The sequence below is a fragment of the Oryzias latipes genome, chromosome 12 (assembly GCF_053564925.1).
Source record: "Oryzias latipes strain Hd-rR chromosome 12, Olatipes_Hd-rR_3.1".
Taxonomy (NCBI): Eukaryota; Metazoa; Chordata; class Actinopteri; order Beloniformes; family Adrianichthyidae; genus Oryzias; species Oryzias latipes.
Window position 1 is genome coordinate 32362607 of NC_136248.1, and position 68014 is coordinate 32430620.

Consider the following 68014-nt stretch of genomic DNA (forward strand, 5'->3'; position numbering starts at 1 on the left):
GGGCTGTGTCGGCTTCAGGCCAGCAGCAACCGCGGCTTCCTCACACAACTCTGTTGATGCAGCTTCAAAGCTGCCGGCGCGTCGTTTAACTTTTTTGGTTTGACTGTTTGCTCTTCTTCGTCCGTCCGCGACAGCCAATCTGACAACGAGCGCCCCCTATCGACCCTCCAAAGAATTGTCTTACAAAAGGATGATGGATATAACATATTACAGGGTCTTTAAACGTAAATATTACACACACACAAAGAGACACACTGACACAAACACACACAGACGCACACTTGTACAGCTTTGGGTTGTTTATTGAATGAGTGACAGTTGTACAGAAATGAGCCATGAAATCCACAAAGTTTCAAAGCGAGCCGCAAGCAAAACGCTTCTGTACATTTAGATATGTTCATATAAGACACTGCCCCCCCCCCCATGGTTATTCATTCATTAAGGTCCATTTAGTTTTCTGGGGAGAATTTCTGTTTTTATCTCTAATTTCATGATTTAAATCAGTTTTTACTCTAAACCCCAAAAAGCAGATTTCAGGTTTTTGGAATTTGGTTTTCCAGAAATCTGATTCCACAGATTCCTTCTGGATGAAGATCAGTGAGGAAGACTGTGGTAGCTTCATGCCCCCCCCCTTTACATAAGTTTAAGTGTGTAAAAAACAGAAAAGCGTCACATTGAAAGAGGAACAGAAACGAATACTCGCCCCGCAGAGCTCAGTCACACTGTTGTTGGCATAAGAAAGGTGTGTGTGTGTGAGCAGAAACAGCATCTGAATGAGCCCCTCCCTGACCCCCCCTCCCCCCAGACTGAATAGAAACAAAGGCGCTCCGTCGTTCCTCCCTTCAGTCTCAAACTACGATTTTTAATCGATGAGAAAATAAATAACCGCTCGAACCGACCCCCCCCCCCCAAAAAGGGGGCGGGGGGAGGAGGCAGGAAAGAGAGAGGGAGGAACGGGGGGACTAGGCCTGAGCGTTGGTGCCATTTTTGTCCGGGGGTCCGGCGCCGGCTGGTAGGTTGTAGAGGGAGGGGGGCAGCTCCTGCTGCTTGCTGTCGCGGCGGGGGGGCATCCTCTCGTTGATGCGGTCCAGACCGCGGGCCTCCTCGAAGCTCTGGATCTTATGCTGCGGGTTGAAGCCCTGGATGGCTGCGGGGGGGGGGGGGGGGGGGGGGCACACGGGTCTGTTAGAACCGGAACCAGAACTCATCCTGATAATCAATGTGAATGTCTGTGTTTTCATCTGTGTGTGCAGATGTGTGTGTGTAGATGTGTGTGTGTGTTTGTGTGTGTAGATGTGTGTGTGTGTTTGTGTGTGTAGATGTGTGTGTGTGTGTAGATGTGTGTGTAGACGTGTGTGTGTGTGTAGATGTGTGTGTGTGTAGATGTGTGTGTAGACGTGTGTGTAGATGTGTGTGTAGATGTGTGTGTGTGTAGACGTGTGTGTGTGTGTAGATGTGTGTGTGTGTAGATGTGTGTAGATGTGTGTGTAGACGTGTGTGTAGATGTGTGTGTGTGTGTAGATGTGTGTGTGTGTAGATGTGTGTGTAGACGTGTGTGTAGACGTGTGTGTAGACGTGTGTGTAGGTGTGTGTGTGTGTGTGTACACGTGTGTGTAGACGTGTGTGTAGACGTGTGTGTAGACGTGTGTGTAGGTGTGTGTAGACGTGTGTGTAGGTGTGTGTGTGTAGATGTGTGTGTAGACGTGTGTGTAGACGTGTGTGTGTAGACGTGTGTGTAGACGTGTGTGTAGACGTGTGTGTAGACGTGTGTGTAGACATGTGTGTACACGTGTGTGTAGACATGTGTGTACACGTGTGTGTAGACGTGTGTGTTGGTGCTCAGACTCGTACCTCGTGCCTCCTCTGCCTCTACCGTTGCTGTGTAAGCGTGAGCAGAGCAGCCCAAACAGATGGAGAGAAGGTTACATGTCAGTCCTGTTACCATGGAGTCAGTCATCATAAACCCCGCCCCCCGCCCCGCCCACACACGGTAACATTCCCAGAGCTGGAACAGTTATCATCATCAGGGAGGGGGGTGTTAGAGCAGAGTCCGCATCCTGCTGCCCCACACACTGAGCTGGGGTAAACACCGGGGGGCATCAGGTGCCCCCCCACCTCTAAAAAGGCTCAATGCTGCGTTCAGGGAGCGTTGTAAAAGAGAAACTCTGGCAGCAGGTGCAGACTCCGCTGTGCTGCAGTGATGGTGTGCAGGTCGGGCGGTTAGTGTGGGGTGCAGGCATGGGGGGTTAGTGTGAGCTGGATTTGGGTCAAAGGTCATCAGGCGGTTGGCTCACCGTGCTTAAGGGTCTGTCGTCCTCCGGACAGGACTCCCAGAGGCAGCGTCCCCGTGGGGGTCAGCCCCTTCAGCTGCAGCACGCTCTCGTTCTCCTCCCTGAAAAATACACCGCCGTCACACAAACACCTCCATACAGCAGGGCGGGGGCCTCAAACCTCCGGGGCCGCTTGGTCTGCAGGGTTTCCGGATACCCTGCTGGACTCCCAGCTGCACATCTGGATCAGGTGTGTCCAGCTAACGGGAAGCTGCCGAGCCGAGCATGCTGGAAAACCAGCAGGAATGCGGCTCCGGGTCCCCACCCCCGGGTCCCCACCCCCAGGGCCCCGCCCCAGACGTGACAGTAAAAGTAATGTTCCGTTTGTCCAGCAGATGTCGCCAAAGCCACATTTACAAACGTCTTTAACATCCTATACATGAAAAACATCCAGAATGCCAATCAAAAATGCAGTCATGCCTTCGTTTAGTTTAACTCAGAAACTGATGATTTTTCAGAAAAACTTGTGTAAAAAAATCATGTTTATGTTTGCAAAGTTAAATCAATAAAAGTTTCAAAATAAAAGACATTAAAAAGTTTTTTGAATCATAGAAGTGACTTCCTCAGTCGGAGGGATCCATGCAGAGAATCAGATCATCTGCAAACATGATGGTTTTCATGACGCCATCAGTTATTAAAAACAAACCTGCAGATGAAGATTTTAAATCTGACATTTCAGAAAAAGTCTTTCACCTAAAGAATGTTGGAAGAATGTCAACAGCAGACTCCTTTATTATACATGGAAGCTTCAGGGCCGACAGCGCCTGAACACAGCGCCGTGAACAGCAGTGTTCATACGGGAAACCCGGCAAACCTCTCCTTTAGTTTAGTGGTTCTGCTCCAGTTAAAGTGAGATCAATGAAACCAGACTTAATGTTCTGAGGAGAACAACATTTCTGCAGGAGCAAAGGAGCCCAGAGGAGAACGGGAGGAAGTCATTAGCCTATAAGTAAGTGGAGCAAAGGCTGGAGGACGACTGGAGTCGGATTGGATGACTTCCTTTGTGACCTTTAGAGGAGAAGAGTCAGGTGAGGAGCGTGAGCTGACCTGAGCACAGAGAAGACGCGGGCCATCTTCCCAATCGCCCGGATCTTATTTCTGATCACCTCCTTCCTGACGGCTGGAGCGCCACCTGAGGAGGAAAACAGGGAGAGGAGATCACACGGAGAAGATCCTCCCTGCTCCGCCTTCAGAAACTGCAGCTGCCATGTGATTGGTCAGCGTGCAGAGATGACATCACACGGAGCAGCCGAGGAGGCGCCAATGTTTGGAGGACGTCCGCAGAGGAAAACCAAAACCACCGGAAAGAATGTAAAAGCAGAGCTGAGCCTGATGTCTGCACACGCCTCAGGGGGGCGGAGCTTACCCTCGCCCGTGTCGTCTCCTTCAGACATGAGCTCGTCGTCGGAGCAGATGTTCAGCACGTTCACCAGCATCTCCGTCACTGCAAACACAAGCAGAGGAGGTCCAGTTCCTGCAGCTCCTCCATGCAACACCACCACGCCACAGAGGGAATGATGGGAAATCACCCACCTTTCTCCCCGACGAACGGCAGGGACCAGGTGAAGACGTCCATGAAGTTAGGCAGCCAGTAGGGGTGGGGGGAGCAGTTGAACTGCCTGATGTTCATCACATTGTTCTCGTATTTCAGCACCGCAGCTGGAAGCACACAGACATCAGCATCCCTGAGGTCCCGCTGGTTGCCATGGTTACCTGTCGCCCTACCTTTGTTGTTGTACACGTCCAGGTAGTTGGGAGCAGAGAAGATGGTAATTAAAGACGGGAAGCCCGTCGTCTGGCTTTTTCTGTACATTCGATACCTGCAGACAGACAGGCAGGTCAGAGTGATGACAGGAGGATGCCGGACCGGACCGGACCGGACCGGACCAGACCCGGATCAGACTCACCCTGCATCCTGGGCTTCGTGTGCTCGGATTACAGACAACAGGTTATTGTTCATCAGGAAGTCACAGACCGCCGGGTAACTGAAACAGATGAGGGGGGGCGGCATCAGCATCCAGAAGAACCAGGATCCAGAAGAACCAGGAGGTTCTTTCTCCAGGAGTTGCTCTCATTTTTAAACACGTTTATCAAAAATGGACTCAAACCTTTGAAGCCATAAAGGTTTCATTTTACATGTGTGGGGGGCCTGGACACCACCACTCAGGTGGGTCTGGCTTTTGGACCCCCCACTGCAGCAGCGGGCGGTCCTACCTGTAGAAGTAGGAGCAGCCGCGGACGCTGTTGTGGCAGAAGTGCTCCTGGGTCTTCTCGGACCCGTAGTCCTCTCCGGGGTCCGACCACAGCAGGTCGCACATGGGCCCGAACGCCGGGGGCTCTTTGAACCGGTCCAGCTGCAGGACGGCAGATCAAACATGAATCAGACAGGCATGTGGGGGCTCTGACCACACCCTCCAGAGGGGGCGTGGCTTCCTCCTCACCTTTCGAATGTCATCCAGGCAGGTGATTTCGGGGCTCAGGCCTCCATGAACGCAGAGGAACTGCTGGTTGAGGAGAGCGGCCAGAGGCAGGCAGTCGAAGGCGTCCATGCAGGCGTCGTACACCTGCTCCGAGTACTTGATTTTACCTGCAGCACACACACACACACAGTCTGAGGAGGACCACTCCTGACGGAGCAGACGGAGGAGGAGGAGGAGGAGGAGGACCTACACTCCTGCTTGAAGGTGAAGTACTCTGTGAGATGTCGGCACTCGTGGTTGCCCCGGAGGAGGAACAGCGTGTCGGGGTAGTTGATCTTCAGAGCCCACAGGTACAGGACGCACTGCAGACACGCACAGGTTAGACGCACAACACGCCAGGCGCCACGGCCTCCTCTCCTGGGGAGGTCCACCCTCAGAACGAGGAGAGGAGGAGGAGGAGGAACAACATCAAACAGTCTGGCACAACAATCCACAGCATCCACAGCAAAGCATGATGGGATATTTCTGTCAATTTGAACCCCGAGTCAAACAGCAGTTCCTGAAGTAAAGAACTCCAGCTCTGAAGGCTGCTGCAAGAGCTGGGAAAGAAAAGACCCGAAAAAATCCAAAGGGCTTCCCCCTCATCCGTCTGCAGGTCTCAGGATGGGTGGGGTTTCAGGATGGGTGGGGTTTGTTCTCCTGCAGGTGACGATTGCTTCTGCTGCGATGGTTCCTCATGAAGGGAGAAGCTGAAACCTTCAAGCTCCAAAGCAAAGCTGCAGCTCCCAGGTAAGAGTTCCAGCCTGGCAGACAGTACTGAGGGCACAGGATCTTCCTCTGAGCCGTTTCCAGGTCAGCAGGCACGGTGCGGGTTGACAGTAATCGTTTAATTGGACTGGGATTTATCTGATGTGATTATTGATCTGCTGGGAACGATCCTCACTGATGCATCAACCAGAACCGCCGGCGTCTGAAGGTCAGAAGACACTAAAAACTTGAGGAGCGCCTCCTGTGGACGGGTTTTTGACCCCTCCAATGGGTCACAGAGGAGCAGACCTTCAGAACCCGACCAGCAGCAGGACAGAAGAACGTCGGTCTGCAGCGGCAGGAAGCAGCTTCTCACGTTCAGCCGCTGTTATTTTGAGGAACTGATCTAATCAGAGGAACCAGCAGAACGTGACAGCAGAACTGTGCATGAGCCGGACGCTCAGTCTGAGAGGTTTGACGCTGAGAAACGCCATCTGATGAAGACCCCTCCCCAAAACCCCCATGCAGAGGCTGAGACTGACGGGGAGACAGACACCTGACAGGAGGTCCGGCTCCAGGTGAGAACACCTGCAGGGGAAGCTCACCTCGATGCTGAAGTAGCCCCGATCCACGTAGTCTCCCAGGAACAGGTAGCGGGTGTTGCTGGGGGAGCCCCCCACCTCAAAAAGCTTCATCAGATCGAAGAACTGCCCGTGAACGTCCCCACACACTGAAACACAGACAGGAGATCAGCAGCTGAGGAGAACCCCAGAGGAGAACCACAGAGGAGGACCCCAGAGGAGAACCCCAGAGGAGGACCCCAGAGGAGAACCCCAGAGGAGAACCACAGAGGAGGACCCCAGAGGAGAACCCCAGAGGAGGACCCCAGAGGAGAACCCCAGAGGAGAACCACAGAGGAGGACCCCAGAGGAGAACCCCAGAGGAGAACCCCAGAGGAGAACCCCAGAGGAGAACCACAGAGGAGGACCCCAGAGGAGAACCCCAGAGGAGGACCCCAGAGGAGAACCCCAGAGGAGGACCCCAGAGGAGAACCCCAGAGGAGGACCCCAGAGGAGAACCCCAGAGGAGAACCCCAGAGGAGAACCCCAGAGGAGAACCACAGAGGAGGACCCCAGAGGAGAACCCCAGAGGCCTGCAGGTCTCCATAATCCTACAGATTAGTTTCTGCTGGAGGTAATAAACTCTAATAAATCTTGCCTTTTGCCAGACCACAGTTGAAAAGAAGATTTTTTCTTAGTCTTTTCTGGACAAATAAATATTTAAAATCAAATAAAGATAAAGAATATTAGAAAAGTCTTACAGGCTCCTCTGCAGTTTGTTAGTTATTTTTTAAGTTGAAGACGTTTACCGTCCCAGAGAAAAAAAACATCTTAACTTCAAATCCAGATCAACTTGATTTAAAAAAAAACTTTTTTGTGGAAATGATCAAAAATGGCTGAGAAATAAGGACTCAAAGACGACTTTGTGTTCATGGAAACTCTGAAAACCATCTGAAGCAGCTGTGATTAAAACACTTTCATTGAGTCGGAATTCCTTCTCTTCTCACTATAGACCACGTTTGCCATGTTCTAGTACTATCTGGATCTACAATTCCTAAATCCAGAGCCCTAGAAATTTCCCAGAAGTCTCTGCATAAAACCGTGTGCATCGATGCTCCCTAGATTGGCGAATATAGACCACAATGCATTGCGTCGGAAAATTGTTTACCAAATAAATGCATTCAGATGTATTTATTAATAAATCAACGTTGAATAATAACACTCATATTAATCAGATTTTAACTTTGTGAAATGTAAACCTTTGGGTTCTAACATGGCCGTGCAGGTGGGGGTGGGGTGGGGTGTGAGGGTCACCTGTGATGGGAGCCTCCACCTCCAGCATGCACTTCTCCTGCCGCAGGATGGCCGCCCCCTCGTTGATGATCCGCAGGGCCGTCTCCTCCTCCAGGCGCCCCTCCTTCACCAGGTGGGCCTTCAGCACCTCCAGGCTGGGCCTCCCGTCCACGTACAGGTCTTTGACGGACAGGCGGGTGCCGGGGGGGTACGGCACCGCTAAAGACAGGGAGACAGCAGCAGCTCTGATGAGGGGGGGGGGGGGGGGGACGCAGCATGACACAAACCAGCAAGCAGCTTTTTGACAACGGAAAGGTTGGTGGTTCAATTTCCAACAGTCACATGTCCTTGGGCAACACACTGAAGCCCAAACTGGTCAACTGCATGCCCCCCCCCCCCCCCCCCGTGTGGGGGGGTTATGAGGAGCCTCAGTCCCAGCAGGATCAGAGTCCCTGTACAGCGTTGAGCAGGGGTCAGCAACGAGGGGGGGCAGACAGCGGCACACGCCATTTTATTTCTCTATGGACGTCTATGGGTTTTTGCAGGTACTTCCTGTTTGGAACGCCACGGGGGTGGAGTCACAATGGTTAACACCAACTCTTCCTCTCTGTGTAATGGGGGGGGCTGTGCCCTGGAGGAAATACCAGCAGCTCCTCCTCCTCCTCCACAAACTGGCCCAACAGGAACCCAAAGCTCCCGCTGACTCAGGCTTTCAACCTGCATGAACAAACATGCCGCTCCCCCTCCCTCTGGGGCAGGACCCCCCCTCACACACTAACTACTTTGACAGTTTGAAAAACGTCTGCAGACATTTCTGACAGTCAGACTGGACTTCCTGTCAGATCCTTTTATTTTGAAAAACAGATTTTCTCTTAACCTTTCCCTGTAAAGGTTAAGAGAAACAGCCTATTTGTACATGCGTCTGTGCATGTGTGCATCCGTGCATGTGGGTCCGTGCATGTGCGCGTCCGTGCATGTGCGAACGTGCATGTGCGCGTCCGTGCATGTGCGAACGTGCATGTGCGTGTCCATGCATGTGCGTCCATGCAAGTGCGTCCGTGCATGTGCGTGTCCGTGCATGTGCGAACGAGCATGTGCGAACGAGCATGTGCGTACGTGCACGTGTGTCCAGAGACACACATGTGCATGTGACACACGGAGCAAACAGCTGTTTCCTGAGGAGCTTCTTCAACCTGCGTGACGCTGACACCTGTGGGAGGAGCCTGACATCTCTGCAGGTGTTTCGGGGGGAGGGGGGTGTCGCTAACAGACTCTGTTCCTTCACAAAACTTAATCAGGTCAGAACCAGAACCCCCCCCCCCCCCCCCCATGAGCAGCGAGTGATCCACTTTAGCTGAAACCAAACCAGGTCACATTCAGATCGTACCATCTCTGCAGCAGAGGAGGAGGGTTCTCCAGCCTCTGACAGGGAGGAGGAAGAACTCAGACTGAAACCAGGTGGGCAACAAGACCAGAACCAAGATGGAACCCCCCCTACCCAGAGAGTGGTAGAAAAATGAAGGTCCAGAGGAGAGGGATCAAGATGATGTTCACTGCAGTCTCCTAACGCCACGAACGCCCCCCCTTCAGAGCTTCACCCTTCAGATGACCCAAGAGTATAACAACCCCCCCCCCCCCGCAAATCTATTTCTCAAAACATGCTGGTTCTGAAAAAGTGTCTACATAAAGTGGGCGGAGCATCAAATATGCTCTTATTGATGATCAACAGAGTCACTAAGTGACTTCACACCGACGGACTCGATCCAGAACCAGGAGGAAGAACTTCTTCTGATCATCACAGGTTCTGAAAAGAACAGCTAAATCCAGCTGCTGTCCAGTCTGACCCGGTAGTGGTTCTGAAGGAGATCCAGTTCCTGCTGAGCTAGACTTTCCCCAGAGCATTGCAGCTCTTCTGCATGTCAGTCTTCTTCTGGACCCATGGGTCCAGTTTCCTTACAAAGGACCTCCACCACCTCTACTACTTTGGCAGCCCATACCATGAGCTTTTGCCGCCGTGCCCGTTAAAGTGCGAGTCAAACGTCTCCTCGTGTTCAGAAGCATCATAGTTTCTGGTCTCCAGGACTTTGTTCTGACTCGTCTTCTGAGAAGTGTCGTGTTTGGTCTTTACGCTGCCACGGACGTTCAGATGTGCTGAGGCGTGCAGACACATGCAGAGTGCGCAGACACCAGCATGCATGGATAGCCTGCAGTCAACGGCAGATGCAGCTCTGGGTTCTGTGTTTCTGCCCTGTCCCACTTGGGCCAAAAGTTTATCCAGTTTTAGCATCAACATCCCCCCCCCCCCTTCTCCTGAGCAGATACAATGACAATGAAGGCGATTCATCCATTCATTCATCCATTCCTGGTTTGCAGTTTTCTTAGAACGTTAAAACACTCGCTGCATTATTTAGACTAATGACAAGTTTCATAATTCATGGTTTATACCCCCCCCCCAGCAGCTTCACCCTACAGGCTGTCTGACTTTCACACTGGGGGGTGTGGTGGGGTGTGGTCCTGATGTTGGGCTCGCTGCGGAGCGGCATCTCTCTCATCGCTGGCCCGATGACCCAGACCCGCTCCGGCCCGCCCGTCCTCAGGCTCAACTCCGTCACTCATGACTGATGACCATCCTGAAGCTGCCAGAACAGATCAGTCACTGATCCACAGCCACGGCCAGAGGCCAGAGGCATTCTGGGAGATCCCGCCGTCACTCAGCATCATCATCATCAGCTCCTAAACCAGACAGCCGCCAACGTGAACCAAGACCTCCAGAGAACGCCATGACAGACCACGGCGAAGTCCGAAGTCCACAACTCCCCTCGATGGAGATTTAGAACCCAAATACGACCAGAACGTGGGACGTTCTGAGGCTCAGGAGAACCGCTTGTGCATCCAAAGGTTTCCTAGAAACCCTGCAGGTCTGGGCAGGTGTGCCCCGCCTCACCTGTACAGGTTCGCTGACCCCCCCCCCCCCCCCGCGCGGTTGTCATGGAAACAGGTGGAGCAGCAGCCACAGTCCTGCACAGGTGAGCCGGTCACGGGCGGTCCATGACCTCCTGAGGGATGCAGCTTTAATGCCGCGGCGCTCTCCCGCAGATAAGCCTCTCTAACCCGCTAAACCCATCAAACGCAGACGCCCGACCTGTCAACACCCAAACACCACGCCCTGACCCCGCGTGCGGCAGAGCTCTGGACCCGCACGTCCGGAACCGTCTGTTCAGGAACGAGCCCGGGACTCGACCTGCTCCCTAAGAAATTCGGTATATAAGAGCCGGTACCGTCTCTCCCCCTGAGCCCGCCTGTCCTGGAGCTTCCAGACGGCGACAGACATGACCCCCCCCCCCCCCCCCGGACCAAAAGGCAGCTGTACGGGGACCGGTTCGGTCAGCCAACCTGCCGGACCGACAGAGTGAACCGTCCGTCTGCGGGACTCGAGAGTCCGCTGTCCCGCACTTAGCCCGCAGTTAGCCCCCGCTGACTTCCTGCTCCCGCAGAAAAATGTCAAAAACCGACAGGAACTCACCTTTAATGGGTCTTTCTACGGTGGACAGCTTGTTCTGGTCTTTAGCCGACATCTTCCTGCTAAGCGAGCAGCGGCCCGAACTGGAACTGGGTTCCGAACCAAACTCTAAATTTCGAACTAGCTAGCAGCTAGCTGGAGCGGGCTAGCCGCGCGAGCTCACGGCGCGGCTCGCGGCAGCACAGAACACGCCCGGGCTCGGCTTCCAGGCGGACCCGGACTAAAACCCGGACCGGGACGGTACGGGGGTGTTCTCGTCCGGCAGAAGCGAGCGGTGCCCAGCGCCGTGCTACACGGGGCGGGAATCCCGAGCCGCCGTCACTCTAAACGGGCTGAATCGATGGAGAAGGAAGCGGCCCGGAGAGCGCCGACGTCAGGCTCCAGCACGCGCGCCGCGCCGCGCCTCAGATCATAGCCCGCCTTGATCCCGTTAGTATCGGGCGCCGCGCATCTGTTTCGGGCCGCTGCCTTTCGGATTCGTGTCTGTCTCTAATGGTGATCCGATGTGCCGTTCAGACCCGCTGTCGGATTACAATAATCCGCCGCAAGCGGATTTCCTACAACATGATTCTGAGCAGGTGGTTGTGGGTAATGTAGTGTTGTGGTTCGACGCTTCCGCATCTTTTCGTGAGCTGCTGCGGGGTCCAAAAAAAAACACAAGCGGCGCGAGATTTTAAGATACAACAAAACACTTTAAAAGATGTATTTTTTCTCAGTTTTGTTACACAGAAACTTTAGAAAACGTATTTTTCTGCACATATGGAGAACAGGCAGGATGGAGAAATGCATGTATAGATTATATGATATTAAATTCATGGCATTTCAGAGATTTTTCCAGGAGGACTCGCAGAAATGATCGTTGCCTTCAGGACCACCGTGACCTCTGCGTGGGGCATCAGCTCATTTTGGGGAGCAGAACTCTGCGCGACACCACCAGTTCAGACAGCGTCGCAACAGGCGCATGCGCAGCCTCCTGACCAATCAGAGAGCCGGTTCCAGTCCAGGATGTGGTTTCCGTTTCTCCGCTCCAAAGCCCGCAGAGTCACGCAAATGTGAAACGGAATCAGAGAAGAAAAGGATTTCAGAAAGGTTTTCATCAAAATCCCGAGATGAAAAGTTTTTCTAACCAAGTTCAAGAAGGATGTGGTTCAGTTCCCCTTTTAGACACGCATTTCCAAATCTATTTCAGACCAGAATATTTGTTATGCAAATAATAAGGAAATTCATATTTTAAAATCTATTTTACATGTAGAATCACAAGCAGTTTGCATTGTTTCTGTGTGTTGGATTAAAAGTCACGATGAATAAATGTTTGTTGTACTCATTTTTAATTTTTACTTTGACGTTTTAAATGGAGTCGTGGTTCTGGTTCTGATGGACTGGACCATAAAGACCCGCGGTGGGGTCCAGCTCCCTCTGGTGGTTGCTATTCGAGCTACACGAACGCAACATTTGAGTTTTCAGATGTTTGACCCTTCCGAGGTCATCCAGACTGATCAGTGTGTCACATAACATCATCAGAACAAAGTCCAGGGTTCTGAAGGCCTGGTCCAGTTCTCTGTGGTCCTCTTTATTGTCTGGAGCGTGAATGAAGGCCTCACACTGAGATCTAAACAACTGCTGCTTGTCAGCCAGAGGTCAGACACAGAGGTCAGAGGTCAGACACAGAGGTCAGGAGAGGTTCACCAACCTGGATTCTCTCTGAGTCTGTTTCCTGGAGGAAACGTCCAGCAGCTTCCAGGAAGAAGACTAAGGCCGCATTTCCACTGCATGGTTCAAGTGACCCAATTCCGATTTTTTCCTCTTATGTGGCACAGATGGGATATGACCGGTGAACGTGGAAGCAGGACAAAAGCGCATGGATTCAGATTTTCTCAGATCGGATTCAGGCCTCATTCATATGTGGAAATAAATCGGATATGAATCGGATACGTGCGTCTGCGTGTGCCATGTAAGCAGACAAATCGGATATTCCCCAGTGAATGCGAGTCGTAGGTCAGTGACGTCAACGCAGGACACCACCCACTGAGATCACATGACTTATTAAGGTGCTTTTGTGCTGATGTTGCTGTTGGAGGACAGCTGGAGCCCCATCAGCTGTTACCTTTCAGCCTCAGGCTTCGTTATTTCCGGTCGGGTCCCGGTCGGGACGCAGACGGTAACTAATCAAACGGGACACCGTTGCTCTGGAACAGCTAGAAGCCGTTTGTTTCTTTGCTTGGATCAAACTGTTAGTACAAACTCAGAGAGAGACCATAAGCCGGCCCAGCATCCCTCCTTGTTCCTCTCCCACACATCCCCTCTCCTGCCTCATCCTGGAGCGCCACAGGCAACGCCTCCTTCCGTCGCTGCGTTGCCTCCATGACAACCACAGTCACACAAAAACACAACAAAAAGGGGAGGGTTTCGCCATGCTAAACGTTTGCCGTTTGGACCAACACGCATCTTCTAAATGTGCTTTTCTTACTGTTATGATTATTATTAAGGGCCTGCTCGCTCATAATGTTTTAAATCCGTGCGGTCAGTGCTCAGGTCTGTGGAAGGCGGAAATGCTGCTATGTAGTCCTCAGAACGTCTACGTTTGATAGTCTCAGCATTGTGTAGTGTAAATGCAAATATCGGATACGGGTCATCAAAAAAATCGGATATAGTCAGAAAAAATCAAATTTGGGCATCAAGACCTGCAGTGGAAATTCAGCCCAAGTTTCAAGGGAAACTCTAAATGCAAAGAGGTCAAGCGAGGTGACACTGTGAAGGTCAAAAGTCAAGGAGGTAAGGATGAGCAGCAGGAAGACTCAGGGCCTTCAGGGAAGCCCTCTGATGTCACCTGTCCAGGTGAATTCACGTCATCCTCCAAAAATATAAAAGTGGAGAATGACTTCAATCAAGGGCGGCTCACGTTTTTCTGCCTCCATATGTGACAGATGACAGAATGAACAGATGACTCACAGGTGAGATTACCTCTGAAAATGTTTCTGACTTTTACTCTGTAAATGAATTTAATAAAAGCCTTTATTGTGAAATCCTACAAGCTGCTTGTTCTTCTTGTGACCCGATGGTGGCGCTCTACTCTCAGTTCAGAAGCTCCTCACAGCAGAGTTCATTTTCTCCATGGTCCATAACAGAGGTGCACCTCAGGGTTCCATACAAGGACTCCTGCTCTTTACCTGATGACAGAATTCAGGTCTTCGCCTCTTTCTCCTCCAGCTTCTTGAAAAGGTCAAAGGAGGCGGAGCCAGGGAATCACCTGAGCAGCTCCTCCTTAATCTTCAGACGTCTGGTTGTTCTGACCACAAATCCCAGAAGATTCCTCTGGTTCAGTTCCGTGTCCAAATCATTATCAGCAGCTTGTCACAGGAAGTTACCTGTGACCAGGAAGTTACCTGTGCACACCTTTCCGGCTCCAAAGGGAAGCGGGTTCCTCTGCAGACGTTTTTCAGAAGGAGACGATGAAACAACCATCCTCCTCTCTTCCCTCATGACCTTTTAGATCATTTTCTTCAATGCCTTTTACAAATAGGGGGGCTTGGGACCAACCAAACACTACAAAGACTCACCTGATCTGCAGCAGTAAGATGGAGGATTTTCACAATAAAAGTGCAGCAGCTTCATAATTTAGACTTGGTAAAAAGTCGCCTGTTTGGCTGAAAACCTTTTTTTTCCTTTGACATTTCTGAAGATTCGTCCATCCGGGACGGTTCCACAGCAGACAACCTTTTTGAAAAAGTCACCTGGATTTATTTGAGAGGAAACGTCTTCTGCCTAAAAACAGTCCAGATGAACTTTTCAAACGTTTTCCATTCTTTATTTCCGTTAACACATCAAACACTTCCGTGACGTTTTCAGGACATCAGAGTCCCACCTGAGGTCTTACGGGTCAGCGGCAGGCCGCCGCCCCGGCGTCCGTGAACACAAAGAAGGCCAGGGAGAAGGCGGGAAGCTGCAGGTGGTCTGATGGAGGCAGAGGAACCCCGGCGAGCAGAGGAAGAGTTTCATCGTCCACCATCTCCAGCAGAACTCCGTTCAGCTTCACAGACCTTCAGGAAACACAGGAGTTACGGGGGGGCACACAGAACCAGAAGCTGGTCATTTGGGTTCTGCGGCTCTGTCTTGATGAAGATGATGGAAACCTTGCTCAGGTTTCTGCAAGAACATGGACCCAAACTGCTCAATCACACACAGCTGCACTGCAGTCTGAAACCCGACCAGCAGATGTCGCTGCTCCCTTCAGAGATACGGACGGGAGCTGCTGCCATCTGGTGGTGGACTGCAGAACTGCAACCCCGATCTGAACTTCCAAACGTCTGTTTGACTGGTTTATAAATGATATGGAACAAAAACAACAACTGCACCCATGAAGTAGTAAGAAAAAAACTAATAAGGAATCCTGTTGAGGTATGTTTGATAATAAAACAGCTGTGAAGCTTCATGATGGACACAGACTCACAGTCAGCTGCATTCTGGACACGAATACTCTGAACAATGAGCCAAGCCGTCCGTGAAACGGCCTTTCAGGTCTGCAGACGCTTTAGCAGCTGCAGCTGCAGAGGTGCATTTGTGTCTGCGTGAAAACGCAGGCGTCAGCGCTCTGAGCAGAAAAGCTGAAAGGCTTTCTGAGCTGCAGCCTATTCTGGCCTCCAGGATCCAACAAATGATGCCGCCGCTCAGAACGCACCCTCCCACGTGCACAGTTCACGTGCACAGTTCACTGTCAAACAAAAACGGCTGCAGCAGAGGCACCTGGATCGGAGGCCGTCCATCCCGGGACGATCGGACTGAAGGACGAACGTCTCCACCGTGCTGTTCGACACCGGAACCGGAACCTGCATCCTGACGGGCCTCGGGCTCAGGTTCATGGACATCAGAACCACGGCGCCGTCTCTGTAGCTGCAGACACACAAACAGCAGGAAGCTGAGAGCCCCTCCCCAACTTTCAGACAGTGCTTCACGAGCGGCGCCATGGGCTCGGACCCGGAGACGCTCTGGTTTAAGCTCCGCCTCCTCGTCGGTTACATCAGAAACACTCTTCATGGACAAACTCAGACGTTTAAACCAAACCAACGTTTAGGAAAAAACGGAAAGCGTCTTCGTCTCATCCTGACAGCTTCCTGTGAAGCTCAGAGTCTTCCTCTGCGTCAGCTGTTACCTCCTCCTGTTGGCGCAGTGCAGGTACGACCGGACCCGCCGACCACCTCCAGCACCAGAGACCGCGTCAACGTTCAGAACCTCTGGTCCAACCAGCCTCTTGTGAAGAACCGACAGCCAGTAATCCTGAAAGAAAACACACGTCTGTCCACAAGGGGGCAGCAGAGGACGGCGCTGCAAGACACGCCCCGAACAAGTTGGTCTGTCCCGCATCCATCAAACATCCATCCATCCATCATCCATCCATCCATCCATCCATCCATCAATTATCCATCAATCATCCATCCATCAATCATCCATCGATCCATCAATCATCCATCCATCCATCCATCATCCATCCATCAATCCGTCAATTATCCATCCATCCATCAATTATCCATCAATCATCCATCCATCCATCCATCAATCATCCATCCATCCATCATCCATCCATCCATCCATCAATCATCCATCCATCCATCAATCATCCATCCATCCATCCATCAATCATCCATCCATCCATCCATCCATCATCCATCCACCCATCCATCCATCCATCCATCCATCAATCATCCATCCATCCATCCATCCATCCATCAATCATCCATCCATCCATCAATCATCCATCCATCCATCCATCAATCATCCATCCATCAATCATCCATCCATCCATCCATCAATCATCCATCCATCCATCAATCAATCATCCATCCATCCATCCATCCATCATCCATCCATCAATCATCCATCCATCCATCAATCATCCATCCATCCATCAATCATCCATCCATCCATCAATCATCCATCCATCATCCATCCATCCATCCATCCATCCATCCATCCATCATCCATCCATCCATCCATCCATCATCCATCCATCCATCCATCCATCCATCCATCCATCCATCCATCCATCAATCATCCATCCATCCATCCATCCATCCATCAATCATCCATCCATCCATCCATCAATCATCCATCCATCCATCCATCAATCATCCATCCATCAATCATCCATCCATCCATCCATCCATCCATCCATCCATCCATCCATCCATCATCCATCCATCAATCATCCATCCATCCATCCATCCATCCATCATCCATCCATCAATCATCCATCCATCCATCCATCAATCATCCATCCATCAATCATCCATCCATCCATCCATCCATCCATCAATCATCCATCCATCAATCAATCATCCATCCATCCATCATCCATCCATCCATCCATCCATCATCCATCCATCAATCATCCATCCATCAATCATCCATCCATCCATCCATCCATCAATCATCCATCCATCAATCATCCATCCATCCATCCATCATCCATCCATCCATCCATCCATCCATCAATCATCCATCCATCCATCCATCCATCATCCATCCATCAATCATCCATCCATCCATCCATCATCCATCCATCCATCATCCATCCATCCATCCATCAACTACTTTTGTTCCTAGTTTTCCTCTTAATTTGAAATTACGAGCCAACTTCCGGGTTGAACTCTGGAGTTTTGGGTGAAGTGGTTCTGATCCGCAGTCTTCCTGCGTTCGCTGCAGCAGGTTGTCCAGGAGGATTAGAGACTCCTCCCCCTTTGACCCAGAGTTAGAGCTCAGCTTAAATCAGAGTCTGACTCCGAGGTGAAGTGGTGACTGAAGCTGCATGACCTTCAGCTGAGCTGCAGCCTCTACAAACACACCCCTCCACCCCAAACAGGAAGTCTCACAGGAAGTGGATTGAGGTCATCGTCCAGCAGGTGGTAACTTCCGGCCCCGACCAGAACCTGCCTCATCACCACGTCCAGGCCCATTCTGGCAGCCAGGCCCAGTTTGTCCAGCCACCTGCAGAGAGATGCAGACCAGAGCGAGAAGGTCCAGATCCAGTTCAGTCAGATCTGCATCCTGAAGCGGTTCAGAGTTTTCACTCTAGCAACAGTGCAGCTCTGTTCTGATGCAGAAATGGTTTGACGCTGGTCATGAGACCGGGAATTCTGGGTAATCAGTAAACTCAATCAACCACTCAGAGTAAATGCTGTCTGACAAACGTCTGTTTAGAGCATCCCAGCTGACCTTTGAACCCGTTCGCCTCCGCCTCCACTCACATGAATCCTGCAACGAAGGAGTCCGACAGCCCTGCGGCTCCGCCCCCGAACGCCGAGCTGGTCTCTCCGAGCCACACCGGCGTCCCTGGAGACGCCCTTTTCACCGTCTGTGGAGGAGGAGCAAAAACTCTGAAACACGGCGCTCCCCCCAACTAGAAAAGAACTGTCGGCGCGGAACCACCTCCAGAACTTCACCCGTCTTCACGGCCAACGAGTCCAGAACCGTGGGGTCCAGAAAATCCTCCAGAGAAGCCGCTCTGCCGTCCACGTAGTAACTAGGAGAGCAGACGGAGGTCCTCAGGGTTACGTTCTGGGGCCTCTGCTGGTCTCAGTCAGGATTTGTCTGCTAACAGTTTCAGCTTTGAAACATTTTAAACGGATCAAACAGAATAAAAACCAGAAATGGATTTTTATGATCGACTCCTGAGGATTTCTCAGGCCACTAATGCTGTAAATGAACAGACAGACTAGCTAAATGCTAACGATGTTCGGCCGACCAAGCCGGGACTCAGGTCTTTATCACCTGAAGGGTTATTCTGGACGGGGGGGGCAGACTCACTGATGCCAGGTGCAGGCGTCGATGGCCCCCCCTCCGCTCTGCAGGAAGCTGCGAACACGACAGGAAAATGGAGTCAGAACCTATTATGATAACCCCCCCCCCATGCTCTGCAGCGTCACAGCAGCCCCCACCTTTCAGGGGGACAAAGCCACTGACGTCTTTCTACAACAACAGTCCCATTTTCCCAAAAGTCCGTGAACGCAGCAAACAAAACCTTTAAGACCGACTTTGTCAGGTTCCACCGCTGCATTCCTGTAGTAGACGTTCTCACCCCCCCAGGATGTCGGCCCGGTGGTCCCGCGGCTGACCCACGTCCGGCCCAAACAGTCCGGCGTCCCGGTACAGGCTGGACTCGGACATCATCTTCCTGAGCCGGGTGAAGTCCCGGCCCAGCTGACCGCCGTCCACCCGGATCCCCGCCTTCTTCTCGAAGCTGTTTGGCTCTGAGGACACAGCGGCGAGACGGCGGTGACATCACTTCCTGCCCCGCAGAACGGCGGCATGAGAGTCGACGCGGTGGACATTTAACCTCTTCAGGCCTGAGGTCATACCCAGCTGACCCTCCGATGGTCACATGACGGCGGAGGTTCCCCATCAGAGCCGGTTTGAATGTTTGTTTGTTTGTTTATTCAACAACAAACAAACAAGAAACAGAATTATGTCTTTAAATGTTGAATAAAAACGTCTTCAGTGACCAAAGAAAAACCTTCAATGTTTAAGTTTTGGTTCATCAGTTCTCAGAAACATTACAATAAAATTAACTACTGAAATAATTCAAAGTAAATGTGAACTTTTATCGTTATTTAATGGCTTTTTATGGCTTTTTGTCCTAAATGTTTATTGTCTTTTATTTCTTGTTTTTATGGATTTTCTGTTTTAACTTTAATATTCAGAAACATTTCTTGATGCTTTTAAACTAGTTTTCTTTCTGTGTTCAGTCAGATCTGTGGATTGAGGTCTAGAGGAGGACCGGCCCGCAGACCGGCGCTGCGTACCGTTCCCCAGCTCCCAGGACATGCGGTAGCGGCGCGACTCGCAGTAGCGCAGCAGCGAAGCGGCGTTGCTGCTGTTCCAGCGGTTCTGGGCCGTCCGGAGCAGAGCGTTGAGGCCAAAGACCAGGTCCAGGCCGCAGCAGCTGCTGAAGGACTGCAGTTGGTCCACGGTGAGTTCTGGCTCGGAAACAGAACCGCGGTCAGGGGGGAGCTCTGTGGGGACGACTGCCGGACCAGCAGGACCCACCTGTGAACTGGGTCCGGCGGTACCTCCCCTGGTGCTCCTCTTTCTGCAGGAGCAGCAGCTGCTGGGTCCAGTTCTGTTTCAGGTCTCCTTCCAGCAAAGCGGGAAGCTGCACGGCGCCACAGGCCTCCTCTGCAGACAAGACATGACGTAAGCTGCTGGTTCTGGGGCTGCAGCTCTGCAGAACAGGACTGTGTACCTGCAGACGGCGCCGCAGTCAGCTGCTGGCCGCCTTTAGGGTCAAAAACCATGAAGTCCTGCCGCGTCCCCCCAAACCTCAGGAAAGCCGGACTCAGAGCTTTGGCCAAAGTCCTGATCTTCTGAGTCCTGGAGAGAAAAACCACAAGTCTGACTGCAGCGCAGGCCCCTAAACGCACCACCTGCTGCACCTAAACGCACCACCTGCTGCACCTAAACGCACCACCTGCTGCACCCGAATACACCACCTGCTGCACCTAAACGCACCACCTACTGCACCTAAACGCACCACCTGCTGCACCCGAACACACCACCTACTGCACCTAAACGTACCACCTGCTGCACCCGAATACACCACCTGCTGCACCTAAACGCACCATCTACTGCACCTAAACGCACCACCTGCTGCATTCGAACACACCACCTACTGCACCTAAACGCACCACATACTGCTCCTAAACGCACCACCTGCTGCACCCGAACACACCACCTACTGCACCTAAACGCACAACATACTGCTCCTAAACGCACCACCTGCTGCACCCGAACACACCACCTACTGCACCTAAACGCACCACCTGCTGCATTCGAACACACCACCTACTGCACCTAAACGTACCACCTGCTGCTCCTAAATGCACCACCTGCTGCACCCGAACACACCACCTACTGCACCTAAACGCACCACCTGCTGCATTCGAACACACCACCTACTGCACCTAAACGTACCACCTGCTGCTCCTAAATGCACCACCTGCTGCACCCGAACACACCACCTGCTGCACCTAAACGCACCACATACTGCTCCTAAACGCACCACCTGCTGCACCCGAGATTTATTCGAAAGGCCGAGGGAAGTGCCGTGCGCATTTCCAGATAAACTGATCAAAGAGACCATCTGGTGAGATCGACACATTTTTCCTTCTTGGGTACCCAGGAAAAGAACATTTTTTTATTTTTTACTGGTATACCAGTTTATTTTGGGGGGGGGGGGGGGGTCTTTTGGTTGGACTTATTGGACTGACAGAGGCCGCGATGCGCGTTCGCGTGGACATTTCATTGACTCTTGTATGAGCGCGCACCTGTGGAAAAAAAGAGAGAGAAAAAAGAAACTTGGTAGAAAAGAAAATTAAATTTATGTTTGGAAAATCTTACAGGTGTATTTTTGGTTTTGAATGATAATGTGATTCTGTTTAAACAGGGTTTGAAGAAACAAAAAGAACTTTTGATAGCAGACATTAGTTAAAATTAAGTAGTGTTTACCACAGTGGTGGCCAGTATGGGGACTGAATTTGTCTGCTAAATCTTGCATTTAAATTGTTACACAAAAAAAAAAAAAAAAAAAAGCCAAAAAAGGAAAAGACCTGTACAATTTTATGTTCTCATTTCTGTCAAATATAAATATACTGTAATTGTCTCCAGAGCAATATGGCTGATGATAGGCCTGACAATGTGGGTACAAATCCAGATCATTCCATGCTATGTGATCACCCCACAAGTGGCGTGGATGTCGAAGAAGATGGTCAAACGACGCAGGGTGACTCATTTGACCATAACATCAGTGAACATGAGCAGCGAGGAGGAGATGCTTGGGTCACCAGGAGGAACCCTGTGGAGGAAGTCGCCTCACTCATCAGTTCTCTTTACCTGTCAGATGATGATCAGGAAGAAAATGTCACACTTGTAGATAATAATACTTCTTATATGGATGCACCTCCTTTAATTTCTCTATATAATATCTTAGATGTTCTGGGGCAAAGAGTAACATCATTAGAAAATGATTTTAGAGACTCTGTGGAAAGTGCTCTTAACAGGGAGATTAGTGTCCGAGGTCATGTAGACAACTCTTTAGAAGTCCTTGAACAACGCATGGCGTCAATGATGCAAAAGTTTGAGCAGCAATTGGTTGAGTGTTTACATCGACGAGATGAGAAGTGGAAGGCTGAAATCCAAAGACTGAAGCGCGCCAGTCCAGCTACTATCTCCACGTCTCTCTTCACTGATGGAGCGCGGCTCCGTCACCAAAACTCCTTTCCTCCTGCGGCGGAGCCATTACGAATGAGAACTTCACAAACCCAAACTGTTTTTGATTCAGTGTCTCAGACACCCAGTTTTCCTTCCGGTTCTGGTCCATCTGCGCTAGGTGAAGTACACCTTTCTTCTACCTCAGGTCCTCAGTCAATGCACATGTTGTCTCCAACACTAGCTTTGCCAAGCAAAAGCTCTCCATTACCACTACCAGTAAACATGTCACTGAATACCACTGCTAGCCAGGTGGCAAATGCTCCAATGATGTATGCGAAACCAGCAATCCGTATGGATTTCCCATCTTTCAGTGGGTCCAGAGAAGTCGCAGAAATATTAAACTTCATTGAGCTATGTGAAACCTTCTTGGCTGTAAGGCCACTAACTGATGCTGAGCTTATAGGCACATTGTCTGGTGTTCTTAAAGGGCCCGCACATAGTTGGTGGAGTGTGGCTAAAGCTCAAGTACACAACTGGCATGAGTTTAGAGAGGCATTTCAAATTGCCTTTCTTCCGCCTGACTACCTGGCAGAAGTGGAGGAAAAACTACGAGACATGGTGCAGTTACCAGGGCAATGTCTTAGGGACTTTGCCTATGATTACCGGGCTCTATGTTTAAAATGGAAACCAGACATCAGTGAAACAGAGCTGGTGAGAAAGATTTTAAATAATTGTAATCCGCGAATTGCTGGATGTTTAAGAGGGACTGTAACCACCGTAGACCAGATGGTGAGGATAGGCACACTAGTGGAAAGGGACTGTAGTTCATCAAAAGACTACTGGGGGAAAGTTGATCAGCAGAAAGCTAGAGAAAAACCTTATAAAAAAACTCTCGACAAAAGTTCGTATAAGAAGACAGCAGATGTAGTAACCATGGTTAAACAGGGTCAGATACCTAGGTTATCTTTGCTACACGTCCCAGTGACTATTAGGGGAAAACAATGCAGGGCTGTGTTCGACACTGGTTGTACATTCACCCTTATGAGTCACAGGCTGTGGTTGGAGATAGCTCGGAGTGATGAAACCCTGAACCCATGCAATGATCAAAGCTTTGCTTTAGCTGATGGCAAAACACACTATGCCCTGGGTAAAATTTGTCTGATGTATTGCTGGCATGATGTCACCTACCCCTTAGACACTTACATCATGGCAGATGACAACCTTGCTTTCTTGCTTATATTAGGTCTTGATTTCCTCCGTAAGACCTCTACCATCATTGACCTTAGCAACCACACATATGGAACTCGTGGGTCTAAAAGCAGCACTTTCCATCCGTTTTTGTTGTCTGAAGAAAAACACCCTTCTGATGGTGTTGGTCCCAAAACCAACCTGTATGTGGCTCTTCCAATAACACACACTCTGGTTCCCTCTTTAACGTCAGACTTAAAACAACACTCCTGTTCTGAGGTCAATAGCCTGCTCAGATCCTGGACAGAACTGTGTTCAAGCCGACTAGGAAAAGCCACAGTGGAAAAACATCACATCTTCACCACTGATGACCTTCCCATTCGTTGTAAGGCCTATCGGGTCTCCCCTCACAAACGGAAGATCATAGCAGACCATGTGGACCAAATGCTGAAAGAGGGGATCATAGAGCCATCACAGTCCTCCTGGGGCGCCCCTGTGGTGCTTGTGGGGAAACCGGATGGATCTATGAGGTTCTGTGTGGACTATCGACGGCTCAATGAAAAAACACATCAAGATGCATATCCCATGCCTTTGGTACACGAGCTGCTTGAATCCCTTCATGGAGCCGCCATCTTTAGCACCCTTGACTTGAAATCAGGATATTGGCAAGTGTCCATGGCTGAAGATAGTAAGCCCAAAACTGCCGTCATCACACCAGACGGGCTTTATCAATTCAAGGTAATGCCTTTTGGACTCAAAAACGCAGGTGCAACATTCCAGCGCTTGATGGAGAAGGTGTTGGGGAACCTAAGAGGCAAGATCTGCTGTGTCTACATTGATGATGTCATTGTATTCTCCCCAACACCAGAGCAGCATTTAAGAGACCTCAACACTGTCTTTGAGAAGCTTCATCAGGCTCACCTCACCCTCAACCTAAAGAAGTGCATCTTCTTTCAAAAGGAACTCAAATTCCTGGGACATGTGGTGTCGGGTGAAGGGGTGCACGTCGATCCCGAGAAGACAGATGCAGTGACTGCATATCCAACACCCACCAATGTCAAGTCTCTGCAACGGTTCCTGGGTCTGGTTGGATGGTACCATAAGTTTATTCAACACTTTGCAGACTTGGCAGCTCCCCTGAACAGACTTAAGAGAAAAGACGTGAAGTGGGACTGGACTGAAGAGTGCCAACAGTCCTTCCAACAATTAAAAACAGCTCTGATCAATGCTCCAGTTCTTGTGCAGCCTGACTATGCTCTACCTTTTGAAGTCCACACAGATGCGAGTGAAGTCGGACTGGGAGCAGTGTTAGTTCAACCCTCCAGCAAGGGTGAACGAGTGATTGCATATGCCTCCCGAGGCCTAAAAGGAGCTGAGTGTCATTACTCTACCTCTGAAAAGGAATGTCTGTCAGTGGTTTGGGCTGTTGAAAGATGGAGACACTACCTCGAAGGAGTGCAGTTCACTGTTTTTACTGACCACGCTGCTTTGTCATGGGCGTTTAATTGTCCCAAAACTTCATCCAGACTTACCCGGTGGATTCTGCGACTTCAACAGTTTGACTTTAAGGTCCAGTATAGAAAAGGACTGCACAACATCGTGCCTGATGCACTGTCTAGGGCGGTACCAGGTACACCCTCTCCACCTGCACATGCAGCTGTCCTTACCTCCAGTTGTTCTGCTGACTTACCATCATCTCTTGATGAAATCAAAGACGCTCAGGAAAAAGACCCAGAGTTGAGTTGTCTTATCAAAGAGACGGAGACTGATGGTAGACCAGACAGGATAGGTTTTTGCATCTTACATGGTATCCTGTACCGGCGGTCACCAGTTAGGGATGGTGGCAACAAATACCAGTTGGTGGTCCCAAAAGATCTTGTCCAGGTGTTTCTGGGTTATTTCCACAACTATCCTCTGAGTGGACACCTAGGTCGCCTAAAGACTCTGTTGAGAATCCTGGAAGTGGCCTGGTGGCCGACCGTCCGCAAGGATGTATGGAACCATGTGAAAAGTTGTCAAACATGTCAGGCCTACAAACCTGAAAATAAAAAACCAGCTGGTCTTCTCCAGACAACTCGGGTGGAAGATCCCTGGGAGAAACTTGGTGTTGACCTGATGGGCCCATTTCCTAGAAGTAAAAAAGGAAACCTGTTTCTGCTGGTCATTATAGACTATTTTTCTAAATGGGTGGAGATGTTTCCCCTAAAAGATAGCAAAGCCCATCGCATCACTGCAGTCTTCAGGGATGAGATCTTCACGCGATTTGGTGTTCCTCGAGTAATTGTCTCTGACCGAGGAGCCCAATTCACAGGATATGAAATGGCTCACCTCTGCAAGACCTGGGGGGTGACCCAGACATTCACCACAAGTTTCCACCCACAATCAAACCTCACAGAGCGATCCAACCGCACCATCAAAACCATGATCGCATCCTATGTAGGAACCCAACATCAAAACTGGGATCAATGGATCAGAGAGTTTCGCTTTGCAATAAATGCTGCATACCATGAAACCACGGGAAAGTCTCCAGCAGAGCTCTTCCTGGGAAGAGCCTTGAAAGGTCCTTTGGAGCGGCTAATTACAGCAACACCATCACCGCATCAACCACGGTATACACTCATGGAAAGACAACAAAGACTGATAGAACAAGTTAAAAAGAGAGTGGAGCAATGTCAGACCAGGCAAGCCAAGTACTACAATACCCGGAGGAGAAGTGCGCAGTTCCAGCCGGGAGACTTGGTCTGGGTACGGACTCATCCACTCTCCAAAGCATCTGAACACTTCTCAGCCAAACTAGCGCCTAAATGGTCAGGGCCAGCTGTAATAATGAGAAGATTAGGACCACTAAATTACCAGATTCAGTGGAAGGACCATGATAGAAAAGTGGACACGGTTAATGTAGTCAACCTGAAGCCTTATATTTGGGTTCAGCCTCACTAAGTTTAGGGGGGGGGACTGTGACGGTGTCACATTATGACTATAGAGGAAGAAGAAAAAAAAAAAGAGAAACATTAGTTCTACCTGTGCTGGTGTATGAGGGGACTAACGTGCTTTTCTGTGAAAAAAACATGTTATCCACTGTCATTTCTGGATGTGGTCTTTGTGTTATGTTCATGGGTTTATTTATGTTATGGACGGTTCACCTGACGCACAGCGGTCCTGCCCCAAGGTTATTAAATGGGGTCGGAACAGGTGCGCAAGGGAGGGAAGAAGGAAGGTGAAAGACGCGCTGACAGCTGCCGCCGTGCTCTTCTCCCGTGACAAAAGACTTCCGAGTTATTCGCTGTTCCTTGCCTGCTGGATTTACCCCACCAACATTCTGTGGAGTCCAGATGAGTGACGGGGGAGCAGAAACCGGAGATTTATTCGAAAGGCCGAGGGAAGTGCCGTGCGCATTTCCAGATAAACTGATCAAAGAGACCATCTGGTGAGATCGACACATTTTTCCTTCTTGGGTACCCAGGAAAAGAACATTTTTTTATTTTTTACTGGTATACCAGTTTATTTTGGGGGGGGGGGGGGGTCTTTTGGTTGGACTTATTGGACTGACAGAGGCCGCGATGCGCGTTCGCGTGGACATTTCATTGACTCTTGTATGAGCGCGCACCTGTGGAAAAAAAGACAGAGAAAAAAGAAACTTGGTAGAAAAGAAAATTAAATTTATGTTTGGAAAATCTTACAGGTGTATTTTTGGTTTTGAATGATAATGTGATTCTGTTTAAACAGGGTTTGAAGAAACAAAAAGAACTTTTGATAGCAGACATTAGTTAAAATTAAGTAGTGTTTGTTACAACACCACCTGCTGCACCTAAACGCACCACCTACTGCACCTAAACGCACCACCTGCTGCACCCGAACACACCACCTACTGTACCTAAACGCACCACCTGCTGCACCTAAACCCACCACCTGCTGGTACCACGTTGTAATAATGATAAGTCGCTGATATTGATCATATTGATAGATAATGTTGCTGTCACAGGTGATTGGCTGAAACGATCTTCACCTTCCGTCTCCATTTCAGACGTGTTTGTCTGCAGTTATCAGCAGATGTTTCCATTTGAACACTGTTCTTTTTTATTCCATGTTTGACACAAACAAATGTGTCAGTATTTTTCATCTGTCTCTTATTTAAAGATTTGAATAAAGAAATACTCAGAAAAGCAGTTTTTATCTGAACCTTCTTTGTCCTCCATGTTAGAAACAGGATTTTCATAATTCTGGCTCTTCCGAGAACACATGCTGACGTCATCAGCTTCCAGTCTGACGTTTGTTTACTGATCAACATTAAAGTTTCGAGCTGGACTTAAAAGGTTGAATATTTTGTAAATTATGGAAATCTAATAAAGTTTCTTTAAAAAAACTTCAATCGCAGGAGTTTAAATTTGACTGATGTTCCTTCAACCAGAACCATCCGAACTGTTTAAACCCAAACAGAAACCTTTTCAGATCAGCTGACTCCAGGAAGGTGTTCAGGACTCTTCCTGCCGCGCGCGCGCGCCTTCCTGCTCACGCGGCAGAGTTTAGGACAGATGTTCACATTTCCTCTTTCCTTCTCTTTCACAACATCAACATCATATCTGGGCTCGGAACCATACTCTGAACCGACCCCGGCTCTGCGGGTTTACCTGAGCAGCAGCATGGAGCGCTCCTCCGCCGCCAGGCTCGCGTCGATGGTGACGGACAGGAAGCGCGGGTCCAGCCGGTGGAGCAAGGAGGACAGGTCCAGATGCAGGTCCAGAACCGGAACCCGGTCCGGAGAGCTGCCATAGGAGGAGCGGGCCCCGTGGGTCCGGAGGGAGAGGACGGAGAGGAGCAGCAGGAGCGACTTCATGACGGAGCCTGACACTTCCTGCCCCCCCACCCCCACACACCGAACCGGAACTGTCAGGAACCGGGACCGAATCAGAACCACAACCATGAGACACATCCTAAAGGGAACCGACTTCAGATAGTTCATTAAATCTGAAGAAATGTCAAGATTTTCAAAATAAAACACAATAAATACATCTAAAATTATTATAGATTTACATGTAATGTATTTATGTGTGTGTATATGGATTATTTATATCAATAACATAAATATTAAATACGATATAAAAACGAAAAAGCTTAAGCAATAATGTAATGTATAAGGAATAACTAAAAACAGAAAATATGAATATTTGAAAAATAAAGTTTAAGAAAATATTTTGAAAATCTAGAAAGAAGGTTCTAAGGCAGGGCTCGGGAACCTTTTTGGCCAAGAGAGCCATAAACGCCACATATTTTTAAATGTAATTTCGAAAGAGCCATACAATAATGTAGCGTCCCTTTCCCACACTGAGGCACGGAGACTTAACCTCTTTTAAGGTTCTTTATTCTGGTTACTGTAGACCACAACAAACGCCGTTCAATTAATTCAGCAACTCCTAAATCTCTCCCGCTGAAACGAGAGCGCTTCTCCCAACTTTATATTCACCTGCTCCCGCTGCAGTCCTCCCATTACCCTTATTCGGCCCATAGCTGAACCCCATTGGTCCAAACTCCCCAACGACAGGCTGAGCGACAGAACTGAGGGCCAATCAGATCTCTGCTTGACGCGTTCAATGAACTCCAGAACTTTTAACGCGGCCCAACAGCCATCCAACTCTGTCCGCGACAATATGTTTAAAACTAAATATACAAGTGAATGTGTGCATTTGATGTAATTTCAACATTTTTAAAGTACAATAAGTCTGTGGATTCTTTTTAATAACATTGTTATTCTGTTGCTAATAAATGATGAGTATTTCTCGTGGTAGTTTAGCTGATGGTCTAGTCTGGTTGATACGTGGTGAGTTTCTGCTTCGTTCAGGCGTTGAGACTTTAAACGTGATCATAGGCCTGAATGTTCTGTAGATGTGACAAAGACTGCTCACATGCAGACGGGGAGACAAACACACACTCACACACTGCAGTGAGTGATGGGAAGCGGGTTTTACGTTTTTACAATCCCTGCGCGATTCACCTGCTGCCTGTCCCCACAACACCTCAGCCCCCCCCCCCCCCTGCTTTCTTCCTCACACTCCCGTCCCCGCAACTGCGCGCTCTTTCTCAGAGACGGGAGCGCGCAGTTTTAGGCACGTCAATTCACAGGTTTCCAGGTGGTACAAACTCTGTGAAATAATAGATAATAGTAACTGATAGCGCTGGCGCAGATTTCTCTCTCTAAGCACCGCTACTACAGCACGCCTCTGGCATCGCATCGCGCCCGAGAAGGACTGGACTAATGATAAAAAAAAAGTATAATTAAAGATTTGTCTGCGAGCCACATGTGACCATCAAAAGAGCCATATATGGCTCGCGAGCCATGGGTTCCCGACCCCTGCTCTAAGGTTTAGTTTAGTCTGTGAATTCTATGTATTCATCATCTTTATGATTGTATGTTCACCGTATGAGACGACTTCATGCTAAATATATGAAATTGAATATTTTGAATTTGAACAACAGTGATTAAAACCGTTTTGAAATTCAAAGAATACATCAAAATTAAAGTTATACAACAGGAAATATGCAGTAAAACTAAGAAAATGTTACAAAATGTAGATATTAAACACTATGATTTATTTTTGAAAATGTGGAAAACTGAAAAGTTGTTCAGGAAAAATGACACATTAAGAGAAGCTGAACTAAATATCTGAATTATTTATTGAAGTTTTGACATTCCTGCCACGCCGCAGAGCAGAAATGATTACTGTAGTTTTAGGGGGACCCCCCAGGAAGAATCCAGGTAAACCCCCCCCCATCTGAAGTCCACTGGTGAGTGTTGAAGGTGGTGCAGGAAGCTTGTGGGTGTGGCTGGGAGCCGTGACCGGACCCCGGCGGGTCGGTCACGGCTGGGACCGCGGCGGGTCGGGGAGCGGCAGGTCGGCCGGCAGCGCCAACAGCTCGTCCACTTCCTCCTGCAGAGCTGCAGCTTTCTCACTCAGGAGCATCTGGAAAACAAACCATCAAATTCTTCGGGACAGAGCGACAGTTGGGCGTCTCCATGGAAACATCAGGCTGACACGTCTCCATTAAACGTCAGCCTGGCGTCTCCATGGAAACGTGACTGCAGGGTACTAACCTTTGATCTAAACATCATCGGTTTGGAGGATCTGACCCAGAGGGAGCGTGCTCAGACAGAGGTCCTAGAATCCCACCCTGAGGAACCCCAACCCCTCCCGTATGTGTGGATCAGCCCACTTTTCCGGTCTGTACGGATTTCAGGGTCCATCGTTTCAGCGACCAGCAGGCACTGAGCTGATGGTTTGCTGAGTCAGTGAGGTGTGGCTTTATACGTTTAAAAAGTGAAAAGATGCGGTTTAAGATGGAAAAAACCTCCAAACAGATTTTCTATCATCTATCAGGATCAGAAATTAAACCCAGATGATGCTTTTATTCTGAAAGGGCTAACCTGAAGTTTGGAGGGATTGTAGAAAAAGTGGGCCAAGGCCCTGAACTCTTACTTTGGCGGAGGCCACCATCATGGCGGCCTGCTTGGTGTACAGGTTCTCTACGGTTCTGCTGAGAACAGCCGGGTCGGCGTTGGCCAGGTGGGTCAGCGTCCTGTAGCCGGCGCTGTACAGCTGCTTGGCTCTGGCCTGGGGGGGGGGGGGGGGGGGGGGGGGGGGGGGGCAGAATGAAGGTCTGAGATGGAGACGAAGGAGCAGCTCCTCCACAAACACCTGCACACCTCCATGACTCCTGCCACCTCCATCAGGGGAACCAGCTCCGCCTTCACGCAGTACGTCAGCCGCTGAGTCAGCGCCGCCAGCAGGGAGCGGAACGGCCACAGCTCCTCCAGCTCCTGAAGCACACAGAACCGGACCAGAACCCTGGTGACTAACACACGTGCAGGAAGACCTTCTGCCGCCTTCGCTTCTCCAGGTCAAAGCGGCGAGGAGGATTTTATTTTGGCGGTCCGAGCCGCCGCTTTAAGACGTTCGCAGATGAAGGGAAGACATGAGAGCGAGGAGAGGATAACCGACGGAATCTTCGGGTCAGAAACTGACTCACGGGCCGGTACCGGTCCACAGCCTGTTTGCTTTGAACCCCCCCCCCTGAATTCTCCCATTTTCCCGGCTTTTCTGAGACAAAAGGAAAAACTTGAAGCTCTGAGGAGGACGGCTTCGGGTCAGACGGTCTGAACGGTCCCGGACCGGTTCAGGTCCAGTCTCGGTCCTGCCAGAGGCTTACCTCGGCGAAGTGCAGAGCGCAGGAGCAGAAGGCGGCGGCGGAGCTGAGCAGCGTCTGCACGAAGCCGCGGCTCAGCTGGAAGCGCTCGGCCACGCCCCACACGCTGGTCTCCTTCAGCAGACAGAGCAGCACCAGCGCCAGGTACAGCCGCTGCGCCTGCGCCGCGTCCACGCCCTGAAACACGCCTCGGTCAGACCCAAAGCCAAACACTCAAATGAAAGCGGAAGGAAGCGCCGAGCCCACCTTCTTCACCGTCTGTCCTGCCGCTTTTCTCGCCACGAAGCTCTCGGGGACGCCGATGGCGGCCGACATCTTCTGCTCGGCCGCAGACAGCGAGGTGAACTGAAGGCAGAGAGCAGCGGCTCAGCAGACGGGCGCAGAAAGCAGAGCGCCAATGCCGCTGCGGCGACACACCTGTCTGAGGTAGATCATCCAGTTGGGCGAGCACTGCGGGACCAGCTCGTACGGCGTCACCAGGTACAGCAGGTGCAGGAAGCTGCTGAGCAGCAGCCCCTCCAGGCCCGCGCTCAGGTCTTTGTAGAGGAGGTGGCAGAAGGTCAGGTCCACGCCGCCTGAGGACACGCACACCGCTCAGAAGAGCCCCGCCCCCTGTAGCAGAAACCAACCCCCCACCCGGTCTGACATCTTTCAATTTCCTCTAGAAGCTCTGCGCCAAACCCCCCCTTCAGAAAAAGAGGGTGGAACATGCCCCTCCCTCTGCAGACCCCCCCAACTGTATGATCCAGTTCCATCCAAAGAAAGGCTCAGCAGCGCCCCCTACCCACTTCCTTCTCAGTCTCTCTGCTTTTATTTTGAAAATTTAGCAGCATTTTTACTCTGTGGGCTGAAGATTATTAAAGATCTCTGTAGATCTCTGTAAATCTCTGCATCTGCAACCAATCATCTGCTCACAGGATCTTCAAACACGGTTCTGCCATCAGTCTCCACTGATGTTCTTCAGAACCAGCAGGAGTTCTGCAACTGTTGTGCACGTGCTCTGAAACGTCTCCATGGTAACGGCTGATGGTGCACGTTCTGTGTTTTAGGCTGTGATGGTGTCGATGTTCTGGCCTCAGAATCCTGCTGCTCCTGAGGACCCGAACAGCAATTCTGGACCCACCTTTGTAGGCGGCTCTGCCCAGCCGTGTGACCTGCAGCGTGGCGGCGTGGGGGTCCGCGGCGGTGATGAGGTCTTTGCTGCACAGCGTGTGGATGCAGCGCAGAACCGCGTCCTGCAGACCGCCGTCCGTGCAGAGACGCCGCTGCTGCACGCACAGCAGCGTCCCCTGCAGGAAGTCCTGCAGCTGCTGCAGCGACGCCGCCACCTGCAGACACGCATCAGAACCACAGCGGCCAATCCCAGAGCGGCAGCAGAACCTCAGCTGCATCAGCAGAAGAGGAAAGTAATCAGATTACTAACGTTGAGGCCGATGAGGGACAGGATGAGGGTCAGCAGGCCTTTGGCGTCCTCCTCCAGCAGCCTGCTGTAGCAGTTCTCCATGGGGGAACACAGCAGAACCTTGGCCTAGAACCACAGAACCGGACCGGTTCCTGTCAGGTCCGCAACAGCAGCTTTACGTTCCGTTAGAAAAGTGCCACTGGGGGGGCGCCGTTACCGCGCTGCGGTCCTTCTCCTGCAGGATGAGCACGCTCTCCCCCACAGAGTCCATCCCCGCCCGGCCGGCCCGGCCCACCATCTGCTTGTACTGGGTCCTCTTCAGGAACTCCGTGGCGACGTACGGCGAGCGCAGGATCACCCTGCAGGACGGTGACATCACACAGGGGCGGGGCCACTTGGTGAGTGTACACGGACATTCATAACCTTAATGCAGTCGTCTCTCCATAAACCCTGATCTACAGCAGCTGAATGTGGGCGGGGCTTCAGCCACACATGGGAGGGCCGTCAGAAATGTTTCCGTGTGACTCGCTCACGTTTCATGAGGAGTGACGGATGCTCACCCCGCCCACATGCCTCAGGTAAGGGCAGCTCACCTGCGGGCCGGCAGGTTGATGCCTGCCGCCAGCGTGGAGGTGCAGCCGAGGAGGCACAGCACGCCGTGAGAGAACGCCTCCTCCAGCAGCCTCCTCTCCTCGGTGGTCAACCCGCTGTGGTGGTACGCCACGCCGTACGGCACCGTCCTCCGCAGCACCGGACACATGGAGCCGCCGCCGCCGTCCTGCAGGTCCTGGAGGAGGCGGGACTTCTCAGCCTCGCGATGGCGCAGGAAGTCTCTATGAGAGCGGGCAGAGGTGGGCGGAGCTGCAGAGCAGCAGAGCAACAGGAGAAGACCGGCGGACTCACCCCTTCAGGTACTTGCAGATCATGGCGGCGACGTTCTCACAGTTCTTCTTGGTGGGACAGAAGATCAGGCAGGAGTGGGCGGGGATGACCTCGGTCACCAGGGCGATGATGTGGTCGGGGTCGGTCTTCTGCATGGAGCTGGAATACTGCAGGAGACACCTTCATTCAGGTTTCTGTAGAACCAGCCGGGTCCAGAGTGGCGCTGCTGACCCGGTTGGGGTGGGGGTCCCTGACCTTGAAAGGGAGCAGCCGCGAGAACCTGAAGCCGCTTTCCTGCGTGGGGTCGACCTCGTAGATGCTGTCATTCACTTTGACAAACTCTTTCAGCTGCACCTGGGGAGGAGGCGGGGCTTCAAAACCAGCCGGTGCTACTCAAGACTGCACAGAACCGCACAGAACCGTCACTCACGGGTCTGAAGTCGCTGCTGTAGAGTTCTGCTCGCAGAAAGGCCTGCAGGTCCTGGATGTTCCCCAGGGTGGCGCTCATCCCGATGACCTGAGTGTTTTCTGCAGAGACGGCAGCTTCAGAGCTTTCATTCAGGGAGGGGTCAAACAGCTGACGGGGGGCACTCACTGCTCAGGTGCTGAACTTTGGCCACAGTCATTTCCATCACGGCCCCCCTGCTGCCCTCCCCCAGCATGTGGAGCTGGAACAAAGGATAAATGAGTGGAGGAACCGAAGGCCTCTGAGGAGCAGGTACCACCCCCTCCCCCCTCCAGGAGACGCCTAACGTCCAGCACAGATGCTCCTCAGAAACATCTGGAGCAGCAGTGCTGACTTCTCCTCAACATGCGTCCCACATTCAGCCACCAAACCCGGTTTCACCTGAACCACCAGGTGGTCCTGTGGATCCTGGACTTCCAACTCGATCCCAGGAAGTGTCCCACAGGTTTCCTACTAGGGTTGGGCGATGTCCCTTAAATTGTCAGTTGACGATGATTGCATTCTAATCCGACCGTTGATCTCATCAAGAAATTTTGAACATGAAACCGCGGTTTATGGTGTCGACTCGCAGCGTGTGTGTGTGTGGGGGGGGGGGGGGGGGCGTGGCATCACGATGGACGATGGTATCGACCATCGGCACAACCCTATGTCCTACTCTTCATCCAGAACTCTAGTGACTGCAGAACCACCAGAACCTCCTTCAGAACCTCAACATCCTGAAGACATTTGACCCCCCCAGAGGAGGCTCAGCAGGAGGACCGTCTGCATCCGTGTTCCTTCACCTTCACCTTACTACGACCTGCACATATTTGATTATAACTCCGCCCCTTAAAGAAGGAAACTGGGTCGGTTCAGACGCCACAGCTGTAATGGCGAGGGGGCGTGTCCTACCTCGTCGACCACCAACAGCCCCAGGTTCTCCAGCCTGCCGGTCTCGATCAGCGAGTTGACCAGGCTGTGAGCCTTCTCTATGGTGGCCACGTACAGAGACGTCCTGTTCCTCCTCCTCACTGGGGGGAACCGCCCCCTGCTGCCGGCGTACTCCTCCACCAGGAAGTCCAGCTCCAGGCCCAAGCTCGCCAGCCCACGCACCTGAAACGCACACGCCGCCACTTCAGAACGGGGGAAGAGACGCTGCCGCTGATGGCGTTCATCGGACGGAGCGACCCTCATGGGGGGGTGGGGGGGTGGAGCACCTTCTCCTGAACCAGGGAGATGTAGGGTAAGACGAGGAGGCAGTCCTTCCTCCTGCACAGCAGCTCCCTGAGGATCAGGATCTCCGCCACCAGAGTCTTCCCTCCACTGGTTGGAAGGGAGTAGATGAGGTTCCTCCTCTGCTGGACGCAGTCCAGGTTCAGACACGCCTCCTGCCAGTCTGACACACACAACAGTCTTCAGTCTGACAGGAAGGCGGCGTTCCTCCTCCTGCCGCCACAGCAGAGCGTAGATGTCTGGAGGAGACGGCGCCTCACCGTATAGCTTCTGGATTCCTCTCAGTCTGTGCATCAACTCCTTCACTTTGCTGGGGAGGCCGAAGAAAGGCCCGAGGTCGGTGGTCTGGGAGGAGATGCTTTCCATGGCCTGCATGGCCACGCTGATCTCCTCCGAAACCACCGCCTTCTTCAGCACAGCCGTCCGAGGAGCAGCAGCGGGAGCCGCCGCATTCCCCAGCATGGTCCTCTTCACCAGGTCGGCCACGCTCCTCCTGCTCCTCCTCTTTGGGAGCGGCCCCTGCTCCTCCTCTGGCCTGTTGGAGCAGCGAGGGGGGGTGTCGCTCTGGTCCCCACCCTGCAGTCTGAGCTCCTCCTTAAACGGCGTCTGACCCGGGTGGTCCTGTTGTTCCGTGGCGTCCAGCTTCTGCAGCAGGGAGGTGTCCCCCAAGATGCTGTCCCCCAGGACGCTGTCCCAGTCCCCGAACAGGTCCTCGCTGTCGCTGCAGAGCTGCTGGACAAACACAGGCAGTGAGGCGCTCCTCTGCTGGGGAGACCGAGGAGCTGACTCCTGCAGAAAGTCACACATCTGTAAAACTTCATCCAACCCGGTAGGTTGTTCCTGCACGCGCCCCCCGCCCAGCATCTGTTCCCTCCTTCATCCACGCACCTCCCTCTCGGCGTCCTCAGCCATGACGTTGCTCCTGCAGGGGGAGCATGTCTGCGGACGCCCCCCCCCTGCTCTCCGGTGGGGCTTCGGGGAGTCCCGGGATCCTTTTTTTTCGCAGACCCGTTTGATTTTGACCTGGAGCCTCCCGGAACTCATCCCGGTTCGGCTGTTCCTACATAACCCAAAACGTGTTCCAACTACGATGGGAGACTTAAGCCAATCTGAACCGGGTTGGTCTGTCCTCGGACGTTAGCTAACGCCGGTGGCTACCTAAACCCTTTAGTTGACCCGAACCAAACAGAACCAAACTCTGGTTCTTTATATCTTCCGCTGAACATCTACACCACAGGTTCACGTAAACATCACGAGAAGACCTTTCATCTCAGGCCGCCTCGAACCCGGGTCAAATTCAAAACATCCAACTTAGCCGGAAGAAGAAACTTCCTCCCACACTTCCGCTTCCGTTTCCACGGAAGAGTTACATTAAAATTCTTCCGGTAAACATTCATCCAGCACACATCTCTTTCTTTAAATGCGCAACATAACTTTAACCGATCTTTTTTTCTTTTTTAATCTAAATTTAACTTTAAAAATTAACTTCTGAGAGTTTGACTGTGACTCAGGCGTAGACATTAACAGCCTAGGAACTAACGATCGAATAGCTGCGCGAGCGGAACGGTGTCCGTCGCACCGGTGTCCTCTTGCATCCGGTCGGTATGTTGCTCGTGAGAAGGTGGCAGAGGCTCAGACCTGCCTCCAATCTCCGCGTGGATCAAGGTGCGTGTGTTTTCCAGGCGTGGGTGGTCTTCTGTCAGCGCGCGGAAGTTTGCCCGGATTCCAGGAAACTGTGATGCTAACATGCTAACATGTGTGTGCAGGAGTGAGGACGGCGTCGTTGGAAAGCGTCCAACAACAGGCAGATGATGTGGTAAGTGATCGATTATTGACCCAATAGATCCGTAATCGATCACTTTAAGAGTTTGTGTTGCAGCTCGTGAAGATGGAGAACCCGTACAAGCAGCCGCAGAGGGGCTGCATCCTCTGTAACCTTAACGTGGACTACAAGAACACCCAGGTGAGTGTGACGCACAGAGGTCAGAGAGTGTGACGTCATCAGTCTGTCATGCAGCTGTGCTCACCTGTTCACAGCTGCTGTCTCAGTTCATTTCTCCACACTCTGGGCGGATCTACGGACGACACCTGACAGGTGAGTGTGAGTGGCGGCGGCGCAGACTCGACAGGTGAGTTTGCTGAGGGTCTCGGTTGTGTTGCAGGGCTGTGCGGCAGGAAGCAGAAGGAGGTGTCCAAAGCCATAAAGAAGGCTCAGGCTCTGGGTGCGTTCTCTGTGTGGATCAGTGAAGCTGGAACGCTGCGGCTCTCTAACACGTCTGTTCTCACAGGTTTCATGCCGGTGACCCACAAACACCCCCAGTTCATGAAAGACCCAAACATCTGCAGCACCAAGCGGCTGGAGTAGAGCGTCCGCACTCACCGACGGCCGGTGCCGGACTTTTTACCTGCAACACTTCAGCAGCACCTGGATGTCATGAAGAAGCGGCGGCTCTGTCCACACGTTACCATAGAAACCGCTCACCCCGCTCGTAACTCTGTCCCGGTTTCAGGAACCAGTTTGGACTCAGTCCCAGTGTGTTCTGTCAGTGTAAAGCTGCTTATGTGAACATTGACATTAAAATATCATCTGAAACAGTTTGTCTGCAGAAGTGTATTAGTCTTTAAAACATCTGTTTCATGGTTCCTTTTTACTTTGCTGACATAATTATTTAGGTAATGTCTGCCATGCAGCTTTTCTAATTCACACAGATGTTCATGATGACATGTTTTACTCTTATTTTGAAACATCATTTTTATTGCAGGTCTTCATGAATAAAAGTAATTTTCAAAAATCTCTCTGTAAATATTCTGTGTCTGAAGCTGCTCACAGGATCCTGCAGAGGAAATTATGTCTGAACATTCAACTTTATTTAAAAGCTTTGGAACAACAAATGTATTGAATCACAAAGTGAATTGTGGGAAATGCAGTCTTATCAGGGTCCTTTGGCAGGATTCAGGTAATCGTCCACTCATCACCTGCTCCTTCGGCGCTTCCTCTCCCTCACCGCCAGCTCTCGCAGCCTCTTCCGCGAGGTCGTGTCACTCAGCTCCAGAAGGGGGAGCTGCTCCTCCTTTACCTGCGTTTCAGGTGAGGCGTATTCCTCAGGCACCGGAAATGCCTTCAGCGTTAGTGTCTGTGTGAGGAACATAGGCGAGCAGCCCAGCAGATCCCTGACGGCGCTGAGCAGAGCGCTGTTGTTCCTTTGCTCGGGCTGAACGGCGGCGACTGAGGAAACAGGAAACGGTGAGGATCCGCCCAAAAACCCGCTGCTGGCGGTCAGCTCCGAACCTCACCTGGTTCTGGCTGCTGCTTCTCCCCTAACCTCCTCCTGAGAGCAGAAACCTCCACCTGCAGAGCCTCCAGCTGACGCTCGCTCTCCTCCACACATCTGCAGGCTTTCTACCAACAGCAGTACGGAGAGCCAAAGAGCTCAAAATTCATCCGTACACAAACTCAATAAGGCCTCCTGAGGTTCTTCTTCCCAGATGCAGACTGACCAATCAGAGCTTTACAGGGCAGCAGGTTCTGATGCTAAACAGAAAAACTAGCTCCACCCCTTTGACGGGGGTTTAGAAAGCTCCTCACCTGGAGCTCCACCTGCAGCGACTCGTTCATGCTGTTCACCTCGCTCACCTCCTTCACCGACCCGCTGGAGCAGAAGAATTTGGACCTGGACCAGAACCACATCTCTGTCAGCAGGAACCCAGTGCCGTTGTATGGGGGTGGGGGCTTTACCTGTGTTTCTTCATGGTGATGATGTAACCAGTGGCTGAGCACGGCGCAGACCCCCTCCAGTAGCCCTGCTGCTCCAGAAGACCCAAGTTGTTGACGAGCACAGGGATGTTCTTGAAGCGCCTGCAGAGGAGACACGCCCACCCATCAGAGACACGCCCACCCGTCAGAGGAGACACCCCCACCTGTCAGAGGAGACACGCCCACCCGTCAGAGACACGCCCACCTGTCAGAGGAGACACGCCCACCCATCAGAGACACCCCCAACTGTCAGACGAGACACGCACACCAATCAGAGACACGCCCACCCGTCAGAGGAGACACACCCACCCATCAGAGACACGCCCACCCGTCAGAGGAGACACACCCACCCATCAGAGACACGCCCACCCGTCAGAGACACACCCACCCATCAGAGACACCCCCACCTGTCAGAGGAGACACCCCCACCCATCAGAGCACCTCCTCAGACATCTCTCACAGGCAATAATCAGGGTAAATTTGGATCGTTTTCAGAAATCTTTCGGTCTTCTCTAAGGAGATTCCCTCCAGTGGTGGATGTTGGTACTACAGCTGTAACAGAATTGAACTTTAAGGCCCGTACACACCGGGACAAATATTCGCCAGGCGTTATTCGCCAGCGTTTTTCAACACGTTTTTTGTGTTCACACCCAGGCGATTTTCGCTGACGATGAGCCGAGCGAACATGAAATTTCATTCCCTGACATTAGATGGCGCTTAATGTAAACAGAAATACTCCTGTACACAAGGTGGCGCTGAGCAACTTTACGCTTCTTAAAGTCGCTTTTCACTCAGAAGAAGAGAGCAAGTATTTACGCACTCATCAGAATAATACAAAGAAAACATGAATATTTCAAGCACCAGTAGCTCCAGTTCCAGCGATGAAGAAATTTTGATTCTGTTGATGATGAAAGACGCCGGAAAAGACGTCGATTTTGGGTACATCCCATAGTTACGAGAAGAGAAGAACATGGGGAGTTCTATCGACTGGTAAAAGAGCTGAAAATGGATCATGAGCGTTTTCAGGGATATTTTAGAATGTCCGTCAGTGAGTGCATCTTCTTCGTCTTATTTCTTCGCGGCAGTGTAGACGCTACTTGGCGTCTATCTTCTTCGCTGGTATGTGTGCTCAGAAAGGCAGTTTTGTGTTTTACTGTAACTTCAGAAGCTCCAGACACGTGTGCAAAAGCGCCATTCTCATTGGTTGAATAGATTTCGACGCGACGCATCAAAAAAAAAAAAACGAACCCGAGGCGTTTTTTAAAAAGTGACGCTTTTACGCGTGGCGTTTTTCGCGTCGGTGTGCACACTCACATTGGTGCCCTTTGTTTAGTCACGAGGCGTTAAACGTCGACGAATATCACGCGTGAAATTCGTCCCAGTGTGTACGGGCCTTTAAGTTGAAATAAATAAACTAGTAATAAAAGTCTTTCCACTCTGAGGAAGCCCCTCCCCCTGTTTCTGTAGCTGGAGGTTCAAACCAATGCTTAGTGTCCACATAACAGGTATGATGATCCCAACAGAACGCCCTGCAGCACCTCAGACGCCGTTTGTGGTCAAACTGTTTGAAGTCATGAGAACAAATAAGGACAAACTATAGAACAGCTTCAGGTGACATCAGCAGGTTTGTTAACCCGCTGATGTCAAAGCTTCCTGCCTGCGTCCGTTACGTCACCTGTCCCGGCGGATGAAGGCTGCGTACTCGGTTCTGTGTGTGGAGCCCGTCAGAACCGCCCTGCTGGGCGTCAGCAGCATGAAGATCATGTGAGGGTTGGCCAGAGCTCTCCTCAGGTTGTCGTGGACCACCTTCTCCCTGAAGCTCATTTGCTGCTCCGAGTCCCTGCGCTGCCGGTACCAGCCGATCACGCTGTCCTGAAAACGGCAGAACCCTGTTACCCCGCCCCCATTCTGACCCGACCCGAGCTGCAGACAGAACTGACCTGAGGCGGAGCCAGCAGACCCCCATCATGACCCGACGGCCTGCCGCCCGCCAGCATCTCCTGCAGCACCTCCATGTTCACCTCCCCAGAGCCGCTGTACAGACTGACACCACAGGAACCATCAGCTGCAGTCAACAGGTCACCATGGCAACGAGCCGCAGCACTCACGTGTTCAGCTGGTGGCAGGCCACATGCTTCTGCACGTCTGTCACGAAAACATCAGGCGTTACACTGCGCATGTCCCAAGGGCAGCTGCTGGGGAGCACGGCTGTCATGAAGTGATGACGTCACTTACTGTACGTTTCCTGGATGTGGACGTGGTCGGACTGAGAGTCGCTGATGGTCACCTGCTCATCAAACCTGCTTTCTCCGAGCACGAGACCCTCCTGGCGGGCAGAAGGCATACGTCATCCCACCGGATAAACCGCGTAAAGGATCACGTGACCGCGTGGTTTTTAAAGCAGAAATTTGAGTAGAGTTATGGTAGGAAACACCACAGCAGAGAAAAGCCGCGGTCTTTTGACTAATTCTTCCCTCCAAACAAACCAAGTTTCGTCTTAAAACTCGCAATAATTAGAGAACGGAGTAAAAAGTTACGTGAACCAATTAACTGTTCGAGACTTACAGGCACGTGAACGGTCAAAATGACGTCACAGAGCAAACAGACTGACTTTGAATTCCGAAACTACGCGCGTCAGCCGAACATCCTCCGTGTTGTTTGCTAACTTTCTTCCGGAACCGAACTGACCGGAAACGGCCAGCGCCGAGGTTCTGCCGAGCTCTTACCACGTCCGAGTCGCTGTTCGCGTGTTGGAACATGAGAGAAGCCAGAACTATTCCTGAGATCCGAACCGCCGGTTCCGACATGATGTCCACCCCCGAAATTACCGCCAGAGATCCCGCAGCCTTGACTACGGCGGCCGGCGAGGGCCAAAACACTGCGACACCGGACAGCATCTCCAATGGGAACAAACACTTCTTTTGAGTTTATTGAACACTCCAGAACATATAAACATTATCATATAACAAACTGTTTACATGATTGAACAAAAGAAGATGGCAAAAATAAAACAGCAGTTTAGATGAGCGTTTAAGGCCTTTTCTAATTCTAGTTAAAAAAATGTAAATAAATGTTCGCGTTTTTCTTCAACAGCTTTTATGATTCTGGACCCGGTCTCCACGCTACCGGGTCCCTGATCATTGTGAGAAGAAAGGTCTAATCTTTTTATACTTTGTTTAATGATGTTTTCTTGGTTGTTTTCCTATTTTTCTTTTTCTAATTTAGTAAAACTCTATTCATGTCTTCTATTTCTGCATATTAGGTTTGCTAATAATGTTGTCCATTCATAATCATTTTACACATTTGGAAAGCTTTATAACACAGACGTCACACAGAAACACTCAAATCCCTGTATGTGGGTGACAACAGTCCTGTTGACCCCCCCCCCCCCCCCCCCTCCAGACCAGAAGTAAAAGCTGTAGAAGAAAAACAGCAACATTTAAACTAACATTTTTAAAAAGTGACCTAAAAATGCCTTAAAGTTCATCTGAACTGCTGTCCCTGATAGTGGTTAACCAGTTTGACTGCTCTAGAATTTGGGCTGATTGGGTCCAAAAACTAAAAGCCGTTGAAGAAAAACTTGATCATTTGTTGAAGTTATGAACGGAGCGGATGCCAAACATGCAGAAACCTTCACGTCGGTGAAAACCCTGCTGTTGGGTGAAGTTATAGCACGTAAACGCAAAAAAACCCTACACAGTTTATTCTATAAATGTAATAAAAGAACAATAACATCAGAAGAATACTTTCTACGTGTCTATTTTTGCAGAACAGATATTTTTATATTTAAAAAAATGCATAAGTTGCATTTATTAATTAACATGAACTGGGGAGCCGGTTTAGCTCGTGCTGGTTTGCGGCGCCTTCCGTCCGTGAAACCAGGGTTCGACTCCGGGCTGCTCCCTGTTCCCTTCTCTACCTCTGTGCCGGTTCCAAGCCCGGTTTGAGAAGGTTGCGTCAGGAAGGGCATCCGGCGTAAAACATTGCCAAATTTACCATGCGACTTGTTCGCTGTGGCGACCCCTGATGGGAGAAGCCGAAAGTGGAAGAAGAAGAATTAACATGAACTCAAATAAAACCTGAAATCATGTGACAATAATACAGAGAACAAACAGAAAGACTCTGTTCTTATGAATGAAAAAGAGCCAAAACAATAAAAGGATTTCATAATTTTAAGGCCTGTGTGTGTTTGTGTGGTTCTTGTTGTGTTTGTTCCATAAACTGTGTGTAGTTTGTCTAAATGGATCACAGAATCCAGACTGTGATCTTGATGCTTTGAACATAAGGAAGTCATCTTTTTAGTAATGAAGGAGGTTAATAACGATGATTGTTATGTAACAAACGGCAAGTATCATTTTCTTCTACTTTTTGAAAGTATCTGAACTTTTTGCGGTTTCTTCTCTTACATTTGTTTAAAGTCACAGTTGCATGACGTTCTTCTGGAATGCGTCGCCATGGTAACTGAGGCTGCAGCTTCGGGAACTTCTCCATCAGCTGTTTTGTCCTCTCTGTCACTTTTTCAATGTTTTTCTGTCGGTTCTGGAGCGCGAGCGCTTCCTCTCTTTTCCCGCGTGCTGAAGCGTCATCAAATGACCGGGGGCGTGGCTTTGGACGGACGGGGTTTTCGGACCAAAATCCGGCAGCGACCGATCCAGATCCCGCGCGTCATCTGGACAGCCGTAACGGCGCCCGCGGAGTTCCCGGTTCCGGTCCAGTTCTGAGCGGTGAGTCCATCTGACGGTTCTCCGTCGATCGCGCTTCAGCTCGCGCCTCTAAACTCCGTTAAAGCGAGAATTTGACGTCAGAGTCCAACAGCCCGGTTACGTAAGGGGCGCGCACGAGCGCCCGTAACTTCCTAGTGGAATTCCTGACAAATGGGATCTGATGTGAACATGAGGTTCTGCCAGAACCTTCCAGGACGTCATCAGCTTCAGGTGGAGCTCCAAACCTTCACCTTCAGCGCTTTGGACTGGACAGAGCGCGTGCAGATGACAGCAGAGCAGCACAGAGGAAACAGAACTGAAAGTTCAGCACTTCCTCCAAACTGGTCTTCAGGAGCGTCGTGTGACTCTTTCATTTTTTGGTCCAAAGGTTCTGCAGTGAACTGACCTTCAGATGACCCGTCTTCTGCTGCTCCCGAGTCCTTGAACGCCTCAGATGCGTTTGTGTTCATCCCAGCAGCTGCAGTGCAGAGGATGAGGTGACCCCAGACAGACATGACCGACCCGGTGAGCGCGGCTGCAGCCGTCTTCCAGCTGTGGCTGCTGATCGTTGTGTTCTTCATCGTGCTGCCCGCCATGTTCGGCATCTCTCTGGGCGTCAGCGGCGTCTACATCCAGGTCCTGGTCAGGATCCTGCAGGTGAGGCTGCCGGGGCAGAAACCTTCCCCTTCAGCAGCGGTGTGAGGTCAGAGGTCACATGACCGTGTCTGTGGTTGCAGTGGGCGACCGTGCGAATCCAGAGGGGACGTCAGGAGCAGCCTGGCGGCGCCACCCCGTCTGCAGGTGAGCCGCACATCGAGCTGAACATCTGGAACCTTGAACCTGATAAGTTTTAGTACCAAAGACGTCAGACGGAACCTGACTTGAAAACCAGCTGAAGCTTCAAGAACCTCTGAAGACAGAACCGGAACCAGGATGGTTTTTATGCTACAATTTATGAAGCACAAAACTTAAAGCTGCACATCACAGGTACAGCTCTGCATCATGACCCTGAAGGCATCATGACCCTGAAGGCATCATAAAGCAGACTCTAACATGTGGAGGAATCCTCCCTCATGACAGTAAAGCAGCTGCAGGTGGAGGAGTGTGTTTGAAAAGATCAGCTCAAGTCCATGTTTGTGCTTCTCCACCTAAAAGGTGGAGGTGGAGTCTTCAGGGGTGGATGTGTGGAGGTTGAATGATGGCATCTGGACTCTGGAATCTTCTGTTCTGGTAGCTTTACCCGTAGAAAATGGTTTACCTCCAACCAAATCAAGTCGATGCCAGACCTCGTCAGTGAGCAGCGATTGGTCAGAGTTTTTCTGAGTCAACGTTTCCATGGCAACCCCCCTCACCAATCAGAAGTGAGCTCGTTGTAAGAACCCATCATGAGGATCATCAAGAATGTTTAAAAAAATAGAGGTATCAGATCCAGAACGGTTCCTCTGACCATAGAACAAAAGCTGTAGACGTCTGAGGGATTCTGTGGGTTCTGTGGGTAACCTCAGGGGGGGGGTCACTCAGTCCAGTCCTCTATACAGTCGTTGGTCTGGACTGATGCACTGAGAAAAAGACAATCAGGATAATTAACAGATAAAGTCCATCTAAGGTCGTTGGTTTATTTAACGACAGCTCCTCCTCCTAGAGGTTTTTGTGGAACTTTCTTAATTCCCCGCAGCTGAAATCCTTGAAGGTTTTTGTTTTGGGGACCGGCTGACATTTAGTTTATTCTGCCATGTCTGATTTCCGTCTGCCCCCCCCCCCCCCCCCCCCCCCAACAGGAAGTGTTGTGTGTCTAGGAGGAGATTGATGAATTAGCGAGTCGTGGTCGCCGCTGCAGCAGTGATACTTTGACATGTGACTGACCTGCAGCTGCTTTCAGTGTCTGCCCCCCCCCCAGGAATGTGCTGCACGCGCTGGTCATGTGACGCGGTGCAGGACCTGCAGCGGCCTTGCTGGGATGATGCAACAGAAGGTTGTGTAAGTTTGTCCAAACAGACGTTTGAGACGAACAAAAACAGGAAGACCAGAGTTTGGGTTTCATGTGAAACAGAACCTCACAGAGAACCTCACAGAGAACCTCACAGAGAACCTCACAGAGAACCTCAAAAAATGTTCAGAAACAAGAACATCAAATGCAGAGAAAAGAAGCCATTTTTAAAAACAATGAAAATAAATCTCTGCATTGGTTTTACTGGTGAACCAGAACCGTTTGTCTTTTTACTGAATATCCATGATTCTGATCTTCAGGAAATTCTGCTGTTTGCATTACTGCAACTTCTCCAGAACTTCTCCAGAACTTCTCCAGAACTTCTTAGAACCTTCCTTTCTTCTACTTTTCTACTCAGAATGTTTGTTCAGTAAAATAAAAAAGTATCATTTTTGGAACATTTTATTAGCTGATCCACTCAGCTCTTCAGGGACTTCAGCAGCTAGATGATGCTAAAATCTCCTACAAACCTCCTACAGACCTCCTATAGACCTCCTATAGAACTCCTATAGACCTCCTACAGACCTTCTACAGACCTCCTATAGACCTCCTATAGAACTCCTATAGACCTCCTACAGACCTTCTACAGACCTCCTATAGACCTCCTATAGAACTCCTATAGACCTCCTACAGACCTCCTATAGAACTCCTATAGAACTCCTACAGACCTTCTACAGGCCTCCTATAGACCTCCTATAGAACTCCTATAGACCTCCTACAGACCTCCTACAGACCTCCTATAGACCTCCTATAGAACTCCTATAGAACTCCTATAGACTCCCTACAGACCTTCTACAGGCCTCCTATAGACCTCCTATAGAACTCCTATAGACCTCCTACAGACCTTCTACAGACCTCCTATAGACCTCCTATAGAACTCCTATAGACCTCCTACAGACCTTCTACAGACCTCCTATAGACCTCCTATAGAACTCCTATAGACCTCCTACAGACCTCCTATAGAACTCCTATAGAACTCCTACAGACCTTCTACAGGCCTCCTATAGACCTCCTATAGAACTCCTATAGACCTCCTACAGACCTCCTACAGACCTCCTATAGACCTCCTATAGAACTCCTATAGAACTCCTATAGACTCCCTACAGACCTTCTACAGGCCTCCTATAGACCTCCTATAGAACTCCTATAGACCTCCTACAGACCTTCTACAGACCTCCTATAGACCTCCTATAGAACTCCTATAGACCTCCTACAGACCTTCTACAGACCTCCTATAGACCTCCTATAGAACTCCTATAGACCTCCTACAGACCTCCTATAGAACTCCTATAGAACTCCTACAGACCTTCTACAGGCCTCCTATAGACCTCCTATAGAACTCCTATAGACCTCCTACAGACCTCCTACAGACCTCCTATAGACCTCCTATAGAACTCCTATAGAACTCCTATAGACTCCCTACAGAACTTCTATAGACCTCCTACAGACCTCCTATAGAACTCCTATAGAACTCCTATAGACCTCCTACAGACCTCCTACAGAACTTCTATAGACCTCCTATAGAACTCCTATAGAACTCCTATAGACCTCCTACAGACCTTCTACAGACCTCCTATAGAACTCCTATAGACCTCCTACAGACCTTCAACAGACCTCCTATAGAACTCCTATAGAACTCCTATAGACCTCCTATAGACCTCCTACAGACCTCCTATAGAACTCCTATAGAACTCCTATAGACCTCCTACAGACCTTCTACAGACGTCCTACTCTCTCTGTCTTGCAGGGATCATAGAGCACACAGGGGGGTCCATGGAGGAGGAGATGGAGCAGCTGCGGCTCTCGCGGCGACCCGAGGCGGGCGAGTTTTCCCTGAGCGACGCTATTTACTTTTGTCAGAAGGGTTTGGAGAGCATCGTGGAGGACCAGGTGACCCAACGTTTCTCCTCCGAGGAGCTGGCCTCCTGGAACCTCCTCACACGGACCAACCAGAACTTCCAGTACATCAGCCTCCGCCTCACCATCTTCTGGGTGCTCGGCGTCTTTGTCCGATATGGCGTGCTCCTCCCTCTCAGGTGGGTCTGATGAGGCGTTCTATCCCGACAGAACCGTCCATGAAGATTCATCTTTTAGTGAAGGAAGATTTCAGTTCCTAACCAATCATCTGACAGCCCTGAAGGTCAGTCTTGGGATGGCATATTGACCTCTGACCTCTCTGCAGGGTGGCTCTGGCCGTCATCGGTCTGTCGTGGTTGGTGCTGGGAACCACGGTGGTGGGGTTCCTCCCAGAGAGCAGGTGCAGCTGCAGAGAGGATCAGTTCTGCTCCGGGATGGGGTGAACGTCTGACCTTCTGTGTTTTCCAGTATGAAGAACTGGCTGAGCGAGCTGGTCCACCTGACCTGCTACCGAATCTGCGCCAGAGGACTGTCCGCCACCATCCACTACCACAACAAGTCAGCGTCGCCTCTGCTGGTTCTGGTGTTTGTGCTGGAGCTGCTGAGAAGCTCAGATCTTCGTCAGATCAGAGCGAGGATTCCTGCAGCTCCTGCAGCTCCTGCTGTTCCTGCAGCTGTAACTGCTGCTCCTGCAGCTCCTGCTGCTCCTGCTGCTCCTGCAGCTCCTGCAGCTCCTGCGGCTCCTGCAGCTCCTGCAGCTCCTGCAGCTCATGCGTCTCCTGCAGCTCCTGCTCCTGCAGCTCCTGCTCCTTCAGCTCCTTCAGCTCCTGCGGCTCCTGCAGCTCCTGCTCCTTCAGCTCCTGCAGCTCCTGCAGCTCCTGCGTCTCCTGCAGCTCCTGCGTCTCCTGCAGCTCCTGCAACTCCTTCAGCTCCTGCAGCTCCTTCAGCTCCCGCTCCTTCAGCTCCTGCGTCTCCTGCAGCTCCTGCAGCTCCTTCAGCTCCCGCTCCTTCAGCTCCTGCAGCTCCTTCAGCTCCTTCAGCTCATGCGTCTCCTGCAGTTCCTGCTCCTTCAGCTCCTGCAGCTCCTGCGTCTCCTTCAGCTCCTTCAGCTCCTGCGGCTCCTGCAGCTCCTGCTCCTTCAGCTCCTGCAGCTCCTGCAGCTCCTGCGTCTCCTGCAGCTCCTGCTCCTTCAGCTCCTTCAGCTCCTTCATCTCCTTCAGCTCCTTCATCTCCTTGAGCTCCTTCAGCTCCTGCAGCTCCTGCTCCTTCAGCTCCTGCAGCTCCTGCGTCTCCTTCAGCTCCTTCAGCTCCTGCGGCTCTTGCAGCTCCTGCTCCTTCAGCTCCTGCAGCTCCTGCAGCTCCTGCGTCTCCTGCAGCTCCTGCGTCTCCTGCAGCTCCTGCAACTCCTTCAGCTCCTGCAGCTCCTGCAGCTCCTGCAGCTCCTTCAGCTCCTGCTCCTTCAGCTCCTGCAGCTCCTGCAGCTCCTGCAGCTCCTGCGGCTCCTGCTCCTTCAGCTCCTGCAGCTCCTGCGGCTCCTGCAACTCCTTCAGCTCCTGCAGCTCCTGCAGCTCCTGCAGCTCCTTCAGCTCCCGCTCCTTCAGCTCCTGCAGCTCCTGCAGCTCCTTCAGCTCCTGCAGCTCCTGCTCCTTCAGCTCCTTCAGCTCCTTGAGCTCCTGGAGCTCCTTCAGCTCCTTCAGCTCCTGCGTCTCCTTCAGCTCCTGCGTCTCCTGCAGCTCCTGCGTCTCCTGCAGCTCCTGCAACTCCTTCAGCTCCTGCAGCTCCTTCAGCTCCCGCTCCTTCAGCTCCTGCGTCTCCTGCAGCTCCTTCAGCTCCTTCAGCTCCCGCTCCTTCAGCTCCTGCAGCTCCTGCAGCTCCTGCAGCTCCTGCGTCTCCTGCAGCTCCTGCGTCTCCTGCAGCTCCTGCAACTCCTTCAGCTCCTGCTGCTCCTGCAGCTCCTTCAGCTCCCGCTCCTGCAGCTCCTGCTCCTTCAGCTCCTGCTCCTGCTCCTTCAGCTCCTGCTCCTTCAGCTCCTGCTCCTTCAGCTCCTGCAGCTCCTGCAGCTCCTGCGGTTCCTGCAGCTCCTGCTCCTTCAGCTCCCGCTCCTTCAGCTCCTGCAGCTCCTGCAGCTCCTGCGGTTCCTGCAGCTCCTGCTCCTGCAGCTCCTGCTCCTTCAGCTCCTGCTCCTGCGGCTCCTGCTCCTTCAGCTCCTGCTCCTGCGGATCCTGCTCCTTCAGCTCCTGCTCCTGCGGCTCCTGCTCCTTCAGCTCCTGCAGCTCCTTCAGCTCCTGCAGCTCCTGCAGCTCCTGCGGCTCCTGCTCCTTCAGCTCCTGCAGCTCCTTCAGCTCCTGCAGCTCCTTCAGCTCCTGCAGCTCCTGCGGCTCCTGCAGCTCCTGCTCCTTCAGCTCCTTCAGCTCCTTCAGCTCCTGCAGCTCCTGCAGCTCCTGCGGCTCCTGCAGCTCCTGCTCCTTCAGCTCCTGCTCCTTCAGCTCCTGCTCCTTCAGCTCCTTCAGCTCCTTCAGCTCCTGCAGCTCCTTCAGCTCCTGCAGCTCCTGCGGCTCCTGCTCCTTCAGCTCCTTCAGCTCCTGCAGCTCCTGCAGCTCCTGCTCCTGCAGCTCCTGCTTCTTCAGCTCCTGCTCCTTCAGCTCCTGCTCCTTCAGCCCCTTTCACAGCTTTTGAATTGTTGCTTCTGAAACCGACCGCTGAATAAACTCTTCTTCCTGCCTCTGCAGGGAGAATCGGCCCCAGAAAGGAGGGATCTGCGTTGCCAATCACACCACACCAATAGATGTGGTCATTCTGGCCAACGACGGTTGCTATGCGATGGTGAGTGTGCCCAGAGATTATGCACATTTATAGGGGGGGAGGTTCTGACACAGCCTTGTCCATAGGTGGGGCAGATTCACAGGGGGCTGATGGGGGTCATCCAGAGGTCCATGGTGAGGTCCTGCCCCCACATTTGGTTCGAGAGGTCAGAGATGAAGGACCGGCACGCCGTGACCAGCAGGTGAGGCGGCAGCAGAGCCGACACGTCCGCCACATCCGTCTTCCTCATCAGAACCGACGTTAAAAGCAGGCGGAGCTAGATTGTTCCAAAGAAAAGGAATAAAGACTTTTACGGAAAGAGGGAAGTAAATGTGAGGCGGATGAAAACGCTTCTGTCAGAGACTGAGAGGACGAGGAACAGCAAAATAGACTCAACTGGTAAAAGTACAAATGGTTAAAACCATGAATCCGGATCAGATCAGTGGTTTCTGGAACGATGAGGGCTGGATGAATGCATGTTCTGCTGTGAGCTGCTACAACCTGGTCTTTGTGTCTGCAGGCTCAGAGCTCACGTCTCTGCCAGGACCAAACTTCCCATCCTCATATTCCCAGAAGGTGGGTGTGTCCTCGCCTTCTCGCCTCGTCTATGTCGGCGTCTGTCTGCCACGTGTCCTGAGCTTTCTGACGCTCGTCTCGTCGCCGACAGGAACCTGCGTCAACAACACCTCTGTCTTGATGTTCAAGAAGGGAAGCTTTGAAGTCAGAGGAACCATCCATCCGGTCGCCATCAAGGTGAGAGTTTTTGGCAAACTCCCCTGTTCTTGACCATTTGAACACATAGATGTGCACGCCCACGTGCGCGTGCCGTGTTACTGTGTGTCTCAGTACGACCCTCGCTTCGGAGACGCTTTCTGGAACAGCACTAAGTACAACATGGTGAGCTACCTGCTGCGCATGATGACCAGCTGGGCCATCGTGGTGAACGTGTGGTACCTGCCTCCTATGACCATACAGGTACACACCTGTACACATCTACACCTGTACACATCTACACCTGTACACATCTACACCTGTACACATCTACACCTGTACACCTGTCAGGACCGCTTACACAAAAACGGCTTTACTGAGTACCAAGAACACAGTTTGGATCAGAACATCTCAGCCGTCATTCAGCTTTGTGTGTGTGTGTGTTTGTCTCTGTGTGTGTGTCTGTGTGTGTGTTCATCTGTGTGTGTGTGTCTCTGTTTGTGTGTGTGTTTGCCTCTGTGTGTGTTTGTCTGTGTGTGTGTGTTCATCTGTGTGTGTGTGTCTCTGTTTGTGTGTCTGTGTGTGTGTTCATCTGTGTGTGTGTGTGTTTGTCTCTGTGTTTGTGTGTGTTCATCTGTGAGTGTGTGTTCATCTGTGTGTGTGTGTGTTTGTCTGTGTGTGTGTGTGCAGGCTGGGGAGGATGCTGCTCATTTTGCCAGTAGAGTGAAATCTGCTATAGCGCGTCGGGGGGGTCTGCTGGACTTGGCGTGGTAAGCAGTAATCAGATTACTCTCAAAATCCGCCTGGACCTGATCTCCTCCAGGACCTTGAGAACCTGCCCTTTGCTTCTCCAGGGATGGAGGCCTGAAGAGAGGGAAGGTGAAGGACTGTTTCAGGGAGGAGCAGCAGAAGATGTACAGCAGCACGGTGGTGCAGAACGGCATCGAACCCCCGGGGTCCAGCAGGAACCCCCCAGAGGAGGAGTGAAGGCGGACCCCTCCTCACGCTTCAGGTTCCTGCAGGAACTTCTCAGCTTCTCCACTAAATCTGAACTGACATGCAGTAGAGCGGGCTCACCAGCAGGGGGCAGCGTCAGATCACACAACTCCTCAGCAGTCTTCATCAGCAGTGAGATGAGGAAGAGCAGCAGCTGCCGCCTATGAAGTTCACCTCAACAAATGTAATGAGGTTCTTGAAAGGACAGAACCTTCAGAGATCTGAAGGTCTGACGATGAGGAAGACTTCTGCAGAACCTCCTCCATCTGAGGCGATGAAGAGGTCATCAGCTCAGGTGTATGTTTTCCATCACAGATACATTTATGACAATAAACCCTTCGTCACACTCGGAGGAAGATCTTCTCTGGTTCTGGTCTGTGGTTCTGGTCTCTGGTTCTGGTCTCTGGTTCTGGTCTAAGATTCTGGTCTGTGGTTCTGGTCTGTGGTTCTGGTCTCTGGTTCTGGTCTAAGATTCTGGTCTGTGGTTCTGGTCTGTGGTTCTGGTCTCTGCATGTCTGATGAAGAGTCCCTGCTGTGGTTTCCAGGAGGTCCAGATTCTTCATCTTCACCTTTTCGTTTGACAATAAACAGAACCCAGCGTTTGTGGTTCGGGATGAAGAGCAGCACCACAGATTACTGCGGATTAGAATCCGATTGACGATGATGATGAGGATGATGGTGATGACGACGATGAGGATGATGAGGATGATGATGGTGATGCAGAGCTGACATCCTGCACACTGAAGCTCAGCTTCATACAGAATCTTCTCCGGATTCAGAGCAGCTCCAGGAGCCTCAGCAGATGGAACCGAGGTCCAGAGGTGTCTGCGGGTCGTGACCCCTCAGGGGTTTGGCTGACCCGGAGCGGTTCCGTTCAGTCTTCTCTGGCAAATGAGAAAACTGGTTCTGGACCCTTTAATTCAATTCAATTTTATTTGTATAGCCCAAAATCCCAACAACAGTCGTCTCGATGGGCTTCAAAGTAAAACATGAACTCAAAAGGATCACGAATACAAAGAGTTCAATAGAAAAATACTAAAATGAACTAACAAACTGACTAAGCTATACTGGCATCCCTGCCCTTAGACCCCCCTTCGCGGATTCTGTTTGTTTTTTATTCTTAAATGTTTGTTTCCATCTTTGAAATCAAACTGGTTCCCGTCCAGAACCTTCAGAACCACAAGAAAAAGCGCCCCCCCCCGCAGGCCGCGGTTTCACAGAAGAGCCTTTTGGGGTTTTGATGAATGCCTCGCGGCGCCGTGCGCGTGTTCGTGGGAGGATGAGCGCGTGGCATTCAGTCTGATGAAGAAGCAGCGAGTGTGAAATAGCGAGTGTTGCCCCCCCCTCCCCCCCCGCGCGCAGCAGAAATGTTTGTTCTCCTCTAACAGGATGGTGAATTATTAATCGGATCTAAAGCCGATCCCATAACCCGATTGTTGAGGTGGGATTGTTGGCGCGCGCCGCTCCGCCGCCGTTCCCGGTGCTGTGTGTGTCTGCACATCTTTATGTCCACTTTAATGTGATTCCGATGGATTTCAGAGGGACATCATCAAAGACACCGACTGACCCCGCCGGCCGTCCGCGCGTGCGGCGCGTGCGTGCGGCCCGCGCGCTCCCTTCATTTGCTGAATGGGACCCTTCCTCCCCCCGCGCTGATCCATACAAAGCGCCGCAGGTGCGCTAAGTGAATATGAAAACGTCTCCAAAGTGAATCCCGGGAGTGTATTCAGCGGAGGACATCATCTTCAGGCCCGCCGCGGGCGGAGGCGCGCGGCCTGCAGGCTGCACGTGCACCTCTCAGAGGCGGGTCCTGGAGGTCTGCAGAACCTCTCACCCGGTTCCGACCAGAGAGAGCAGGTTCTCCTGCGGGTCACGACGACAACAACGTTCCTGAAGTCTTCTCGGTAACGGTCAGCTCTGGATGCAGATGTTCTTTTCTCCGGTCGGTTCTCCGGTTCCACACGTCACTTTTGTTCCTCCGAAAACAAACTAAACTTCACAGAATTTATTTTTTTATTTCTGCTTTATTTTTACCAAATGATCAAAGTTTGGATCTGAGGCTGAAAGTTCTGAAATGAAACAGAAAATTCACTTCCGGTCCAGAACAAGCTGGTATTTCTGACGGAACGTGAAGGAGAAGAGTTTGCTTCTGGAACCAGACCCCTAGTGGTCAGTCAGGGAAATGACCCGCTTGAGCTCAAGGCGTCCTGTTGGAACCAGAGTCCGGTTCTGGTGTCAGCTGAGGAGCCTGGTTTGCAGTGCTCTTGAGCAGAGACGTGCGGTGAGGTTAATGGCTGGTGAGGCACTGACGTCATCAGTCAGATTTACAAACATATGAACCATACTGAGTAACTTATTCACCATTTGATTGACAACAGTTGACGTGTTTTGTTTAAAATATCATTTCAACGTGTTTTTTTTCATATACAAACTGCAGCATAGAAAAAAGCACAAACGTTATTATCATCTTACCTTTACTTGTAAATAAAGTCCATACGCCGCTCCTTCTGAAGAAAATGACTTGCCGCTTGCTGTCACTTCTTCTATGGTTTTTTAGCGTCATAATCTCAGGGCTCACCGGCGCCCCCTAACATGAGGCACGAGAACTGCTGGCCTCACCCAGCGGCTTTTTTGCCGGCGTTTACAACTACCCCTGGCTGCAGCCTGCTCAATGTGGGCGGGGTTAACATTCCACAGCATGTTCACATTCCTCAGCGTTCCAGCATTCCACTATGTTGACCCATTCTGCAGGCTGCAGCCAGGGCTTACTCGGCGTTTAGCGCTCAGCACAAGAAACACGTCCCTCACATACGGTTATTTACAAAAACAAACACTGTACATCATATACATCTGCTAAATTATGTAAACTCAGCTGATATAGTACAAGTGATTGAACCGACACACAGAGAGACAGCAGGACCGTCTGACTGCATAGGTATTGCGCAATCCAAGGTGAGGCTCAGTGGGCTGGTGCCTCATCGCACGTCACTTAGTATCTGAACGGCAAATGCGGAAATTCAGCGATTTTGAAAAGAAAAAACACCCAAAAATGGTACATTTAAATGGAAAATGACTGCAAAGCACAAACTACTGATTAAATATAATAATTGAATTTAGTTTTTCTCTTTTCTTCCCATAATGACAGGTGAGGCTGTGCCTCACCTGTCATTCTCTCCTGACTGCACGTCACTGCTCTTGAGAATGACCAGGCCTTATTCTGACAGAGAAAAGGTTCTGGAAATGAAAGGCTTCTCCATGGAGACACATGTTCAGCCTTGGTCATTCATGGAGAAAGCTGCTACACTCAAAGTTTCTTTTATTCCTGTCTATATGTTGGTAAAAGTAAACTGTGGAGGAAAGAAGGACATTAGACTTCAAGAGGCATGCTTCTCTGATTTTCTTAGTGCAGGTAAGAATATTTCAAATTAAAGCATGAATAAAATGTTTGCTTTTCTAATCTTGTGTTGTTGTTCTGATAAATGTCCCGTAGCAGAGACAACAGCACTAAAGGTCACAGATGACGGTGTCTAGGTGGATGTTTTTCCAGAAGTTGCTACATAAAGAAGCTTGTTTTTTCATAGACATCCCAAATGGTAGATCTATCAAAAACGTTTATATTATTGCAATACTTTTGCTGAGGTTTATTTATTTAACAGGCAAAAAAGTTCTAATGGATGAAAAGAACCAGTCAGTGTAATATTTTATTGTTGTAGAAGCAGTTTCCTTATTTCATTTGAGTCTTTTCATTTATATTTGAACTCTGGTAAAAGTTACTTAAAACTAACTTAAATCCAGAGTTTTATTTTACTCAGGGGGGGATTATAACTTTAACACTACTAAGAGTTAAAATATTACCTCGAGCAAAAGAGTTAATATTTTAACTAATGTTTGGAGGTGTTTTGGTCACATATGGAGACTCACATTGAGTTCATTTGAACTCTCATGGAGTTTATTCCAAAGAACAGAATTTGCTGTGAAGGTCTTGAAATGATTCTCAACAACATCTGGATCGACCACATTCAGGATCCAGATGTTCCACACAGCAGCTGGAGACCGACAGAACCGCACCAGAGATGTGATTCCACCGGTTCTGTGGTCCAAGGTTCTCCTGTGGTTCCACCATCAGTCTGTCAACAACAATCCAGCTTAGAGGCTCGGACAGAAACGTCATCCGTCTGACCAATCAAACACGGACGCTAAAGTCTCTCTGCTCACGACAAACTTCAGAGCCGAAGAATCAACGAGGTTCTCCACGGAGGAGGAGCTAAGCTCCTTAGTTCTCCTGGGGGGTCTTCCAGAAAGCAGGTTATGCTAGTTACCACGGTAAGTTTGGGGCTAAGGAAGTGGATAACCTCAGCTTTCTGTTTTAAAGTCAGGAGAGTTTAAACGGGCCTTCTGGAATACCCCGAAGGTACCGCAGAACAATCCAGAACTAATGAGAACTTTCCCTGACGTCTGTGCTCCACTTTCCTGCAAACACGCAAAACGACCAAAAACACAAAACGACAAAAAACACAAAAAGACCAAAAACACAAAACGACCAAAAACAAAAAAAAAGGCAAAAACACAAAAAGAGTAAAACACAAAACGACAAAAAACACAAAAAGACCAAAAACACAAAAAGGCCATAACACAGAAGGACCAAAAACGCACAAAACTACCAAAAACACAAAACGACCAAAAACAAAAAAAAAGGCAAAAACACAAAAAGAGCGAAAACACAGAATTAGATAAAACACACGACGACCAAAAACACAAACAGAGCCAAAAACACACAACGACCAAAAACACACAAAACAACCAAAAACACAAAAAGAGCAAAACACAAAACGACAAAAAGGCCAAAAACACAAAATGACCAAAAACGCACAAAACTACCAAAAACACAAAAAGGCCAAAAACACAAAATGACCAAAAACGCACAAAATTACCAAAAACACAAAAAGGCCAAAACACAGAATGACCAAAAACGCACAAAATGACCAAAAACACCAAAAATCCCAAAACACAAAATTACATAAAACACACAACGACCAAAAACACAAAACGACCAAAAACCCACAAAACAACCAAAAACACAAAATGACAAACACACAAAACTACCAAAAACACAAAAAAGGCAAAAACACAAAACGACCAAAAAAACTCAAAGGCAAAAACACAAAACGACAATAAAAACACAAAACAACCAAAAACACAAAACTACCAAAAACACAAAAAAGGCAAAAACACAAAACGACCAAAAAAACTCAAAGGCAAAAACACAAAACGACAATAAAAACACAAAACAACAAAAAACACAAAACGACAAAAAACACAAAACTACCAAAAACACAAAAAAGGCAAAAACACAAAACGACCAAAAAAACTCAAAGGCAAAAACACAAAACGACAATAAAAACACAAAACAACCAAAAACACAAAACGACAAAAAACACAAAAAGAGCAAAACACAAAACGACAAAAAACACAAAAAGGCCAAAAACACAAAATGACAAGCACACAAAATTACCAAAAACACAAAAAGGCCAAAACACAAAATGACCAAAAACACCAAAAATCCCAAAACACAAAATTACATAAAACACACAACGACCAAAAACACAAAATGACAAAAAACACAAAGAGACCAAAAACACAAAATGACAAACACACAAAACGACCAAAAAAACTCAAAGGCAAAAACACAAAACGACCATTAAAACACAAAACAACCAAAAACACAAAACTACCAAAAACACAAAAAAGGCAAAAACACAAAACGACCAAAAAAACTCAAAGGCAAAAACACAAAACGACAATAAAAACACAAAACAACCAAAAACACAAAACGACAAAAAACACAAAAAGAGCAAAACACAAAACGACAAAAAACACAAAAAGGCCAAAAACACAAAATGACAAACACACAAATCTACCAAAAACGCACAAAATGACCAAAAACACAAAAAATCCCAAAATACAAAATTATATAAAACACACAACGACCAAAAACACAAAACGACCAAAAACACAAAATTACATAAAACGCACAATGACCAAAACACAAAACAACCAAAAATACAAAACAACAAAAAACCCAAAAGGAGCAAAACACAAAAACACAAAATGACCAGAAACACAAAAAACACAAAACATCAAAAAACACAAAATGACATAAAACACAAAACAACCAAAAACACAAAAAACACAAAACGTCCAAAGACACAAAAAAGCAAAAACACAAAACAACCAAAAACACAAAAAGGCAAAAAAACACAAAACGACAAAAAGCACAATAAAGGCAAAAACACAAAATGACCGAAAACCCACAAAACAACCAAAAAAGCACAAAACAACCAAAAACACAAAAAAGGCAAAAACACAAAACGACAATAAAAACACAAAACAACCAAAAACACAAAACGACAAAAAACACAAAAAGACTAAAAACACAAAAAGGCCAAAACACAAAATTACATAAAACACACAACGACCAAAAACACAAAATGACTGAAAACCCACAAAACGACCAAAAACACACAAAACAACCAAAAACATAAAAAAAGACAAAAACACAAAACCACCAAAAAACACACGAAACGTCCAAAAACACTAAAAGGCAAATACAAAAAAAACGACAGAGAACACAAAACAACCAAAAACACAAATAAGGCAGAAACACAAACGACCAAAAACACAAAACGAACAAAAACCCACAAAACAACGAAAAACACAAAAATTTAAAAAAACACAAAACGACAAAAACACAAAAAAACAAAAACACATAACGTCCAAAACCACAAAATGACCAAAAACACAAAATGACCAAAAACAAAAAATGACCAAAACCACACAAAACGACCAGAAACACAAAAAACACAAAATGACCACAAACACACAAAACGACCAGAAACACAAAAAACACAAAATGACCAAAAACACACAAAACGACCAGAAACACAAAAACACAAAATGACCACAAACACACAAAACGACCAGAAACACAAAAAACACAAAATGACCAAAAACACACAAAACTACCAAAAACACAAAACGACCAAAAACAAAAAAAAGGCCAAAACACAAAAAGAGTAAAACACAAAACGACAAAAAACACAAAAAGACCAAAAACACAAAAAGGCCATAACACAGAATGACCAAAAACGCACAAAACTACCAAAAACACAAAACGACCAAAAACAAAAAAAAAGGCAAAAACACAAAAAGAGCGAAAACACAGAATTAGATAAAACACACGACGACCAAAAACACAAACAGAACCAAAAACACACAACGACCAAAAACACACAAAACAACCAAAAACACAAAAAGAGCAAAACACAAAATGACAAAAAGGCCAAAAACACAAAATGACCAAAAACGCACAAAACTACCAAAAACACAAAACGACCAAAAACAAAAAAAAAGGCAAAAACACAAAAAGAGTAAAACACAAAACGACAAAAAACACAAAACTACCAAAAACACAAAACGACCAAAAACAAAAAAAAAGGCAAAAACACAAAAAGAGTAAAACACAAAACGACAAAAAACACAAAAAGACCAAAAACACAAAAAGGCCATAACACAGAATGACCAAAAACGCACAAAACTACCAAAAACACAAAACGACCAAAAACAAAAAAAAGGCAAAAACACAAAAAGAGCGAAAACACAGAATTAGATAAAACACACGACGACCAAAAACACAAACAGAACCAAAAACACACAACGACCAAAAACACACAAAACAACCAAAAACACAAAACGACCAAAAACAAAAAAAAGGCCAAAACACAAAAAGAGTAAAACACAAAACGACAAAAAACACAAAAAGACCAAAAACACAAAAAGGCCATAACACAGAATGACCAAAAACGCACAAAACTACCAAAAACACAAAACGACCAAAAACAAAAAAAAAGGCAAAAACACAAAAAGAGCGAAAACACAGAATTAGATAAAACACACGACGACCAAAAACACAAACAGAACCAAAAACACACAACGACCAAAAACACACAAAACAACCAAAAACACAAAAAGAGCAAAACACAAAATGACAAAAAGGCCAAAAACACAAAATGACCAAAAACGCACAAAACTACCAAAAACACAAAACGACCAAAAACAAAAAAAAAGGCAAAAACACAAAAAGAGTAAAACACAAAACGACAAAAAACACAAAACTACCAAAAACACAAAACGACCAAAAACAAAAAAAAAGGCAAAAACACAAAAAGAGTAAAACACAAAACGACAAAAAACACAAAAAGACCAAAAACACAAAAAGGCCATAACACAGAATGACCAAAAACGCACAAAACTACCAAAAACACAAAACGACCAAAAACAAAAAAAAAGGCAAAAACACAAAAAGAGCGAAAACACAGAATTAGATAAAACACACGACGACCAAAAACACAAACAGAACCAAAAACACACAACGACCAAAAACACACAAAACAACCAAAAACACAAAAAGAGCAAAACACAAAACGACAAAAAGGCCAAAAACACAAAATGACCAAAAACGCACAAAACTACCAAAAACACAAAAAGGCCAAAAACACAAAATGACAAGCACACAAAACTACCAAAAACACAAAAAGGCCAAAACACAGAATGACCAAAAACGCACAAAATGACCAAAAACACTAAAAATCCCAAAACACAAAATTACATAAAACACACAACGACCAAAAACACAAAACGACCAAAAACCCACAAAACAACCAAAAACACAAAATTACATAAAACACACAATGACCAAAACACAAAACAACAATAAAAACACAAAACAACCAAAAAAACTCAAAGGCAAAAACACAAAACGACAATAAAAACACAAAACAACCAAAAACACAAAACGACAAAAAACACAAAAAGAGCAAAACACAAAACGACAAAAAACACAAAAAGGCCAAAAACACAAAATGACAAACACACAAAACTACCAAAAACACAAAAAGGCCAAAACACAGAATGACCAAAAACGCACAAAATGACCAAAAACACAAAAAATCCCAAAACACAAAATTACATAAAACACACAACGACCTAAAACACAAAATTACATAAAACACACAATGACCAAAACACAAAACCACCAAAAACACAAAATGACCAGAAACACAAAAAACACAAAACGTCCAAAGACACAAAAAAGCAAAAACACAAAACAACCAAAAACACAAAAAGGCAAAAAAACACAAAACGACAAAAAGCACAATAAAGGCAAAAACACAAAATGACCGAAAACCCACAAAACAACCAAAAAAGCACAAAACAACCAAAAACACAAAAAAGGCAAAAACACAAAACGACAATAAAAACACAAAACAACCAAAAACACAAAACGACAAAAAACACAAAAAGACTAAAAACACAAAAAGGCCAAAACACAGAATTACATAAAACACACAACGACCAAAAACACAAACCGACCAAAAACCTACAAAACAACCAAAAACACAAAATTACATAAAACACACAACGACCAAAAACACAAAATGACTGAAAACCCACAAAACGACCAAAAACACACAAAACAACCAAAAACATAAAAAAAGACAAAAACACAAAACCACCAAAAAACACACGAAACGTCCAAAAACACTAAAAGGCAAATACAAAAAAAACGACAAAGAACACAAACGACCAAAAACACAAAACGAACAAAAACCCACAAAACAACGAAAAACACAAAAATTTAAAAAAACACAAAACGACAAAAACACAAAAAAACCAAAAACACAAAACGTCCAAAACCACAAAATGACCAAAAACACAAAATGACCAAAAACACAAAATGACCAAAAATACACAAAACGACCATAAACACAAAATGACCAAAAACACACAAAACGACCATAAACACAAAAAACACAAAATGACCAAAAACACACAAAACGACCAGAAACACAAAAAACACAAAATGACCACAAACACATAAAACGACCAGAAACACAAAAAACACAAAATGACCAAAAACACACAAAACGACCAGAAACACAAAAAACACAAAATGACCAAAAACACACAAAACGACCAGAAACACAAAAAACACAAAATGACCACAAACACACAAAACGACCAAAAACACAAAAAACGCAAAACATCCAAAAACACAAAGTGACAAAAAACACAAAACGAACAAAAGCCCACAAAACAACCAAAAACAAAAAAGGCAAAAAAACACAAAACATCCAAAAACACAAAACGACAGAAAACACAAAGAAGGCAAAAACACAAAACATCAAAAGGTGAGAAACGCTGAAAATATGTGAAACAAAGACGGAAACATGAAAAAGAGGAAAAACCGTCAGAAACACAGACTCTTTTATTTAAGTTCTATTGCTTTCTTATTTCTAACATGTCTGCTTCTTTGTGGTTTGATTAAATACTTCCTAAAGTTTTTTTCAACACAAAGTCAAACATAATCCAATGCTGAAATGACTGCAGAGTTACAGACGTTCTCTGCTAGAACCTCACATGTTCTGTTCAGAACTTTATAGTTTGTTCCTGTTCTGCTGCAGCTGATCAGGTCGTGTTGGTTCGGTCTCAGAAATGACTTTTGTAACTAAGAATCTCCCATAATCCAGAGGATTTATTCTGGGATGGCCTCAGGAGAACGTTTGGAACCTTCAGGTCTGTTCTGTGCAGAACCGAGAACCGACGTTTTGGGCCGGTTCTGCTTCAGAACTGTGGATCTGAACGTGAGCTTCCTCCTGACAGGTGCGAGCTGTGATTGGACGGCCGGTTTGTCATCAGCCAGATGTTGCAGACAGGTGTGTGTGTGTGTGTGGGTGTGTGTGTGTGTGTGTGTGTGTGTGTGTGTGTGTGTGTGACAAATGTCCCCCGGTGAGCTACATGACGGTGTGAAATTGCAGACTCCTCTTTGGCCCCGCCGCTCACAAACTATTTCTTCTTCTATTGACAGCGCGGCTGAATCCCGGGCTGGTGGGGGCCGCCGCCGCCCCCCTCCCCGCAGCCCTGATTGCTTTTGTTTCCAGGTCAGCTCCGATCCATCGCTGCACTTTTCCAATTTCTCCGAGCTGCTTATGAAGACAGACGGCGGGAGGAGACCTGCAGGAGGCGCGGAGGAGCGGCGACTCTCGGAGGAGACGCGACTTCATCAAAGCAACAATCAGATCAAAGTCCTGCTTCATTAATGTGGAATTATGGCGGCGTGGAGATTAATTGCATTAAACTGATGAGGAGTGTTGGAGAGGAGGGAAGCTGCAGAGATGATGGATGAAGAGCGCGCTGATGAATGAGAACGCCGCGCCACTAAATTGAAAGTGTACTCATCCGTTCTCGCCTCACAACTAATGACAAATTGAGCGTGTCACCGCCAACAATGCACGCCGGCCTCCAACATGGCCGCCGCCGCCTCCTGCTGGGGCCTGAACATCTTCATCACCCCCACCCCCACGCTCCACCTGAGGAGCTGCTTTTGTGGGTTTGTCTTCTGTTGTGTGTTTATGGCTCTGCTTGTTTGCTTTTCTGAAAATTATTTCATCCATTTGGACTCCAGCAGGGTTTTGTGTTGTTGTTGTTTGTGTGACCTTTCTTTGGTGGTTTTTGTGTATTTGTGTTGTTTTTTTTTACCTCCGTGTGTGTGTGACTTTGTGAGTCTTGTTTAGTGTGTCTTGTTTCATTATTTGAAAAAGTTTGTTGGTTTTTGTCTTTGTGTCATGTTGTGTTTTTTGGTCACATTGTGCGACGCTTGCCTTCACTCTGAAGGTTCTCTCCTGACCATCCAGCGACTTTGGAAGGTTCTCCGGTTCCACGTGGGGTGGGCGGCGTGCAGCCAGAGCTGCAGATGATTGACCTCCGTCTGGCGGCTGACAGCCCTGCTGTAAATGAAACCACCATCTGTGGCATCAGAGCAGTTGGAGGATGAAGAAGAAGAAGATCTCCATCAATCTGTTCAGTGACGGGTGCAGAGCAGCAGCTGGAGGAAAACTTCAGAGAGCTGCAATTCACAGTTTTAGACACTAGGTGTCACTAATCCCCACTCATGAATGTAAACAGCCGCATTATTAGGAAGTCAAGCTCGATTTCTGTCAGACTGTGTGAGTTTCTCTTCCTGTTGTGTCTCTGATTCAAACAAAAAGACGTCCAATCACCAGCTGGCTGTAGAAGTCGGGTCAATTCTGACCGGCTGAAGGTGAACCGTGGATGTTGGTTCTCTGAAGAGCGGAGAACCCCGTTTCCTCCCAGCAACACCGGAAGAAATGAAAACGACTGAATTCATTTAACCACAAAGAACCAAACCGTCAAAAACCCAACAGATTTTTACCTTTGAGGCTTTTCTGTCCTTCATAGTAAAATAAAAACAGAGAAAAAAAAGATAAAATAATAGATTTGTATGTGTTTAGGGAAAAGAAAACGTGTTGAATCTGTCATAGAAATGCAGAAACATCCAGACATGGAACCAACAGAGACGTCTCTGCAAACGCAGAAAAACCTTCTTGTTAAAAAAAACACATTATGGTGAAAACAAGAAACGGTTGTTCTGGTGAACAGAAAAGTTTCTGAATGTAAACATAACCTGGTCTGTTCTAGTGTTTGCGGCTCTCAGTCGGATTCTGGTTTTTGCAGTTCCCTGAAATCAACACGATAAACGACTTTTAGTGTGTGAATATTTGAATCTTTACAGACTGCAGGGCTCTGAGGCCTTCAGCACTGATTATTATTATTATTATCATTATTAATATTATTTATTATTATTCTGACTCTATTTCTGTTTGTTGATCAAACATTTTCCAAAAATATAAAAACATTTGAGGTTCAGATGTCGCATCTAAACCATAATATTAAAACCACAAAAACAACATTTTCTAAATATTATTATTTTATTAAAAAGGAGCCTTTAGGCTCAGGTTGCTGGAGCCTATCAGTCTGTTTCATTATAAAATAATAATCAAGGCCCACGGACGATTATTATGTATTCAAACAAATAAAAGAAACAGAAACATCTTAAGGCTTCTAGAAAATTCTTCGTCGTTTTCAGCAGCAACCCCCCCCCCCCCCCCCCCCGTCAGAACTGAAAAATGCAAAGTTTTAAGCACATTTATTAAAAAACCCACGTCAGGGTAAAAAGCCCCCCAGGGAGGATTTCAAATTAATGAAAAAGGCGTAAACCGGTGACACCACCAACCCACCCCACCCCCCACCTCTGAGTTTGGGAACAGCTTTCAGAGGTTTGGTTCCAATCCAGGTTCATTTTTGCCAAATCCACGCGGGGTGTCATCCATCACGGCCCGCACCCCTGACCGCCGTCTCCGGGGGAGGGGGGTGTCCATCCTCCTCATCCTCCCTCCTGCTCCGGCAGCGGCGTCTCCAATTTCCCTCCCGCAGCAGCGGCAGCGGCAGCGGAGCAGAAAGACGCGGAGCGGCGGAGCAGCGCCTCCTCCGCTGAATGAATACTTTTTAATTTGCGCGCGGCGGCGGCCCCCGGCCCCCGCGCGCTGTTGATGGATGATGTTTTAATGCTGCTGAATGTAATTTTTACTGAACAGGGAAAACTATAAATTTGGACTTCATTGGCAGGGATTGTGGCGCGTGCATAAAGGCGCGGCGGCGGCGCCTGAATGATCGCCGCGCGCAGCAGATGCTCCCGCGCAGAAACCAATTCCTGGAAGAAGATTTGCTGAAGATTAATTGTCTACAGCTGTTTCATGGCCCGCTGCAATCTTAATACATTTATGATAAGTTTAGAGGCTCGCTCGCTCGCGCACAGCCCCCCGTCCCCCCTCCGCGCGCGGAGAGCTTTATTCTTACATCTGGAGTCATATCTCCGTCAGATTCATCATTAGCCTTTATGAAGGACGTCATTACCGCCCCCCCCCCCCCCCCGTGACTGACTGAATAATTCAGACGTGTGCAAATGACTTGTTTTCATTTTTCTCCCCAGGAAGTGGAAATTGAAAGTGACCCCGCATGACCCCCCCATCTATTACTCACGCTAAATTGCACGACTGAGCGGCGCGGATCATTGTAGGGCTTTGTTAACCGCAGCGCCCGACCCCGCGCGCGCCGCACATCCCGCAGCGACCCCCCCTTTTGTCCGACTGCGTTTCAATGCGCCGCGCGGAACAAAGGCAATCATGTCGGGCGCGCGGGTCCGGGTCAGGGGCCCCGCGGGGCCCCATGAGGGACCTGCTCGGTACTTCGGGGTTCCTGACACCGACAGAGGCCTTCATCTGCTCAGATGCCCCCCCCCCCCCCCCCCCCTAATTGTGCCTTTCATCCCGGCTGGGATCAGTGAACTCTGAGGAGCGGGGGGGGGGACTGCAGGAGGATCCTCCATTATTTATCTGTGAATCTTCTCTGTGATGGAAGAATCAGGAGAAATCCTCCCTGAGATCTCCTTCATCTGAAAGAACAACACCCCCCACCCCCCACACCCACGCGCACGTGTCCTAGAGGCTCCCAGCTCTGTCTATAAATTGCACACAAACACCGGAACAATGAAGTTATTTCAGTTCACATCTGTTTACTTTCTTCCTGAAATCACAGTAAATCTGATTTCTGAAGGGGAAGCATCCGGAGGACTCGGGGCCTCAGCGGTCTGCCGGCATCAAACCCCATCACGGCCGTTTGAATGAATGAGGAAACCAACAAACCTTCCAACAAGCTCGCTCCTGATTGGTGACAGTGGTTGTCTTGGAAACACTGATTCAGACCGATTCGGACCAATCACTGCTCACCAACGATGTCTGGCTCCAACATGGCGGCAGAATTGACTTTGTTTGGAGCAGGAAGTGAACCTGATGGTTGATGGGTAGAAACCCAGAGTCATAGTGACAGATTCGGGTCAGACGGAGGACAGGTCCACAGAGGAACCCCCCCGCTCTCCCATCTGGTGACTGTAATTCTCTTATTTAATAAGACTTAATAATAAAAACATAGACAAAATAACCATTACATACTTTAGAAAGACACTGTCATGCCCTTTAGACCGGTGGAAAACACTTGCCTTCAGTTGGTCAGTTTCTTTGTGTTTTTTAAGGATGTTTTCCTTACAGCATGGGGGGGGGTCTAAGGGTAAGTCCAGTTTAGTTTAGTTTAGTTAGTTCAGTTTAGAATCTTTCTATTGAAGTGTGTGTTCATGATCCTTTTGATTTGACGTTTTTCTACATTTATCTGCACAAAGCCCATCGAGACGACTGTTGTTGTGATTTTAGGCTATTAAAATAGAATAGAATCGAATTGAATTGAATTATTTTGAAATTCAGGCAGGAGACAGGAAGAGGAAGTAGGCTGCGTGTTTCTGGTGGCGTCGCTCACATTGGTGGATTTCTAGCCAAAGTTCATGATCAGCAGCAGATTTGACGGCTCAGCAATCATCGCAGCGTAAAACACAGACAGACACACACACACACACACACACAGAGACACACACACACAGACGAACACACACACACAGATGAACACACACACACAGATGAACACACACACACACACCGACGAACACACACACACAGATGAACACACACACACAGATGAACACACACACAGACGAACACACACACACAGATGAACACACACACACATATGAACACACACACACACACACAGACGAACACACATACACAGACAGACACACAAACATAGATGAACACACACACACAGATGAACACACACACACAGATGAACACACACACACAGATGAACACACACAGACAGATGAACACACACACACACACATACACACACACACACAGACAGACACACACCCACAGATGAACACACACACACAGATGAACACACACACACACACACACACAGATGAACACA

The 68014-nt window shown here is 49.0% G+C and overlaps 6 protein-coding genes across 15 annotated transcripts; 2 read left to right on the plus strand and 4 right to left on the minus strand.

The window, feature by feature from the left end:
• Window positions 1–281: 281 nt before the first annotated feature.
• ppp3ccb (protein phosphatase 3, catalytic subunit, gamma isozyme, b) lies at window positions 282–11456 on the minus strand. Of its 2 annotated transcripts, XM_023960718.2 has the most exons (14): window positions 10874–11456; window positions 7372–7569; window positions 6103–6227; window positions 5001–5112; window positions 4772–4917; window positions 4545–4684; window positions 4238–4315; window positions 4056–4150; window positions 3864–3989; window positions 3697–3774; window positions 3378–3462; window positions 2295–2392; window positions 1852–1878; window positions 282–1147 (listed from the first exon to the last, which is right to left on the minus strand). In XM_023960718.2, the coding sequence occupies exons 1-14, from the start codon at window positions 10923–10925 to the stop codon at window positions 963–965; spliced, it is 1545 nt and encodes a 514-aa protein (XP_023816486.1). In that variant the 5' UTR covers window positions 10926–11456; the 3' UTR covers window positions 282–962. The 2 variants fall into 2 exon arrangements, with proteins under 2 accessions (XP_023816486.1, XP_023816487.1); XM_023960719.2 differs by lacking the exon at window positions 1852–1878.
• A 3197-nt stretch (window positions 11457–14653) lies between these two features.
• Window positions 14654–28195, minus strand: hpse (heparanase). Of its 3 annotated transcripts, XM_023960889.2 has the most exons (12): window positions 27883–28191; window positions 20103–20230; window positions 19907–20035; window positions 19663–19836; window positions 18939–19110; window positions 18668–18715; window positions 18290–18383; window positions 18109–18215; window positions 17734–17848; window positions 16017–16141; window positions 15611–15757; window positions 14654–14907 (listed from the first exon to the last, which is right to left on the minus strand). In XM_023960889.2, the coding sequence occupies exons 1-12, from the start codon at window positions 28182–28184 to the stop codon at window positions 14748–14750; spliced, it is 1701 nt and encodes a 566-aa protein (XP_023816657.2). In that variant the 5' UTR covers window positions 28185–28191; the 3' UTR covers window positions 14654–14747. The 3 variants fall into 3 exon arrangements, with proteins under 3 accessions (XP_023816657.2, XP_023816659.2, XP_078811843.1); XM_023960891.2 differs by lacking the exon at window positions 19663–19836 and having other exon boundaries at window positions 27883–28192; XM_078955717.1 differs by lacking the exons at window positions 19663–19836; window positions 19907–20035; window positions 20103–20230 and having other exon boundaries at window positions 18799–19110; window positions 27883–28195.
• A 1710-nt stretch (window positions 28196–29905) lies between these two features.
• On the minus strand, window positions 29906–36880 carry helq (helicase, POLQ like). 3 transcript variants are annotated; one of them, XM_023960709.2, is made up of 18 exons: window positions 36301–36880; window positions 35673–36201; window positions 35397–35575; window positions 35092–35292; window positions 34330–34402; window positions 34165–34262; window positions 33990–34088; window positions 33756–33901; window positions 33446–33685; window positions 33070–33211; window positions 32874–32978; window positions 32574–32778; window positions 31868–32025; window positions 31697–31795; window positions 31454–31627; window positions 30951–31064; window positions 30724–30858; window positions 29906–30210 (listed from the first exon to the last, which is right to left on the minus strand). In XM_023960709.2, the coding sequence occupies exons 1-18, from the start codon at window positions 36454–36456 to the stop codon at window positions 30106–30108; spliced, it is 2958 nt and encodes a 985-aa protein (XP_023816477.1). In that variant the 5' UTR covers window positions 36457–36880; the 3' UTR covers window positions 29906–30105. The 3 variants fall into 3 exon arrangements, with proteins under 3 accessions (XP_023816477.1, XP_023816479.1, XP_023816478.1); XM_023960711.2 differs by having other exon boundaries at window positions 35673–36141; window positions 36301–36776; XM_023960710.2 differs by having other exon boundaries at window positions 35673–36144; window positions 36301–36776.
• A 57-nt stretch (window positions 36881–36937) lies between these two features.
• Window positions 36938–38204, plus strand: mrps18c (mitochondrial ribosomal protein S18C). 2 transcript variants are annotated; one of them, XM_004085258.4, is made up of 6 exons: window positions 36938–37077; window positions 37179–37228; window positions 37292–37375; window positions 37450–37507; window positions 37575–37634; window positions 37701–38204. In XM_004085258.4, exons 1-6 carry the CDS (start codon window positions 37017–37019, stop codon window positions 37775–37777), a joined length of 390 nt encoding a protein of 129 aa, XP_004085306.1. In that variant the 5' UTR covers window positions 36938–37016; the 3' UTR covers window positions 37778–38204. The 2 variants fall into 2 exon arrangements, with proteins under 2 accessions (XP_004085306.1, XP_011491981.1); XM_011493679.3 differs by having other exon boundaries at window positions 37462–37507.
• Window positions 38139–42051, minus strand: abraxas1 (abraxas 1, BRCA1 A complex subunit). Of its 2 annotated transcripts, none has more exons than XM_020700667.3 (9): window positions 41893–42051; window positions 41402–41492; window positions 41275–41311; window positions 41107–41209; window positions 40869–41038; window positions 39149–39268; window positions 38999–39083; window positions 38707–38812; window positions 38139–38638 (listed from the first exon to the last, which is right to left on the minus strand). In XM_020700667.3, the coding sequence occupies exons 1-9, from the start codon at window positions 41971–41973 to the stop codon at window positions 38385–38387; spliced, it is 1047 nt and encodes a 348-aa protein (XP_020556326.2). In that variant the 5' UTR covers window positions 41974–42051; the 3' UTR covers window positions 38139–38384. The 2 variants fall into 2 exon arrangements, with proteins under 2 accessions (XP_020556326.2, XP_004085305.3); XM_004085257.5 differs by having other exon boundaries at window positions 40842–41038.
• Window positions 42052–43606: 1555 nt separating this feature from the next.
• Window positions 43607–52574, plus strand: gpat3 (glycerol-3-phosphate acyltransferase 3). Of its 3 annotated transcripts, none has more exons than XM_023960825.2 (13): window positions 43607–43890; window positions 44258–44526; window positions 44607–44670; window positions 47604–47892; window positions 48039–48113; window positions 48182–48271; window positions 50443–50536; window positions 50602–50717; window positions 51036–51091; window positions 51183–51268; window positions 51362–51490; window positions 51917–51996; window positions 52081–52574. In XM_023960825.2, the coding sequence occupies exons 2-13, from the start codon at window positions 44383–44385 to the stop codon at window positions 52211–52213; spliced, it is 1356 nt and encodes a 451-aa protein (XP_023816593.1). In that variant the 5' UTR covers window positions 43607–43890; window positions 44258–44382; the 3' UTR covers window positions 52214–52574. The 3 variants fall into 3 exon arrangements, with proteins under 3 accessions (XP_023816593.1, XP_023816596.1, XP_023816595.1); XM_023960828.2 differs by having other exon boundaries at window positions 44348–44526; XM_023960827.2 differs by having other exon boundaries at window positions 43753–43890; window positions 44345–44526.
• Window positions 52575–68014: the final 15440 nt, after the last annotated feature.

Excerpts from the sequence above, each read along its gene's own strand:
- ppp3ccb (XM_023960718.2), bottom strand. The coding sequence starts at position 10,925 with ATGTCGGCTAAAGACCAGAACAAGCTGTCCACCGTAGAAAGACCCATT. Across the intron at positions 7,570-10,873 it reads CGTAGAAAGACCCATTAAAG|CGGTGCCGTACCCCCCCGGC; the intron begins GTGAGTTCCTGT and ends CCCTGTCTTTAG. Across the intron at positions 3,990-4,055 it reads GGACGTGTACAACAACAAAG|CTGCGGTGCTGAAATACGAG; the intron begins GTAGGGCGACAG and ends GTGTGCTTCCAG.
- hpse (XM_023960889.2), bottom strand. The coding sequence starts at position 28,184 with ATGTGTCTCATGGTTGTGGTTCTGATTCGGTCCCGGTTCCTGACAGTT. Across the intron at positions 20,036-20,102 it reads GACTGCGGCGCCGTCTGCAG|AGGAGGCCTGTGGCGCCGTG; the intron begins GTACACAGTCCT and ends TCTTGTCTGCAG. Across the intron at positions 17,849-18,108 it reads TCCTTCGTTGCAGGATTCAT|GTGGCTGGACAAACTGGGCC; the intron begins GTGAGTGGAGGC and ends ATCTCTCTGCAG.
- helq (XM_023960709.2), bottom strand. The coding sequence starts at position 36,456 with ATGAGTTCCGGGAGGCTCCAGGTCAAAATCAAACGGGTCTGCGAAAAA. Across the intron at positions 31,796-31,867 it reads GGATGATCTACCTCAGACAG|TTCACCTCGCTGTCTGCGGC; the intron begins GTGTGTCGCCGC and ends CTCTGCCTTCAG. Across the intron at positions 30,211-30,723 it reads TGATGGTGGCCTCCGCCAAA|ATGCTCCTGAGTGAGAAAGC; the intron begins GTAAGAGTTCAG and ends TTTGTTTTCCAG.
- mrps18c (XM_004085258.4), top strand. The coding sequence starts at position 37,017 with ATGTTGCTCGTGAGAAGGTGGCAGAGGCTCAGACCTGCCTCCAATCTC. Across the intron at positions 37,376-37,449 it reads TGGACTACAAGAACACCCAG|CTGCTGTCTCAGTTCATTTC; the intron begins GTGAGTGTGACG and ends ACCTGTTCACAG. Across the intron at positions 37,508-37,574 it reads CTACGGACGACACCTGACAG|GGCTGTGCGGCAGGAAGCAG; the intron begins GTGAGTGTGAGT and ends GTTGTGTTGCAG.
- abraxas1 (XM_004085257.5), bottom strand. The coding sequence starts at position 41,973 with ATGTCGGAACCGGCGGTTCGGATCTCAGGAATAGTTCTGGCTTCTCTC. Across the intron at positions 41,312-41,401 it reads CCACATCCAGGAAACGTACA|ACGTGCAGAAGCATGTGGCC; the intron begins GTAAGTGACGTC and ends TTTTCGTGACAG. Across the intron at positions 38,813-38,998 it reads CGCTGCAGGTGGAGCTCCAG|AAAGCCTGCAGATGTGTGGA; the intron begins GTGAGGAGCTTT and ends TGCTGTTGGTAG.
- gpat3 (XM_023960825.2), top strand. The coding sequence starts at position 44,383 with ATGACCGACCCGGTGAGCGCGGCTGCAGCCGTCTTCCAGCTGTGGCTG. Across the intron at positions 47,893-48,038 it reads GGCGTGCTCCTCCCTCTCAG|GGTGGCTCTGGCCGTCATCG; the intron begins GTGGGTCTGATG and ends ACCTCTCTGCAG. Across the intron at positions 48,114-48,181 it reads GGGTTCCTCCCAGAGAGCAG|TATGAAGAACTGGCTGAGCG; the intron begins GTGCAGCTGCAG and ends TGTGTTTTCCAG.